The sequence below is a fragment of the Gossypium raimondii genome, chromosome 1 (assembly GCF_025698545.1).
Source record: "Gossypium raimondii isolate GPD5lz chromosome 1, ASM2569854v1, whole genome shotgun sequence".
Lineage (NCBI taxonomy): Eukaryota > Viridiplantae > Streptophyta > Magnoliopsida > Malvales > Malvaceae > Gossypium > Gossypium raimondii.
The window spans coordinates 17,235,410-17,303,443 of NC_068565.1; the positions used below are offsets into that span (position 1 = coordinate 17,235,410).

General features: G+C 34.2%; 2 protein-coding genes and 1 long non-coding RNA gene across 3 annotated transcripts; 1 reads left to right on the top strand and 2 right to left on the bottom strand.

Annotated features, from left to right (window-relative positions):
- The first annotated feature begins 13,963 nt into the window (after positions 1-13,963).
- Positions 13,964-14,995, top strand: LOC105784886 (thioredoxin H1). The gene is made up of 3 exons (XM_012610808.2): positions 13,964-14,144; positions 14,447-14,569; positions 14,666-14,995. The coding sequence occupies exons 1-3, from the start codon at positions 14,058-14,060 to the stop codon at positions 14,813-14,815; spliced, it is 360 nt and encodes a 119-aa protein (XP_012466262.1). The 5' UTR covers positions 13,964-14,057; the 3' UTR covers positions 14,816-14,995.
- A 382-nt stretch (positions 14,996-15,377) lies between these two features.
- Positions 15,378-52,717, bottom strand: LOC105786823 (beta-galactosidase 12-like). The gene is given in 15 exon segments (XM_052631178.1): positions 15,378-15,506; positions 15,618-15,891; positions 15,939-16,070; positions 16,222-16,274; positions 16,276-16,298; positions 16,387-16,492; positions 33,350-33,438; positions 33,545-33,617; positions 36,920-37,014; positions 37,225-37,345; positions 37,587-37,660; positions 51,333-51,350; positions 51,451-51,530; positions 51,622-51,699; positions 52,324-52,717. Coding segments are annotated over 15 exon segments (1,716 nt in total). The 3' UTR covers positions 15,378-15,400.
- On the bottom strand, positions 16,915-17,654 carry LOC128041879 (uncharacterized). The gene is made up of 2 exons (XR_008196838.1): positions 17,515-17,654; positions 16,915-17,236 (listed from the first exon to the last, which is right to left on the bottom strand). It is a non-coding gene; the product is annotated as an uncharacterized LOC128041879 (long non-coding RNA).
- Positions 52,718-68,034: the final 15,317 nt, after the last annotated feature.

Here is a 68,034-nt window from a genome sequence, read left to right on the forward strand (position 1 = left end):
GTTTGTTTTGGGGTGACAATTGGGTGAGACTACAAATGGATGGTGCGGTGAAGATTGATTCTGGATATGCTCTCGCAAGGGAAGACTTAAGAGATGGACGAGGGGAATGGCTTTTTGGATTCATTAAACGTTTGGGGAAATGCTCTATCACTACACCAAAACAGGCTTTTAGCGGCGCTTTTTTAGGCCTTTAGCGGCGCTTTTTAACGCCGCAAATACTTTTAGCGGCGCTTTGAAAAGCGCCGCAACAAAAGCCGCTAATGACTGCGCCGCTAAATTTAGTGGCGTTTTTAGAAAAAAACACCGCTAAAGGTGTTGCTCTATAGCGGCGCTTCTAGCACAAACGCCGCTGAAGACTAAGACCTTTAGCGGCGCTTTAGTGGAAGCGCCGCTAAAGATAATGGTCTTTAGCGGCGCTTTAGTGGAAACGTCGCTAAAGATCAGGGTCTTTAGTGGCTTTTTTGCGACAAGCGCCGCTAAAGATCAGGGTCTTTAGTGGCGCTTTTCCCTAAAACGCCGCAAAAGACCCTGATCTATAGCGGCGCTGTCCCCACAAACGCCGCGAAAGACCATGATCTTTAGTGGCGCTTTTTTCGAAAACGCCACTAAAGGCCAACACCTTTAGTGGCGTTTTTTTTTTGAAAAACGCCACTAAATTTGGCAGATTTGTAAAATAAATTTTTTTTATATTTTCAGCCCTCCTGTAAAAACAAATCAGAAGAAATCATATCTAAACCAGCCAAAAGTAATAAATCTATATTTTAAACAAATAATATAATAAATATCAATAAATAAAATAAAATTCAGATTATTCTTACAAAATGTTAAAAGTTAAAATGATAATTAAAAGTCAAAATCAAGTATATTTACACGATAGTCTAAGATTTGCATTGTTATGCATCTTGAAACATCTTCATCATACTCTGAAGTCTGCTTGGAGTTCATCGAACTTTGACGCTCTGCTTCCCTCACTGCACCTCTGCTTCCTCGCTTTAGCCTCTGCTTCTCTCGCTGCACATTTCTCTCGTCTTGCCTCTTTCTCTTCTTGCCGATCTACTTTAAGTCTTTGCTAGAGTTCTTCATACTTTCGTTGAACCTTAGCTTCTCTCTCTGCTGCATCTGCTTTAAGTTGTAGCTGGAGTTCTTCATATCTTTTTTGAACATCAGCTTCTCTCGATGATGCCTCCGCTTTAAGTTGTGTAATTTGCTCAGTTGTTGTCGCTTGCATCTGAGCCATCTGGTCTCTTAACCTCTGAACTTCAGCTTCGTCTCGACTCCCCGAAGGCATATATTGTTGCGAGCTAGATCCAAAATATTGGGATGGGTTAACAAAAGATCCTTGAAATTGAACCCGACCATTCCTTTCAGTACCCAAAACTTTAGTGATAATCCGGTTATCAATGTCGTCAATATGAACAGAACTATCACTGGAAGCAATCGCTTCGTACTCCACCTTTTTATCCTTTAATTTTTCCTAAAAAATAAATCACATAGTTAGGAACGCAATATATATTAAAAAACTCAATGCAACATAACTTAAAAATATTTGCATTACAATAAATGAAATAAATCATTAGAAAATAAACACTATAAATAATTAAAACAAGTGAAATTGTATTAAGCAAACGTACCATAATTTCTGCAGCTTCAGGAGTCATAAGGTTTCCATCTTTCTTCCTATGTGTAATGTCAAAAAGTTGAAGGCGTCCAACTTTTTGACTGGACGACAGTTTCTACAATACAATAGTAAAAATATTAATTGATAGAAAGTAATAAATATCTGCCAATATTAAAAAATTCAAAATACCTCTGCATGAGCTACACACGCAAAACTTTTCGACCCAAATTGTGTGAGTGAATTTTTGTTGTCGCCTACTATTTTTCCAACTCGTTCACGATCCTACATTATGAAATTATTAGTACGTTAATTAGGAAATACTATACACTAAAATAATTACAAAATTTTATAAGTTAAACATACCTCTCCTTTCTTCGAAGTCCAAAATCTAACGACCTCTTCCCACTGGTACCTCAAAGATTCCCAAGGACATTTTGTAATCTCTCGTCGAGTGTTGTTTTGTCTTAAAATAGTCTTTCTTTAAAGTGCTATTATGGTCCCTCCATCTTTTTCCCAATGCCTTCTTTACATAAGCATCGGAGACATCTAGAGCAAATCTCGCCTACAAAAAACACAACTTAAGAAAGTAAATGTAAACGAAACTTAAACCCAAGTATTATAAATGACATACACGTTTTGTTACCTTAATGTTATCGAGAGCTTGGTTCTTGTTACTCTCGGGCACTTTATGCCATAACTCAAAGTTAATTGGCAACATATTTGCATTCCGTGCTAGAATGCCCATGTATCCTGCTAAAAGGCGAGTTTCTGATCCAACAGGCTGACCAAAGCTATTACTGGATACTTGGACACGCTCGACTAGATCTAGCTCGTATAAATCACTCAGTACCGTACATCCGCGAACTCTCCGCGTCCCTCCAGTTTCATCTGAAAAATAAAAGTATTGTAATATACGAAATTTAAAAAAAAATAAACAAGAAGTCAACACACATGTAAATTAAATGTTAAATTACTTTGAACTTCTATAGGTTCCTCAGGTGTAACCGGAACATTCAAAGATCCAATAGCAGTCTGTTGTTCAGTGCTGTTTGTTTCCGCCGAGTTTGGAGTACCTTGAACAATGCGGTGCTATCGCACTTTTTTTCTAGGCATTTTATCTGCAATACAAATAAACTAGTTGAAAACATAGTATACAATTACAACAATAATATCACATATAAAATAGTTGAAATATCATCATTCGTAAATATAATTAGATAATCGTAAAAGCTTACTACATTATAATTCGTAAATATCTTCATCCGTATCCTGGCGGACCCATTGAAATTGTGTACTAGTACTAGGGATGTTTTCGTTTAAGTTCGGTTCTGGAAATGGCAAAGTTTGTGTTCTGTCGTCAATGTCATCTCTACTTCCACTTGCCCATGTCAAACAAGTCTCGGGATGTTACGAGTACAACGTACCAACCCTCATCGCTTGGATCTTTTGAGTAAAAACTTGTTTGACTTGAGAAGAAAATACATACTGCTCATCAATCAATTGTTGTCCTGTGAATCAATCGAGCGCATTTACCATTGTGAAACCAAATTGATCTTGCTTGATTCCACGTGCAGATAACATCGCCCAATCACCTTGAAATAAGACAACTTTCCATTTGCCATAGTAATCCAACTCAATTATGTCAGTAAGAAGTCCAAAATATTCCACATTTCCCTCCACAGGATTATTGTCCCTAGCACTAGCATAACTTGTAATTGAGGAATTAACAACTATTCTACAATTTTGCGTTCTCCTCAATCTCTCGCGATATTTTGTGTGAAATCTGAATCCGTTTATGAGGAACGCACTACATCTTTTAACCACCCGATTTGGACCTTGGGAAAGCCATTTAACTTCGTCGGTGACATTCTTCCCACTCCAAACCTATTGAATGGAAAGGAAACTGAGTAATTAAAAATGTTTTGAGTAAATATTATTATTTGTCGGTGAAAGCTCCAATTACATATCGTTTGGCTTAACCATTCATGAAAAGATTCTGTAAACAACTTGTTGATATCTCGATGTTGTGTTCTTCAGGAGCGCGAACGAGATCTCAATATTTGTTTGTACTCACTATGTTAAAAATATGTTCAGTTTGTTAGACTATAACCAATTTTTAAATGATGAATATTTATCAAATTTCTAGAACTTACTTGCGTAAAGGTTCCACTGATTCGTGGTGAAACAGAACATATCGATGTGCTTGTACCCACGATAAATCATCTAATTCTGCAATTTCAACTTTACTGATTGGTTCTCCAAAACTTTGGAACAAATAATTATCGGCAAAGTTATGATCCGTGAGTCTAGCATTTCTATTTGGTCTGTTCAACCTTGTTTCAACATCTTCCAAATATCTTGAACAGAAGGTCATACATTCCTCTGCCAAGTAGCCTTCAACAATCGATCCTTCTGGATAACGCTTGTTGCGGCAATAAGACTTTAATTTGGATAGGAACCTAAACACGATATACAACATTATCAAAAGTTGTAACTAAAGGCATATAGGTGAATGAAGGAAAATTTTAAAAATTGTAATTAACACCTTTCTATGGGATACATCCATCGATAGAAAACGGGTCCGCCAAGAATTACTTCATGCGGGAGATGGATTATCAAGTGAACCATAATAGTGAAGAAGGAAGGTGGGAAGATTTTCTCCATGTTGCATAAGGTTAAAGCGACTCGATCCTGTACCTTCTGAAGTTCTTGAACATCCAAAACTTTGCCACAAATGGCTTTCATTATATTGGATAGTTCAATTATACAAGACGTCACCTTCTTCGAAATACAACATCGTAGAGCAACTGGCAGTAAATCTTGCATCAAGATGTGATAGTCATGTGATTTTAGCGAATATAGTCTTCGATCTTTAACACTAACACATCGAGATATATTTGATGCATACGCATCTGGAACCTTTATATCCTTCAACACCATGCAGAACACTTCTTTCTCTGTCTTCGACATTGAGAAAATAGAAGGCGACAACCGATATTTACCATTCGGAAGTGGATTCGGATGAAGATCAGGTCGAATTCCCATCTGAACTAAATCAAGTCGACTCTGAAGATTGTCTTTTGATTTTCCGTCTACATTCAAAATTGTACAGACAATGTTCTCGCAGACATTTTTCTCAATATGCATAACATCAAGATTGTGTCGTAAAAGGTGGTGCTCCCAATAAGGCAACTCAAAAAAAAAAACTTCTTTTTTTCCACAAGTCCGCCTCATTAGGATCATCCTCTTCATCGGAGTTATCATCAGCTTCATCATTTGATCTTCTATTTCTTTGCGTGTTTGGCGGTTGATTCATCTTCCCATAACTGAAATTCATATCTTCCAACATTAATAAGATTTCAGATCCACTTGTCTGCGAAGGAGCTTCTCTGAACTCTTCAGTACCGTCAAATGCCGAACTCTGAAATCTAAATCTATGATTTTTCGGTAACCACCGGTGATGCCCCATGTAAGAGAACTTCTTCCCATTGTATAACCATTGCGAACATGTTTGTGCAGCACAACAAGGGCACGCATAACGACCCTTGGTACTCCAACTGGATAAATTGGCATAATCGGGGAAGTCATTAATGATCCACATCAAAGCTGCACGTAAATTAAAGTTCTCCTTTCTCAGCACATCGTATGTCTCGACACCAGCCCATAATTGTTTTAACTCTTCAATAAGTGGCTGTAAATAAATGTCGATATCATTCCCGTGCCCTTTCTCTCCAGGGATAATCATAGATAAGATAAGGGAAGATTGCTTCATGCAAATCCACGGAGGCAGATTGTAAGGAATAAGTACTACTGGCCAAGTATTGTATGCAGTACTCATGATCTTGTAAGGATTAAATCCATCAGATGCTAGGCCAAGCCTCACACTCCTGGGATCGCTTGCAAAGCTTGGAAATTTATTGTCAAATGATTTCCAAGCTAAAGAATCTGCCGGATGCCTTAATAATCTATCATCGGTTCGTCCTTCATGGTGCCACGCCATTGACTCCGCTGTCTTCGACGACATAAAAAGCCTTTGAAGTCTTGGTATCAGCGGAAAATACTGCAAAATCTTGACCGACTTCTTTCTTGGCTGTGCATCATTTTCATCGTCGTTCCCATCTTCTGTGTTTCTATTTATCCAACGGGATTCGCCGCATACATGACAGCACTGTTGGTTTCTCCGATCGCCCCAATACAACATGCAATCATTCGGGCAACTATGGATTTTGTTGTACCCAAGACCTAAGTCTTTTATCATTTTCTTCATATCTTTGCATGACTGAGTGATTTTTGCAAACGGAAACATTTCTCTCAAAAACTCTAACAGCATTGTCAATGAGTTCCCGGTCCACCCTCCCGAACATTTTAACTGGAAAAGACGAATGCAGAAAGACATTTTTGAAAATTTTGATCCTTCATATAGTTCTTCGTTCATCTCATTAAGTAGCGTGTAGAACTTTGCCGCTTCTCCATTCGGCTCTTCATGATGTACACTTCTTCCGGGTTCGGTAAAAGCATTTCCACCGAGATTACAATCATCGATGGTACAAAGTCGGTGGGAACGATCAGTAAACCATGATGTGAATATTAAATGCTTCCCGCAACATCCCGTCCATGTCATCCCCTCTAACAGACTGATGGTAAGCAGTACTATCATAAGATACATCCATCCTTGAAGAGGAAGTACTAGGCGGGCATTCTCCATGAAAAAACCATTGTTTATAACCACGAACAAACCCATCAACAATTAGATGCTCGTATACAACTTCACGATAATGCCAGTTTATGTTGACACACTTCTTACACGGGCAAAGAATCATGTTCTCTTGGCTTGCATATTGAAATACAAAATTTAGAAAAGTTTGTACTCCATTTCGATAACCGTCGCTTACCCTTGACAAATTCATCCAAGACCGATCCATTTTCTTGAAGCCTAATCTTGACAATAAATTGCACGGGTTTAGGATTTAAAAATAAGTATAATTAAGCTATGTAAGTTATGTATTATGTAAGTTATTTATTATGAAAATTATGTCAGTTGTGTATTATGAAAATTATGCTATGTAAGTTATGTAAGTCATATAAGTTATGTATTATGTAAGTTATGTAAGTTATGTAAGTTATTTATTATGAAAATTAAGTAAGTTATGTAATTTATGAATAATTAAAAACATGTAAGTTATGTAAGTTGTAAGTTATGTAAGTTATGTATAATATGAATTAACTAAGTTATGTAATTTATGTATAACATTAATGTAAGTTATGTAATTTATGTATATTAATTAAGTTATGTAATTTATGTATAATATTAATGTAAGTTATGTAAGTTATGTAAGTTATGTATAATATTAATTAAATAAGTTATGTAATTTATGTATTGCATTAATGTAAGTTATGTAATTTATGAATAATTAAAAAAGTAAGTTATGTAAGTTGTAAGTTATGTATAATATTAATTAATTAAGTTATGTAATTTATGTATTGCATTAATGTAAGTTATGTAATTTATGAATAATTAAAAAAGTAAGTTATGTAAGTTGTAAGTTATGTAAGTTATGTATAATATTAATTAGTTAAGTTATGTAATTTATGTATTGCATTAATGTAAGTTATGTAACTTATGTATAATATTAATGCAAGTTATGTAATTTATGTATAATATTAATTAATTAAGTTATGTAATTTATGTATAATATTAATGTAAGTTATGTAATTTATGTATAATATTAATTAATTAAGTTATGTAATTTATGTATAATATTAATTAATTAAGTTATGTAATTTATGTATAATATTAATGTAAGTTATGTAATTTATGTATAATATTAATTAAGTTATGTAATTTATGTATAATATTAATGTAAGTTATGTAATTTATGTTTAATATTAATGTAAGTTATGTAAGTTGTAAGTTATGTAAGTTATATATAATATTAATTAATTAAGTTATGTAAGTTAACTATTTTAATACAAAAGTGGTAAACGAGTTTAATTAAGTTCAAACTCAAGTAACTCAATTATACCTTCAAACTTATTTATCTTCAAACTTATTTCTACAAGTTTACCACTAAGGTATTTTCATCATTTTCAAACTTTTTATCTTCAAACTTATTTCTACATGATTAACTGACGATACATTACAACGAAGAATGAAAATTTACCTTCCACGCCAAAGAATAGACGACTTATGCAATGAAAGAGGCAAAGAAGCTTATGGAAGAAATTGACCGATATGACCAATGAATTTTGTCATATAAACAAATAAGATGTTTCATCCATGAAATGCACTGGATTAAGCATTTCTATTTTATTTGACTGTATATGACCAATGAATTTTGTCATCTAACTATATATTCAACGTTGTTTTAGTGAGGGAGAGCTGAAGGAGGAGTAGGACCAGATCTTTTTTATTTTATTTCATTTAAGCTATATACATATTTTAATTATGCTATATTTTTGGTGATCACAACACAAAACCAAATTTCCAATAATTTCGGTCAAGACTTGACTGAAAACGTGGCTTCTACGTCTCTCAAGTCAAATTTAACAACATCATAAATGATAGGCACTAACATTAATTTCAATTAATTAACTACTTCATACTATAGGAATCAATTTATAGTTAAAAAATTTCGGAGAAGAATCTATCAAATACAGGGGAGGTTAGGTCATTTGGCATGAAAATTTTAAATCTAAAGTTTGATATATTTAATTCAATTTATAAATGCTAAACCGATTAAATGATTCGCCCATAATTTATTCAATTACTCAAATATATAAAGTTATTTAAGAATTATATTCAATTTTAATAGTTTAAAACAATTGCGCTTATGAATAGCAATTCTTAAATTTAAACATCAAATAATGTAATAAGCTGCAAAGTCAAGTGCAAATTTAGCTAAAATGGTAAATAAAACTCCCTTCTAAACATGAAAAATAATAATTAAACTATACAACTAAAATATAACCAAAAAAATTAAACTATACAAAAAAAATATAACCAACTTAAAGTTCCAGCTAGCAATCTGTTTTGTTCTTTTTTATTTTTGCTTTTCAATCAATTAGCCTTTCTGGGTTGGCTGACCCATCATCACGTTTGTATATTGTACATACAGATGTTGGAACCGATATTTCCCAATGGAGGACTTCTGCATCTTGGTTACTAGGAATATTCCAAATTTACCTCACCTATATTAACCCAAATTTAAAGCCGAGCCAATCTGACTTGATAAGTTAACAACTCAAATACATTTAAGCATAACTTCAATTCATTTCAACTGAAATGGATTAAACCTAATACTTATCGGGAGTAAAAAAAAAAGTAATTCCCATGCGCAAAAAATATTCAACAAATTTGTAATGATAAATGACAGGAAGTTGAAATTATTCAAACAAACCGGATAAATGACTGGAAGTTGAAATTATTCAAACAAACCGGATAAATGACAGGATTATCTAAGTACAAAAGCTTCAGCTTTAAACTCAAATAGATGAAATCCGTAATGATTTCAACTCAAAAAATATTCAACAAATTTGTAATTAACATGCGCAAAAAATTTCAAATGAATAAATATTAGAACCCATCAATAATTTATTCCTTCTGCTGAAAATAATTTCATTCAAATTGCCCATTCCCAATCGATTCATTCCAAATAAACAAAACCCTGAATCCCAAATAAACAAAACCCTAAAATTTTATTTTTATGACAGAATCGGTTTAATCGAAACCCTGAATCCCAAATAAACAAAACCCTAAAATTTTAATCGGTCATCGACAGAAATGGCTTACCTGGGATACAAATCTCGCAGCTTTGCCCAACAATGGTGTAAAGATCGATTCCAAATTTCTGTTGATTCCTGAGATGTCGGCTCTTTTTTTTTCTTGCTATTTTTTTTATTTTCTTCCCTGTCGAATCGCTGCTGTTACTCTGCTTAGGTTTCTTCAAATTTTGGTAAAGGAGACGGAGGGGAGGGATTAAGTAAATATGTCCTCTTAGGAAATGGCACCGTTTAAGGTAATTTTAAGTCTCGTTTGCGGCGTTTTTAAAACAAACGCCTCTATTGTATTCACATTTGCGGCGTTTTAGACAAAAACGCCACTAATATTTTAAAGCACGTAAAGAAACGGCGTCGTTTTAATAAATTATAGTGCCTGTTCTGGCGTTTTCTGAAAAAACGCCACAAAAATTAATTACCTGAATTAAACCGACGCCGTTTTTACAAACACTTATATATCCTTGCGGCGTTTTCAATAAAACGCCAGTAACAGATTCTATTCTTCCACTGAAACGGCGCCGTTTTTCCAAATTTTAAATTTTATCCATAAACTGAAACGACGTCGTACCAAAAAAGCTTGGAAAATTTTTTTGGCGTTTTTTATAAAAACGCCGGTAATGTCTACCTTTAGCGGCGTTTTTGGCAAAAACGCCACTAAGGAATTTAAATTCTTTTGCCAAAACGGTGCCGTTTTGGAAATTTTGTATATATAGTAGCGGCGTTTTTTCTAAAAACACCGCTAAATTTCACATTATTTATTTATTTAGTTATTTATTGTATTTTCATTAAAATTTTTAGTAAATAATTATTAAAGTTTTAAGTAATATTTAAAAGTTTTGATAAAATTATAAATTTTAGTTTTTTATTTCCTTTTATATTTTTTATATTTTTCTTATATTTTGGTCCTGTCCAAATTAAATAATTAATTACCTATATATATATTCATATAAAAATATCAAATTGTTAAGGTTAAATATTTTTCAGACAATTTAGTATTAATTAATTGTATCATTTAACAAGTCTCAAATAAACCTTACTACCCTAATTTAACCATTAATCAATATATATACATGCATAAAGTGATCTATCTATCTATCTATCTATCTATATATATATATATATATTATATCTCTTAAATAATATAAACTATACATCCTTGAAATATCTTAAATGATCACTGAACCTCCACCAATTGTAGGATTCTTGACATGTGCTATCGGTGCCCTAGGAACATTGCCAAAAAACCGAAAGGGGCTTGTAGCTTCCAACAATCCAAATCCCGTCGTTCATCAATAAATATTTTTAGAACGATCCTTTCTACTGTAAAGAAAGCTGAACCGGATTTTGTATGGTACTGACGAAAAATTGGGGAAACAAAACTAATTAATATATACTCATAATTTAAATATATTTATTTTATTATTAAGAACATATTTAATATATAAATTAATAAAACTAATTAATCTGAGCTTAAACCTTAATCTCTAAACCTTAAATCACTAACTCTTAACCTTTAACCCTAAATCCCAAACCCCAAACCCCTACCCCTAAACCCTAAACATTATTTAATATATAAATTAAAAAACACTAATTAATCTAAATCCTAAACCCTAACTCAATTCCAATCACTAACCCCTAACCCCTAAACATTATTTAATATATAAATTAAAAAACACTAATTAATCTAAATCCTAAACCCTAACCCTAAATCCCTAACCCCTAAACATTATTTAATATTATATAATTTAAAATATATTAATTACTCTAAACCCTAAACTCTAACCTAACACCGAATCCATAAACCCTAAACTTCTAACCTTTAACCTCTAACTCTAACCCCTAACCCCTAACCAATAAACCTTAAATCACAACCCTTAAATCAAAATCCCTAATTCCATAATCTATAAACCTTAAAATTGTAACTCTTAAACCGCCCTAAATCCTAAATTAACCATATATATATACCCTAAACTATAATGATAATTAAATTAAATATTTTAAAATTAATACTATCGTATCTTTTACAATTATATTTGAAATTATTTAATATATAAATTAAAATCAATCAATTATGTACCCAAAAAATTTAAAATTATTTTAAATAATAGTATTTTAATTTCTCCATTTTTAACAAATATTTTTCTATGTTTTTTTATTTCAGATTATTTCTACGTGTCATTATTTCAAATTTATCCATTTTTAACAAATACTCAATTAAAATAAATTGGATTTTAATTAATATAAATAAACAAATTACATAGCAAATAGATAGATAAAATGTTTTTGCGGCGCTTCCTCAAAAACACCGCTAAAGGTACGAGCATTAGCGGCGCTTATTAAAAAACGCCGCTAAAGACCTGAGCATTCGCGGTGCTTATTAATAAATGCCGCTAAAGACCTGAGAATTAGTGGCGCTTATTAGAAAACGCCGCTGAAGACCTGAGCATTAGCGGTGCTTATTCAAAAACGCCGCTAAAGACCTGAGCATTAGCGGCGCTTATTAAAAAACGCCGCTAAAGACCTGCGAATTAGCGGCGATTATTAAAAAACGCCGCTAAAGACCTGAGCATTAGCGGCGCTTATTAAAAAACACCGCTAAAGACCTGAGCTTTAGCGGCGCTTTTCAGAAAATGCCGCTAAAGACCCCAAAAACTCAGAAAACGGTGCCATTGGGCTTAGGCTTTTTGCGGTGCTTTCCAAAAAACGCCGCTAATGCTTATTTTTAGCAGCGTTTTTTAAAAATCGCCGCTAATGATCGATCTTTAGCGGCGTTTTTCCAAAAGCGCCGCTACTGTTTGATTTTTAGTGGCGTTTTTTGTCCAAACGCCGCTAAAGGCGCCGCTAAAAGCCTGTTTTGGTGTAGTGTATTTTCGATACTGAATTATAGGGAATTTTAGACAGCTTATCTTTGTTGCAAGTTAAACAATGTGAAAGAGTGTTGATACAAACGGATAGTTTGGAGGTCGTTGAAGCTATTCAGGATTCTGATTCGAAGTCTTCTTGTTCGGCCTTAGTCAGACGCATTTGTCAGCTTTTGGACAGTATAAGGAATTGGAGATTAGACCATATTCCTAGAGAATAAAACAAAGAAACAGATCAAATGGCCAAAATGACGTTCGACACAGAGGACGGATTATAATTGTTTGCAGAAAATCCTCTTGTTAGCTTTGTTTAATTGGTTGTAATCTTATTTTCACCACAAAAAAAATCCACAAATAGCTTTTTTTTTTTTGAGAGAGCGATCCAATCCAAGAAAAATAACCCATTAATCTATGGCTAACCGAATGCATGAACATGGAGATTTCAGGTTTATGGAGATGGGTTAGGGTATCTCAGCGACATGTGCAATATCTTTTATGGGTTTGTTGGAGTGCGATGACTAAAAAAATAATTGTGTTGTCTAATGTTAGGGTTTTAAAAAAGGGGTTCGGGTTTGTTCGTGTCATGGACAAAATTTTCTATGTTTGTGTTTTTCGCGTGAAGAACAACAAAACTACCTAGTTTAAGGTAAGCCAAAATATTGGTGGATGAAACAAATAAAAGCATGAAAGTTCGCATGGAGGATGCATGTGAAAGTAGACACTTTTGCAATAGACTCCTTCGAATTTGTGCAAGAGTTATGTTATTTTATAATTGGTTGTTTTTAAAATGTATTGTTTTGTAAATTATACTGTTTTCTACCAACTTTTTGAATTTTGTTGTCAATATTAATGTAAATTAAATGGGTGAAGGTATTTGGCATTAGTTATTTGATCAAATAAGGCTAAAATTTATCAAAGATAATATTTACTGTTAAAAAAATAACATGAAAATAATTTGACTCATCCGTGGTTCAACTCTAAATAAAATTTTTCAAAGTTAACATCGAAAGCTCTCATTTCTCTCTCTCTCCCTCTTTTTTTTATAGTTTAGTTTTTTTTTATAAAATAACTTTGGATTCACGAATTTATGAACCAAAATCTAAACAATTTTCTTTTTCGACCTCCGACACTGATCATCAGATTAACTTAGATCTAATATGTGTTCTTCTACTCTTCGATGAGTACTGATCCACACCATAACGATCGTCAAATCGCCGCTCAAGCCTCACTACCCAATTTAAAAAAAAAAAACTTAACATTCCAATGATTTAAATGAAAATTTTTTCATAGTTTAATGACTTAAATTAAAACTTTTAATTAATTCAATAACTATTTTATAACTTTTTAAAATTAAATGACCGAAGCTTAAACGTAGTAATAATTTAATGAGCTGGGTGCAATTTATCCATTTTGGATTTCTTACTTTCCTTCTTTGTTCAACATTAAATTTTTGTAGTTGAATTTCGTTATCACATTGAATCCGATTCTTTGTCCGCATGTGATGCACGTGCCGTGTCCTTCCAAATTCAAAAGCGCCGTTCATACTTTGGGTTCCATTTACATGGACACGAAAAAGCGGAACTATTCTCACCGCTGACCACTAATATTATTCCGTCACTGACATATGAGGATGCGTCACGTGATTCCCGAACTTTACCTATGACATTCTCGTAATTAGCCCCTAAATTCCTCTATATAAAGGATTGTGCACCACCGAAATTGTCAAACAAACCCAAGGGAAACAAGATAAAAAGGATTTTGCTTTGCCTAATTTGTAAGCTTTGAGGTTGACTGAAAAAACTATGGCGGAAGAGGGACAAGTAATCGCCTGCCACACTGTTGATTCATGGAACCAGCAGCTCGAGATGGGAAACCAGTCCAAGAAACTGGTAAATATCTTTTCCTTGTTGTAACTTAAGAAAACTGGTACAGAAATTGCTGTTTCTTTGTATTAGCTACCAAATTTTGCTTGTTAGGTTGTTTGGAAAAATTGGTTTTGTCTACTTAAACTTGGGCTGATTTCAGCGCAGGACTTGGTAACTCCTGCTTAATTTGTCCTGTATAGTTCTTAGCAAGGTCCTCAGTTATGTCCTAGTGGTGTATCACAAGTATTAGGTGTTGTTTATTGTGTTTGTTATGATAAATTATAGATCTGTATGTATGATACTTAAGAAAAGATTTATTTGGATAGGTGGTGGTGGATTTCACAGCATCATGGTGCGGGCCATGCCGTTTTATATCGCCAATCCTGGTGGATCTTGCTAAGAAGCTGCCCAACGTCATATTCTTGAAGGTGGACGTGGATGAACTGAATGTAGGGTCTCTTAAGCCATTGCTTAATTAAAAAGCCTGTAATTTTAGCTTTTGACTTGTCAAATTTTCTTATACCATGCTCTTTGTAATTGTGCAGACTGTGGCTCAGGAGTGGGCTATTGAGGCGATGCCAACTTTTGTGTTTCTGAAAGAAGGCACCATAATTGACAAGGTTGTGGGTGCAAGGAAAGAAGAATTGCAGCAGAAAATTGCCTTTCATTCATCTAACCCGGTGCAGACAGCATGAATCAACATTTAAATGTACTTGATGTCTGGAGTTGTTTATGAAACTAGGATCTTATGAATGTCTGACAGACAGACACTAAATAATGTGTGGTTGTATTTATATTTGGCTACTCTCTGCCTTTTGTCCTTGTTTCTATTTCAGATCTTATCTTATATTTAAATTAGCGAATGCTTTCTATAAGTTATCTATGTTTTTATACTTGTTTATCCCATATTATTCTTTTGAATTTCACCCTAGTTAGCGTGATTTTCTTGGAACAACTCTTAACCTTAAACACCTACATAAATTTGTATCAGTAATCCAGAAACTTCTATATTTACTGTTTTGAGTTTTAAAGTTTTGGTTGAGACAAGTTCAGTTCAGTTGCTATGTTTGCCGCCGATCCGAACGGACCCATAGATGAAGGAATAGTCCGAACTAACTGTACATATGTAGCTAATATTTGCATTCAGATAAGCATGGTCAAGAGCAACAAACCGGCAATACGACAGCTATGCTGAGAAGTGTAATGTGATTTGTTCCAGCAAGTATGAATCCCCTTTTTTCCCTAGTCCCGTAGAGTGCTCTCAATATGTTTCATTCATATTACTGTCCGTTGATGAAGACATGAAGAGCATGGCCAACTGAATTGACATCGAGAGTTGATTTTCGTCCTCCTCGTAGAAATGATTCCAACAGACTGATGTCAACACTGGATTAAAATTTAACCCAGAAGAAACTATTAGCTGAACTCAAGGTTGAGTCTGCATGACATACTCATGGATAATCTCTTATTTTGCTCATGCTCGAGATCTCGATAAACCTCGGTGCTTCAAAATGAAGTGCCGTTGTGTACCACAGGTAGCTGGTAACATTCAGATGCTCCAAGAGTCCAGGAACTGTGATTCTTGAGCTTTCCCCTAGAGAAGAAATGTCTTCATTGTAAGTCTCCCATGAAAAGTTGCAAAGTTTCCTTGCTTTGGAGAGAATAGATGGGCCTGGAAAACAATCATTACTAACTCTTAGATATTGTATTGAGATCCGAACATATCTAATTACATTTACTACTACATTAACATCGTTGGCAGAACGACTGACTCATTTGTGGATTATCCTACCAACAGATAATTAGAGTAATCAGGACATAAAAAGCCTACTTGCTGATAGGTTCCCAAGGAAGTAATAGTAGGATCTGAAGGAACTAAAGCATGTTCACATAGCTTAATAGCTCTACAGAGCTCCTTCAGAAGACCGTGTTTAGGTCCCCGGATTAAACCTAAACGAGGAGCACTTGTCAGTCACAATTTAGAGTTCAAAGACAAAATCTATGGTAATATGTTGCTGTATATACAGAAGTTTGGATCCATGAGAACGCAGAAAGAAAAGGAAATGAGAAAGATTAGTGGCAATGACCTCAGTTTTCTCACCATATTCATCAATTGGAGCATCATAGTCATAACTGGTTGTAATAAATGGTCCGTCCATAGTTGGTTCCTCCATGGTACTATCATAAGTATATTGATCATTAGCCATAACCTTAAACTCATTGCTGGTACCCTGAATCTTTTTCAATTAAAAACGTGGTAACTAACCAAATAATAGTTGATACATGAGCCACCCTTTTGTACGAAATGAGTAACGGCAAAAGCCAAGTGTTAAACAGGGCAGCGGTGAATTGTGCCACCAAATTCAGTAAACCTTCTCATTATTGGGTGAAGGTATATCAGATAGATAAAAAAAAAAGGCTTAATGATAAATTGGCCACTAACGTTTGCATGTTTTGTCACAATGATCCTAATTGTATTTTTAAGTCTTTTTTGGCTATCAACTTTTGATTTTTTTTTCAAACTGCATTTTTTAATAGATTTAATGAATAAATTCAAGGTTTTAATCTTTTCTTTCTCTCAAAATGTTTCAATCTTTCGTATGTTTGTTTATTGAAAAGTTTTTCTATTGAGTTAATTTTTTAGATAATTACGTTTATTTTCTTTAAATTAAGAATTATTTTTAATTTAATGTATTATTTATTCTATTATTTCCATATGCAATTGTCTTATTTGATTATCTAAGTAATAAATTATATCTCATTAAAAATATTCTACATATAAAATTTCACATCATTCCCGTTAACTTTTTTAACGGTATTTTCATTAAATCTGTTAGAAAAAACACATTGAGAAAAAAAACAAAAGTTGATGGCCAAAAAAGCTCAAAAATATAATTAGTACTGTGATACCCAATTGTTGCCCAGGGCCCAAATTAACCAATTCTGACCCAATAAGGCCCAAATCATTACAAATCCCAAACCGAAGTCTAACCCTGGCCTAACCCTAAACAGCTAGCAGCAAAATTAGCAGCCGCGGCAACCTCACCCACGCCTCAACATCGCCCCATGTTCAGCACTTTGCGCACGTCCTCCACGACCTTCATACCTGCGAAAAACTGATCCAAACAGCAATAGATGTAAAAATAACAAAATAGATTTTTATTTATTGATTTTGATTATTATTTGGGGGGTTGGATATAAAAGGGCGATTTCAATCTGTAAAGGGGTTAGCAATATTGTATGAAAAAAATCTTAAAGAAAATACGAAAATAAGGAATCAAAAAGGCAAATTTTTGAAGGTAATTGTTCTGTTCCTTTTTTTTATTTGTTTTTCCTTTTTCATTGTCTATCTTGTTTCTTAAAACAAAAGCGGAAGAGGGAAGTAGAGGAGGACTTTTCGTCGCATGCGGCGTTGAGGGATCTTCATTCCATCGTCGGAATGAAAGGAATGCAGAGCGGCAGTGGGAAAGGGAGGCTGCGGCAAAACACAAAAATGACAGAGAAAGGGAATGAATTTAGGGTTTTAAAATGAGATTTTATAAGAGTTCAAAAGGGGCCATTTGCGCGATTGGTCCTTTGCTTTTTGTGGTTGTTTAAATTAAATTTATTATTTCTTTTAAATTTTACTGCATATTTAAATATTGTTTCCATTCGGTCCTCGTTGCTGTGAAGTGTTTGGGAGGTTTGGGTAAATTTCTCTTTGGTCCTCCACTGCTAATTGTGTGTTCTAATTGGTCCATTCGTATTTTATTCTTTTCAAATTTACCTCGTTTTTTAAATTAAAGTTTAAATTAATCCTTCATTTGTCATTTTAAGGTTTTTTATAAATACTGTTAGATTGTTATTATTACTGTAATATTATTAGTATTAAATATTATATTAAATATTAATATTATTATACCTATATGTATATACGCATATGTATGTTAATAAATATATGTACATATTTTAAATGGTTTTAAAATATATATACATGTCTTATATATTTTATTATTATTACTTTAGTTTTCTTAGTTTTATATGCATACGTACATATACTTATATTTTATGATTTTCATATTGTTTTTCATATTTTTTAAATTCAAATATATATATTCTTAATATATGTATATACATACACTCTTCAAAATTATTAAGTATATTTTCTGCAATTTTCTTGCATATACATATATATACGCATTTTCATAATTTATTTTACTTATTTTTTATATATACCTATACATATTTTACACTTTATTTTCATAACTTTTATATACATGTTTAATATATGCATATGCATTTTAAAAATTACTTATATATCATATTTTATTTTGTAAATACATATACATGTATAATTTAAATTAAAATAATAATTTCATGTTATGCATTAACATAGAAAAATATATTTTGGCTTTGTCAAAGCATTAAAATCATCATATTTAAAGTTTTTTTTTAAAATATTTGGCAATCTTGGTTCTCGAGAAAGATCGTGTCCTAACTTACTGGATCGCGATTATTTTTCGACGGATTTAGAAAGCCGAGTATTTATTTTGCAATAAGTTCACATAAATTTCAAATAAAAGCTTGTTCTCGGGAATCTAAATGTCGGGTCCTAACTTACTGGTCCTGATATTTTGATTTCTTGAAATAAGAATTTCTAAAACAACAAGGAGTTATTCGGTATTTGAAATTTTGAGAAATTGTGCCCTAACTTACTGGTTTTGATTTTCTTCATTTGATCCAAATAATCGAATATCCTTCTTAGATTTAACCGTGTGAGTTTTAAAATCAAAAGACAAACTTAATTTTGAAGATTTAAAAGTATTGTGCACTAACTCACTGGGTGTGATACTTTATTTCTTTGAAACAAGAATGTTTTATCATTTTAATTCGTTCACGAGTTAAAACTTTTCTTTTGGAATCTTTTCAAATTTTCGACACCAAGACATTAAATAATAAATTTGGTACCAATTTTGGGCGGTACGAGGGTGCTAACCCTTCCTCGTGTGTAACTGACTCTCGAACCCATTTTTTCTCAGATTTTGTAGACTAGAATTGTTTTATGGTGAGCCGATCACACCTTAATAAAGGATTGGTGCCGACTCCAGTTTTTTTTTTAAAGTCGACAACTAAATTTTTGTTTTCAAAAAAATGGTTTCGACAGCTTGGCGACTCCACTGGGGACCTAGAGAGTCGAGCCATAAATTGATTATTTTGTGTCTTTTTGTCGAAAATTAATGTTGTTTTAGTAATGATTTCCCCTTTTACATTCATTGGTTTTCATTGTTACGTGTTTGTTTGATTGGCTTAAATTTGTTAGTTTATTTGCATTTTGCATTTCATAAAGTCAGTTTTTTTACCCTTTTAAGTGGGAGTGAAAAGCTAGTCCTTCGTGAGGTTTTCACCTCCGTACAGGGTAGTGGATCGCTTTCGGGATACATCTGTACCTATGTCTTCGTGAGATTTTCATCTCCGTGTAGCCATAGGGAAATGTGTCCCCCTGAACTGAACTCGGTCTGTATGAGCCTATAATGGGTGAGGATCAAGGAATCTGCTGGTTCGGGTACCTTTGCCCTAGAAGCCAAACCTCATATAGTGAACTTTAGGAACTTGCCCTAGGTAGAACTATACTAAACCTTAGTAGTCATCCGATTAGGGATTTTATTGTTTTCAGTTTGTTTTTGTACCTGATACTGACTGTTTGTGTTTTTTTCTGATTGCATGAAATTACATGGCATTTCATTATAAAGGCGTTGGTTCATATTCGGTTGCTAAACAGAAAGCTTATCATGGGAAATGGGTTTCTTGATATAGTGGAGGACAATGCGGCTGTCCGAACTTGGGCTGAAATGACACAGCGTGAAAAAGGTGATAGTTTGGCCGAGGGATATGTATCGAAATTATGGGACTTCACCCGTGTTAGCGTAGCTCAAAATAACTTGCAGGGGTTGAAGGAGATATGGGATCAGTGGAATAATGAGGTTAGGCAGTTATTCTATTCAAATTATGGAGATTTACCTTATTTACTTGATATGAAGGTAGACAAGCGTCTATTTTGAGCTCTTGCCCAGTTTTAGAATCCGGCCTACAATTGCTTCACGTTTGGAAAGGTTGATTTGGTGCCTACAATAGAGGAGTACATGGCTTTACTTCGGTGTTCGAGAGTTCAAGTAGATAGAATTTATTCAAAAGCGGTAAATGTACCGACCTTCTTGAGGAAGCTGATGAATATAATGGGGATGAGCGAGCAATGGGTTACAACTGAGATTAAGCAAAAGGGGGATAGTAGGTGTATTCCTTGGAAAAATTTGAAAGACCTCATCTTAACGCACCCAGACGCGAGGAAGAGGGTAGATGTCTTTGCTTTAAGTATATATGGTTTGATTGTGTTTCCTAAGACTTTGAGATATGTGGACGAGGCGGTCACTGACTTATTTGACCAGCTTGATAAGAGAGTTACACCAGTCCCAGTGATTTTGGCAGAAACCTTCAGGTCATTGAATGCATGCCGGAGAGTGGGAGAGCGTAGGTTTATTGGATGTGCACAGCTTCTACTTGCTTGGTTCCACAGTCACTTTTGGAAGGATGATAGGGTTTCATATCGGGTCTTCTCTGAAAGTTATTCACCATTAAAGGAGATAGTGGCTACGCCTAGGAGAGATGACATCTTGGAGGAGAAATGAATGGCAATTTTTTAGAATTTGCAAGAGGAGGATATCGAGTGGAGAGCTCCATGGTTGCTTCCAGATGAGGTCCTATATCGGTGTGGGGGTTTTGACTGGGTTCCTTTGCTTGGAATTTGGGGAGCTGTTGATTATGCTCCATTGTTAGTGTTGAGGTAATACAGGTCAAGACAGTTTGTGCCTACAACTCATGGACTGGCTGAGTGTGAATTCTCGTATAAAGATAATGGTTACAAAAAGAAAGCTCGTGATATGGCCAATGCGTGGAATTAAACTCGCCGAATGAAGAGATTAGTTGTGGGTCCAATGACAACTCCCGAGTACAGCGAATGGTGGGTTAAGAGGATCAACGATAACATTCCTGGGCCGAGTCTGGAAAATAGTCAGTCGATAGAAGAGCATTTGCGTCTCGTCCCCACTGAGCTAGAGATCATAAAACAGGACTTTGAAAGGAAGAATGCAGAATTAGAGAAGAAAATATAGCAAATGGAGGAAGAGAAAGTGAATTTGAGACTGAATGTGGATGTTCAGAAACTCGAGGCTGATAAACTAAGAAAGGGGAAGAATAAGGCCGAAGAAGAGCTAGATAGCTTGAAGACAGATTACAAGAAGCTGCATCTGTCCATGAGAACTGCCGGGCTTGGAAAGACTTCAGAGCAGTGGCGTAAAAAAATTCGAGAGGAAAGAAATAAGTCAGACAGGTGGGAAAGGAAATTTCGAGAGGTACAAGCACAAAATGAAGCCTTGGAGAAGAGCTTGTCAGAGAGTCAAAAGGAAAAAGGAGAACTAAAAGACAGAGTAATTGAGTTAGAAGGGTCTCTTCATCAACATAGAAGTCAAAATTCTGTATTAGAGCTAAAAGCAAGTCTGAGCAAGATCGAAGAGATGAAGGGTAAAATATAAGAGTTAGAAACAGCATTGCGGAGGTGTGAGGTTCAAATTGAGCATCTAGAGGCAAAAGAAGGTCATCAGAATGAGCAACTTCATTATTTCCAGGATCAAGTCAGGAGTAGAGATCACGTTATGGGAGAAGCTGTGATGTAGATTCAAGAAGTGGCAGATCACTTGAAAACTTTGGCAGTGCAGGCCGACATGTTGAGCGTGAAGTACGAGCTAGAGTAAGATCGAGGACAAGAGTTAGCATCGTTGCTTAAAAAGATCAAGGTCTTAAGTATTAGGGAAAAGCCATATTTGTAGCCTATTCTATGTAAAGAGATTTATTTTCTAATAAAGTTTTTCTGAAAGTAATTGAAATTAGAATTAACGCCTTTTCTGCATTGCATTTTCATACATCGCATTGCATGCATTAAAAATTATTAAAGGGTTCTGATTAATCAAAATCATTCCTCAATTAACCTAGAATCTAACCAGCCAACTCAGCACCATTACGGTACACGAGCGAAATGAAGAAGTATGGATCAAAGATTAGAAAAGCTTGAGCAATTCCAGAAGGAAACGCAGGATCAGCTTCAGCAGCAAATAAAGGAACATCTCGAGAAGATTCAACAAAGTTTGATAGATAAAATGGTAGAATCTCAAGGAAGCATGATGACACAGTTAACGAGGTTGTTGACTGAAGGGAAAGATAAGGGAAAGAGTCCTGTAACCAATATTGAAGAGGAAGGTGAGGATGGACTCCAGTATCCTCCAGGCTTTACTCCTTTACATGCACAGCCTCAAGTTGAAGTATACCCGCGTAAATCTTCTGTTACAATTAGGCCTCAACAATTTCAGACCGATGCTTCGAGGTCAATGAATTTCCAGGTCGGATCAGGCTCTAGTCCTGAGGACAATCCTACCAATCCTATTGTTCCTGATTTCGAGAAAGCAGTTGAAAAAGATAAAATGAAAGAGGTATTACCAAAGTAATTTGAAGAAAGATGGAAGTGGATTGAGGAGAAATTCAAAGCAATGGAAACTACTAAGAGATGTTAGGGGATTGATGCTAAGGATTTAAGTTTGGTACCGGATTTGGTGCTTCCTTACAAGTTTAAAATGCCAGATTTTGAGAAGTATAATGGGACTACTTGCCCTGAGGCCCACATTACTATGTTTTGTAGGTGAATGACTGGGTATGTCAATAATGACCAGTTATTGATACACTGTTTTCAAGATAGCCTCACGGGGGCAGTGTCTAAATGGTATAATCAATTAAGTCGTGCTAGGATTAGCTCTTGGAGGGATTTAGCACAGGCTTTTATGAAACAGTACAGTCATGTAGCGGAAATGGTTCCTGATAGGATTACCTTGCAGAACATGGAGAAAAAGTCGAATGAAGGTTTTAGATAGTACGCTCAGAGGTGGAGGGAGGTGGCAGTGCAGGTCCAACCACCGCTCCTTGAAAGAGAAATGACGATGCTCTTTGTAAATATGCTGAAGGCCCCCTTCATCACACATATGTTAGGCAGTGCCACGAAAAATTTTGCTGACATAGTCATGAGTGGTGAGATGATTGAAAGTTCTATAAAGAGCGAGAATATTGATGTTGGAGAGAACAACATAAGGTAAAACTCAAAGAAAAAAGAAAGCGAGGTGAACAACGTGAATACATATAATAAGTCAATTACGGTGAATCACAAGAAGATAGTGGCAGGTCAACAGGGTTCATCAAAACAGGAATCTGGTGTGAGGCCAAATACTGAGAGGCCTCAGTTCACACCCATCCCTATGTCATACAAAGAGTTGTATCAGAATTTATTTAACGCGCACGTTGTTGCCCCATTTTATTTGACTCCTTTACGGCCTCCATATCCTAAATGGTATGACTCGAATACACAATGCGATTACCATGCAGGAGTTACGGGGCATTCCATAGAGTATTGTACTGCTTTTAAAAAGCTTGTTGAGAAGCTCATTAAGATGGGCATTGTCAAGGTGGATGATTCATCAGGTACGGAAAATCCATTACCCAATTATACTGATGCTAGGGTAAACATGGTGGGTGAAGGTACGGGGAAGAAGGTCAAGGAGAATATTGCTGAGGTAAAGATCCCTTTGAAGAGGGTTTGGAAAGAAATGGTAGGAAGAGGGTTAATTGTTTCGGATTTGGTGGGGGGTGGCAATACCCAAAATTATTGTGAGTTCCATCATGAGGTGGGACACGAAATTTAGGGATGTGGGAAATTCATGGCTCTGGTTCAGAGCATGATGGATAATGGAGAAATAGAGTTTTTTAAAGAGGAAGAAAGAAAAGGAAGTATATGCGCATCAGAGTCGGAGACGAGGATTCCGAAAGTTAATCATCCTGTCATTATCATCTCGCGCCCTAGGGTTACTGAAGTCAGGGCACAGGTGACACCAAAGATTGTCATTCAGAAGCTGACGAAGTTTTCGTATAAGGATAGCAAGAAGATCCCCTAGAATTATGAGTACGAGGTAACAGTTTTGGGAAAGGAAGCTTCAGTCAGTGTTGCGAAAGAAAACCAAAAGACAGGTTTTTGTATGAATACTAAGAAGCATGGTGGTTGGATAAATTCCCAAATAGAATTGGTAGAGGGAATAGTCTTTGCAGTAGAGCAAAAGGAAGAGAAGAGGGTTGACTTAAGGCCATTGATTAATGAGCCAATAAAGGAAGAAGAGGCCACTGAATTCTTAAAATTTCTGAAGCACAGTGAGTATAGCGTAGTAGAGCAGCTGCATAAGCAACCAACTCGTATATCTGTGTTGGCTTTGCTCATGAATTCAAAGGTACATCGAAATGCACTGATAATTTTATCTTCTTCAATGATGACAAAATACCTGCGGGAGGTATGGGGTCCACTAAAGCTTTGCACATTACTATTTGGTGTAAAGGGTACATGCTACCAGGAGTTTTGATTGATAATGGATTCGCATTGAATGTACTTCCCTTATCTACTCTCAACAGGCTACCTGTGGATAGCTCACATATGAAAACGTGCCAAAATGTGGTAAGGGCGTTTGATGGAACGGAAATGAAGGTTTTGGGAAGAATTGAGATACCATTGTTGATTGGCCCAAATACTTATGAAGTAGATTTCATTGGATATCAAGCCTTCATATAACTGTTTATTGGGGAGACCTTGGATACATTCGACAGGGGCTGTGGCTTCATCGCTGCATCAGAAGTTAAAATTAGTGTTAGAAGGACGGTTAGTGACAATAAATGCTGAAGAAGGTATTATTGCGTCAATAACCAACAATACACCATACGTGGAGACGGATGAGGAGGCGGTGGAGTGTTCTTTCTGGACTTTAGAATTCATAAAGTCAACATTTATTGCTGTGGGGAATAGAATTCCAGTACCGAAGATATCCAGGACTACAAGAATGAGACTTCAATTAATGGTGGGAAAAGGAGCTGTACCGGGAAAAGGATTGGGAAGATATTTGGACGGAGGAGTTGAAGCACCAGTGATGAAAGAAAAGTTTAATCATTTTGGTCTGGGCTATAGACCAGATGTAAAACAAAGAAGAAAGGAAATGGAGAAAAGATAGGAGAGAAGAACGGCATGCCTGAGTGGAAATAAAGTTAGGTGGGAGCCTATGGCTTTTCCTCACATATCCAAGACCTTCGTATCAGGAGGGTTTATTCATTCGGAACGAAGAGTGCTTGAAGTGGAAGGTGTTGAAGAAATGCTGGGAGATGTTCACATCAATGCCCTAGACACAGGTGAAAGAGAGACCTTGCTAGAGATTCGCCCTTACGAGCCTGGAAGTGATCTAAACAATTGGACTGTGGAAGAGATTCCTATAGTTTTTAGAGCTTGTTCAGAGTAAATATGCAAAACATCGTTGTTGTTTTTACTTAAGATATATAGGAATGTCTTTATGGATTATGCATATGTTGAACGTTATAATAAATACACTTTTTCATATGCATTTTTTGAGCCAGTATTCTTTCATTCTTTTTCGAGTAATTATTCTTTTATTCTTTTTCTACATCATTCTTTTATTCATTTCATAATCATATTTTGTTCATAAATTCATACATTCTTTGTATATTCTTTGGAACTTATCATAGGTCCCCGGATATCAATGATATGAATGACACTGTTTCGGACTCAGAATCACCTTTTGAACAAGACATGTGTTTAAAGGGATCACAGGATTTTGAAGATGACATAGACTGTGATGTATCTCCGGACTTATTGAGAATGGTAGAATAGAAAGATAAGCAAATATTACCTCATAAAGAATCATTGGAGATTGTGAGTCTAGAGGAGGGAAAAGAGGTAAAGATTGGAACTGACATTTCCGTCAAGACAAGGCAAGACCTCATTGAATTACTCCGTGAATTCAAAGATGTCTTTGCGTGGTCATATCAGGATATGCTTGGGTTAAGCACTGATATTGTGGTACACTGTCTTCCTATAAAAGAGGATTGCAAGTCAGTTCAGCAGAAGCTCAGAAGAATGAGGCCTGACATTGTGCTAAAGATAAAAGAAGAAGTCAAGAAACAGTTTGATGCTGGGCTCCTACAAGAGGTCAAGTATTCAGAATGGGTAGCTAATGTTGTCCCTGTCCCAAAAAAAGATGGGAAGGTGCGAATGTGTGTGGATTACAGGGATTTGAACAGGGCCAGTCCAAAAGATAATTTTCCGTTGCCTCACATTAATACTTTGGTAGATAATACTGCAGGCTATTCATTGTTTTCTTTCATGGACGGTTTTTCTGGATACAATCAAATAAAGATGCATCCAGAAGATATGAGAAAGACCACATTTATCACTTTGTGGGGAACGTTCTGTTATAAAGTGATGCCCTTTGGATTAAAGAATGCGAAGGCAACTTATCAAAGAGCTATGGTAACTTTGTTTCATGACATGATGCATAAGGAGATTGAGGTTTATGTTGACGATATGATTGCAAAATCCAAAAAGAAAGAGGAGCATGTTCAAGTTCTGCGGAAATTATTTTTGAGACTAAGGAATTTCCAGCTCAAGCTTAATCCAACAAAGTGCACCTTCGGGGCTAGATCAAGGAAGTTGTTGGGCTTCATAGTTAGTGGGAAAGGGATTGAAGTTGACCCAGACAAAGTTAGGGCAATACAAGATTTACCTCCACCACACACTTGGAAAAAAGTACGGGGTTTTTTGGGGAGACTGAATTACATTTCTCGGTTTATTTCACAATTAACTGAGAAATACGATCCCATATTCTGTCTTCTAAAGAAGCATAATCCGGCCGTATGGGATGAAGAATGTCAGAAGGCTTTTGACAAAATAAAACAATATTTGTCTGAACCTCCAGTGCTATCACCACCTAGTTTGGATAGGCCATTAATACTATATTTAACAGTGTTTGACAATTCCATGGGGTGCATGTTAGGCCAACATGATGAGACAGGGAGAAAAGAAAGGGCAATATACTATCTCAGTAAGAAATTCACTGATTGTGAAGCGAGATATTCAGCTATTGAGAAGTTGTGTTGTGCTTTGGTTTGGACAACTCGAAGATTACCGCAATATATGCTGTATCATACGACATTGCTAATTTCAAATTTAGACCCTTTAAAGTATATGATGGAGTTGACTGCTTTGAATGGGAGAATGGCTAGATGGCATATCTTGCTTTCTGAATTTGACATAGCATATGTAAGTCAGAAGGCTGTGAAAGGGAGCGCAATAGCTGACTTTTTAGCTAGCAGAGCTTTGGTGGATTATGAGCCTTTGAACTTTGATTTCCCAAATGAGAATTTGATGTGTGTGGCAACCACTGAAGAAAATTCCCAAATGGATCAGGTGTGGAAGTTAAATTTTGATGGAGCCGCAAATGCTGTGGGGAATGGAATTGGGGCAATCTTAGTATCTCCAAGTGGAGATCACTATCCTATTGCTAGCAAATTAGATTTTGATTGTACGAACAATATGACAGAATATGAAGCGTGCATTATGGGTATTCGTGTAGCCATCGAACGTAAAATTAAAGTGTTAGAAGTATATGGGGATTCCCCATTGGTGATATACCAACTCAAAGGAGAAGGGAGACAAGAGACCCTAAACTGATCAATTATTGAAAGATAGTTCTTGAATTAATGGATGAGTTTGATGACATTACTTTTTGTTATCTTCCACGAGATGAGAATCAGATGGCTGATGCGCTGGCTACCTTAGCCTCCATAATCAGAGTGAATAGGTTAGAGGACGTGAAGCCTATTCAGATGAGTATTTCTGAAACCCCGGCTCATTATTATAATATTGAGGAAGAGGAAAAAGATGACCATCCTTGGTATTTGGATATATTGCGATATGTGAAAAATTGTGAGTATCCAGATCAGGCAACGGAGAATGATAGGAAAGCATTGAGAAGATTGGCAATTGGCTATGTCCTAGATGGAGAGAACCTATACAAAAAATGGAAGGATCAAGTACTGCGAAGATGTGTGGACGCAGTGGAAGTTAGAAAAATTCTAGAAAAAGTCCATGATGGTATTTGTGGAACGCATGCAAATGGTTTCACAATGGCCAAGCAGGTCATGAGATTTGGGTATTATTGGTCTACTATGGAAAGAGATTGCATCAACTATGCTAAAAAGTGCCATAAATGCCAAATTTATGGCGATAAAATGCATGCACCTCCTTCACTTCTTCATGTTATGACTTCTTCATGGCCTTTCTCTATGTGGGGTATGAACGTCATTGGGCCAATATCGCCAAAAGCTTCTAATGGGCATCGCTTCATTTTTGTGGTTATTGACTACTTTACCAAGTGGGTAGAAGCTGCTTCATATGCAAATGTCACAAAGTCAGCAGTTAGCAGGTTCTTAAAGAAGGAAATCATATGTCGATATGGAATGCCTGAGAGGATCATATCTGATAATGCGCTGAATTTGAACAATAGTGCAATAGCGGAGGTCTGCAGTCAATTCGGGATCAGGCATCATAACTCGTCGCCATACCGCCCAAAGATGAATGGTGTAGTAGAAGCAGCCAATAAGAATATCAAAAAAATTGTGGGAAAGATGACTGAGACTTACAAGGATTGGCATGAGAAATTACTATTCGCTCTCTTTGCTTATAGAACGTCTGTCAGGACTTCGACTGGGGCAATGCCTTTCTCTTTGGTTTATGGGATGGAAGCAGTCTTACCTATTGAGATAGAAATCCTTCTCTCCGGGTATTATCTGAATTGAAATTGGATGAGGCAGAATGGGTTCAATCTCGTTACGATCAATTGAACTTAATAGAAGGGAAAAAGCTAAAGGCTGTTCAGCATGGTCAAATGTATCAAAAGCGGATGATGCGGGCCTACAACAAAAAGGTTCGTCCTAGAGAATTTAATGAAGGGGAGCTGGTGTTGAAAAAGATCATTCCTATACAAAAGGATTTTAGAGGAAAATGGATGCCAAGGTCCATATGTTGTAAAGAAAGCCTTTTTAGGGGGAGCTTTGATCTTGAATGAGATGGATGACAAAGATTTGCCAAACCCTATAAACTCAGATTCAGTTAAGAAATATTTTTCTTAAAAAAAAACGCATGGAGAGGCCAAGGTGAAAACCCGCAAAGGGCGCCTTGAGACCAAAGGGGATTTGAGTTGAAAACCTGAAAAAGGGCAGCTCAAATGTTGAACAAGTGAGGCATCTAGTGATCTTGCAATGATTGAATTAGTGGGAAATAGGACGCAACATCTTGAGGCATCATCAGAGTACTGTAGATCTTCTAAGCACTGTCGAACTCAGAATGGTCTTCAGATAGTTTGTGCAGAGAAGTTCAAACTGCGATATCTGAGGCGCCTAGTCTTCTCAGTATTTATATCTTGGAATACCTTATTCTTTTTCAAGATTTGTGTTTCTAATCCATTTTTTTATTCTTAGTGTTCTTTATGATTTATTTATCTTGAGTTTTATTATCAATGAATTTCATCTTGTCAATTTCGATAGTTTTATTCAAACATTTTTTCATTGAAATAATGGGATAATAATACTTTTATAAGCGAAATTTTGCATATTATTCTAGAAGTTTCTAAATAATACGGGAACCTGAAATAGGACTATTGTTTAGAACACACCAGGTTTAAAGGTTGAAATATCTGGGAAGGAAAAGTCTAAGTTGAGACCATCCTTTTAGATTTTGTTATCAAAATATTGATTGAACAAAATGGCAAGTTATGCGATAGCCAACATGTAGGTTGGTGATGAGGTTTAAATGAACAGGTAAGTGATTATCACCGAGCAATAGAAAGGGGTTTCCTTGGAGAAGAGGATCCTTCATTTGTGGATAAACATTTGGTATGACACCCTGGGAATGGGGTAAAAGACCAAAGAGCTTCACATTCTGGATTCTTGAATTCTGATAGGAGATGATTGAAAAAGCCCGATTTTTCTACCCTTGGGTCACAATTGGAGAATGATGGTACAAATTTTGCGTCCCAGTGGATTGAACTTTGAAGTTTACAGCGGGGCAACTGGATTAAGTGCTTTTGGAGATGCTAGCTAAGTAAGAAGGCGTTGTAGCACGTCAGCGATAAAGCCTTAATAAACTTTGAGTAATGATTACCTAAGCATTAAGGAGGGATCATTCTTGAAATAATATTCTACATTCATTCAAATGTCATTCATACACGTCTAGTTAGGAGCATTTGAATTCATTCTGATCATGACATCCTAATCACTAGGCGTAATTAGGTTCATAAATTGAATTGTACAGGTCATATTCCTCAGAGAACAGATCGAAGAAAGTAATCCTATCTCCCTGAAGTTGCAGTGGAGCGGATTAAAATTAGATCTCACCTCTCTGAAGTTGCAGAGAGCATGTCGCATCCAGTCTTATCTCCCTGAAGATGCAGCGGAGTAGACAGAAGAAAGTAATCTTATCCCCCTAAAGTTGTAGTGGAGCGGATTAAAATCAGATCTCACCTCTCTGAAGTTGCAGAGAGCATATCGCATCCAGTCTTATCTCCCTGAAGTTGCAGTAGAGCAGACAGGAGAAATCAATCCTATCTCCCTGAAGTTGCAGTGGAGCGGATTAAAATCACAGATCTTGTCTCTTTAAAGTTGTAGTAGAACAGATGACATCAGACTTATCCTTAAAGTTGCAGCAGAATAAGTCGAAGCTACAGGTCTTATCTCTCTGAGGTTGTAGTGGAGCAGACTAAAGATAGCAAATTTTTGTTCTTTTGAGAAGGTACAAGGTACAAGTCCTATCTCCCTGATGTTGTAGTGGAGTGGATTGAAGCACCGATTCTTAAACCTCTGAAAACTCAGTAAGTTGGAATGAGGCTACTTGAAGAACGCTAAAGTCCAACATGCTCGGGCAAAATTGGCTATCTTAAAGTCTTTGCTCTGTTCTCGTTTTACGACAACAAGCAAAGAGGGGCAATTGTGATACCCAATTATTGCCCAGGGCCCAAATTAACCAATTTTAACCCAATTACATTTGGCCCAATAAGGCCCAAATCATTACAAATCCCAAACCCAAGTCTAACCTTGGCCTAACCCTAAACAGCTAGCAAAGAAAGTCAAGAACTGCAGCAACCTCACCCACGCCTCAACATCGCCCCATGTTCAGCACTTTGCGCACGTCCTCCACGACCTTCATACCTGCGAAAAATTGATCCAAACGGCAATAGATGTAAAAATAACAGAATAGATTTTTATTTATTGATTTTGATTATTATTTGGGGGGTCGAATATAAAAGGGCAATTTCAATCTGTAAAGGGGTTAGCAATATTGTATGAAAAAAATATTAAAGAAAATACGAAAATAAGGAATCAAAAAGGCAAAATTTTGAAGGTAATTGTTCTGTTCCTTTTTTTATTTGTTTTTCCTTTTTCATTGTCTTTCTTGTTTCTTAAAACAAAAGCGGAAGAGGGAAGTAGAGGAGGACTTTTCGTCGCATGCGGCGTTGAGGGATCTTCATTCCATCGTCGGAATGAGAGGAATGCAGAGCGGCAGTGGGAAAGGGAGGCTGCGGCAAAACACAAAAATGACAGAGAAAGGGAATGACCTTAGGGTTTTAAAATGGGATTTTATAAGGGTTCAAAAGGGGCCATTTGTGCGATTGGTCCTTTGCTTTTTGGGGTTGTTTAAATTAAATTTATTATTTCTTTTAAATTTTACTGCATATTTAAATATTGTTTCCATTCGGTCCTCGTTGCTGTGCAGTGTTTGGGAGGTTTGGGTAAATTTCTCTTTGGTCCTCCACTGTTAATTGTGTGTTCTAATTGGTCCATTCGCATTTTATTCTTTTCAAATTTACCCCGTTTTTTAAATTAAAGTTCAAAATTAATCCTTCATTTGTCATTTTAAGGTTTTTTTTATAAATACTGTTAGATTGTTAGTATTACTGTAATATTATTAGTATTATTTAATAATATATTAAATATTAGTATTATTATACCTATATGTATATACGCATATGTATGTTAATAAATATATGTACATATTTTAAATGGTTTTAAAATATATATACATGTCTTATATATTTTATTATTATTACTTTAGTTTTCTTAGTTTTATATGCATACGTACATATACTTATATTTTATGATTTTCATATTGTTTTTCATATTTTTTTAAATTCAAATATATATATTCTTAATATATGTATATACATACACTCTTCAAAATTATTAAGTATATTTTCTCAATTTTCTTGCATATACATATATATACGCATTTTCATAATTTATTTTACTTATTTTTATATATACCTATACATATTTTACACTTTATTTTCATAACTTTTATATACATGTTTAATATATGCATATGCATTTTAAAAATTACTTATATATCATATTTTATTTTATAATACATATACATGTATAATTTAAATTAAAATAATAATTTCATGTTATGCATTAACATAGAAAAATATATTTTGGCTTTGTCAAAGCATTAAAATCATCATATTTAAAGTTTTTTTTTAAAATATTTGGCAATCTTGGTTCTCGAGAAAGATCGTGTCTTAACTTACTGGATCGCGATTATTTTTTGACGGATTTAGAAAGCCGAGTATTTATTTTGCAATAAGTTCACATAAATTTCAAATAAAAGCTTGTTCTTGGGAATCTAAATGTCAGGTCCTAACTTACTGGTCCTGATATTTTGACTTCTTGAAATAAGAATTTCTAAAACAACAAGGAGTTATTCGGTATTTGAAATTTTGAGAAATTGTGCCCTAACTTACTGGGTTTCGATTTTCTTCATTTGATCCAAATAATCGAATATGCTTCTTAGATTTAACTGTGTGAGTTTTAAAAACAAAAGACAAACTTAATTTTGAAGATTTAAAAGTATTGTGCTCTAACTCACTAGGTGTGATACTTTATTTCTTTGAAACAAGAATGTTTTATCATTTTAATTCGTTCACGAGTTAAAACTTTTCTTTTGGAATCTTTTCAAATTTTCGACACCAAGACATTAAATAATCAATTTGGTACCGATTTTGGGCGGTACGAGATCACACCTTAATAAAGGACCGGTGGTGACTCTAATTTTTTTTTTTTAAAGTCGACAACTAAATTTTTGTTTTCAAAAAAATGGTTTCGACAAGGACCATTTTGACAAAACATGCAAAAGTTAGTAGATTAATTTGTCATTAAACCTAAAAAAAAGCATGTTAAATTTACGATCATTGGCAAAGGTTGGCAAAGAAAGCACTCACCAAACACTCCAGGCCTCAACCCATATTGAAGGCGGGTAAGGTTTGTTGTAAGAGAATGCATCACAGTAAAAGCCGTTCCATGCATTTATCTGTTTCAACATGTGATGGAAAACCAAGCCAAATGAAACTCAATAAAAACGTAAATCATTCGAAAACAAGGCAAAATGAGGAAATGGGAGAGAGTGAAACGATTACAACAGGATCTGGGGCATCATCTTCCTTGCACATTACCCATGGGACTCCCATATTAAGTCCAACAGCCGTCAAGCTTTGAACAATACAAACATTCGTCATGATTTGAACATTGAATATAAATATTGATTTATTATAATTTAGATAATGTTACTTGTTGATACAATGTACAACAAAGGAGGGGTAGGGAGGAGATTGCAGTTAAGGGTGTTCAATCGGTTAACCGACTCGAACTACCATTAACCGAATTAATCGACCCTTTTAAACTCTTAACCGTTAACCGAACCAAAATTTTTTCAAAAAAAATTAACCGAACCGAACTTTTTCAGTTAATTCGGTTGGTTAACCGAATTAACCAAAATTTATATGTTTTTTTTGTTAAAAGAAGTATAAAACATATAAAAAATTAACCGAATTAATCGACCGATTAATTTATACTTCCAAAAAATTAACCGAACCGACCAACCCCCAACCGAATACTTATATATTATAATATTATTTATTAAGTTCAATTAACCGACCGATTTCGAACCGAATTAACAGTTAACCGAACTTCCAAAAAATTATTAGCCGACCGATTAACCAAATTCGATCGGTTAACCGAATTAATTCGGTTTTACCCAAAATTTGCACACCCCTAATTGCAGTGGAGCAGTGGAGGTTGGTTCACCTAAATAGGCTGAGAGCTGGAACAAGGATGAAAGAACTGACTAATTAAGAAGACAATTGCACAGAATAACTTTAGGGTACTAAAAGATTGATCCCTTCTTCATTGTTTAACGGGGTATTTATAAGAGAGGTCCTTTTGTCCATTGGTATGATGTGGCAAGATAAGCATTCAACCCCGCCCAATACGTAAAGGATATTCATGGACGTATATCATGAGACCTTATTGATACGAGGTTGTTGCGCCAAAATGGATTCCTAGTCACATTAGGAGGAAGTTTAGAGTGTTCATACCTAAACAACGGGTGGATGGTTTCCTATGAGAGGAACAAGTAGTCTTACCCAAAGATGTTAAAGGGCTGGTGACCTGTCGAGGCGTTACTTTAGATGGAGTGAACGAGAAGGTTAACGATTCATCTGGTGCTGACACGTGTCTGAGTGTTGAAGGGGTATAATATTACTAATAATTTTTATAGGTTATTTATTTTATATATTATTAAATTAATTTGTTTTAATATTAAAATTATGAGTAAACTACACAGATAGTCACCCAACTATAAAAAAGTTTCAGTTTAGACACCTAAAATAAAAAGTTTACAATTTAAGCACCCACGTTACATAATTCAGTTATTTTGGTCACTCCGGTTAAAATCACAAACGACAAGCTATGTGACAGTTAAAAAAAATCTGTATAACAAGAAATTTAGCCTTCAATTTTTACATATTATATCAATTTATTCATAAGTTTAAAAATTAATCCTCTAAATTTACAAATGATCTCAATTTGATCCTAATTCTAAAAAAAATAAAGAGATATATAAAAATAAATAAATATTCCAAAAGAATAATTTTTATACAAATGACAATGCTACGTCCACGTTAGCAAAAAAAAAAATCAAAACTTTTAAAAAGTAAAAATTAAAAAGAATATTTATTTATTTTATTGAAATATACATCCAAATTCATTCAAGATGGTTTTTCTAAATTATATAGTTTAAAAATATTAAAATTTAATTTTCTTTAAAAGATTGATGTTTATTGGTGTTTTAATTTTATTGGTACCTTTTATTATGTATAAATTTTTTATAAAATAAATAAAAACAATTTAATTTTAGTAATTGTACATGTAAATTTTTTAATGTATGAATATATCCAATTAAAAAATATATCAGTTATTTTATTACATGTGTAGCCTAAAATGTGTATATATTATTTTATAGCCTAAAAATTTTAAATAATTGAACATATTCATACATTAAAAGAAACTTTACATACTATTAATAAAAATAAAATTATTTATATTTATTATATAAAATATTTTATTTTTATACATCCTAAAAGGTACAAATAGAATTAAAACATTGATACACATCTTTTAAATAAATAAATTTTAATATTTTAAACTATATATAATTTAGAAAATTATCTTGAATGAATATGGACAACTGTATCTCCAGATTCATTTTGAACTTAGCTTTTAAATCGTTTTTTTATTTTTAAATTTATTTATTATTTTTATAAATTTTAATATTTTTTACAAATTTATAACATTTTATAAAATTTAAAAATTTAAAATTTAAATTTTAAAAGAAATTAAATTTTGAAATGAATGGACCTGGACAACCATATGTCCAGGTTCATTTCAGTAAAAAGAATTTAAATATTCCTTTTATATTTTTATTTTTCAAAAAAAATGAATTTTTTTATTTTTGTTGACATGGCAGTTGGCGTTGGACTACCACATCAGCAACTGTCGTTGACATGGAGCATCACATTAGCAATGTTAATAATCACATCAACGTTATAATGGTCAACGTTAATTAAAGGGTCTATTTGGCCAATTTTGTTAGTTCAAATGATCAATTGGGTGCAAAAAGGTCGTAAGGGCTTAATTAATTTTTTAAAAACCATCAAGCCTTTTTTTAATTAATTAATAATTACACATGATAATTTTTTATTCTAGCGAATAGCGTATTCTTAGATATGCCACATAGGAATGTTTCCTTATATTGAACATCAAATTGTTATAGTATATATATATATATAAATGATTAGTTCAACTCATCATTTTTGCTAAGTATACATGTCCAATGCATATTTGAACATGAATATAAAGATATCAATATTCAAAAACTTTAAGATATATAAGAAAACAAAAAGAAAAGTAAAATATACTCATGTTTGATACATATGCATATTTAACACTTCTACTCAAGTTCAAGTTCAAATAACCTGGTAGATAGATATTTAGACCAAAGCATCCATTGGCATCTTCGGCTCTTAACATGCTTCCATGTCTTCTCTTTTTGAAAGCCAAATCCTAGCTAAAACTAGAAATCAACCATAAAAACCAAATATAAGAATCTCACACCTGAAAGAGGATGATGGGGACCTTGTGGTTCCAGGAACCATGGAATTAAATAAAACTACATTTTTTTATCAAAGCATTTACTCTTAAACAAGGTAAAAAGATTTTAAGTTTACCCAAAATTCCACTCTATACAAACATAAGGTCCAATGTGAAGATGACCATATAATCCCACTTTTTTGCACTGTCTTAATAAAACATACCAAGTCACATCACTTTACGAAATTATATTACACCGTTCCAAAAATAAAATTACTCGAAGGACATAAAATGATTAAGAAAAAAACTAAAAAAAAGAAAACTCAAAAATTCAAATATTCCCAATTAAGACCTTAATATGGTACATTGCCAAGAAAAGGTTCACGTCATTCCAAAAGGCGTAAGTGTCTACGGCATCCAAGCCTTCATCTTTAGCCTTATTTATAAGATCCTTCCACATCTAAATCCAAACAAAAAAAAAACCAAAATTCAATCTTTGTTTCATTTTTTTCTAGGTAAAATAAGAAAGAGAAGTGAAAACCAAATCACCCCTGGGGTGCTTCCGTGATAATGAATGAAATCGGAGATGAGGATTCTCCTTTGTCCATTGATGAGAATAGCTTTGTTATCATAGGTAATGTTGCATTATATCAACTTAGAATTCACTAACAATGCTGCAAAGAATAAAACCAACAACTTGAAAACTGAGCTTGTTTCCATTTCCCTTCAATAAAAGAACCTGAATTGGTGAAGTTGGCAAGTGAAAGAATTGCTCCAAGAAACAATACAAACTGATTCAAAACATATTAGCGTGAGTGGAAATGCAACCAGGAAGAGAATAGGGAAGAACTTAAGAAAAATCTCTATCAATTTTATTAGTTTAGCTATAATTACTCCCAACAGGAGCCCAGTTCAATTATACAAAGATAAACTAAGGACCTCTAGTTTAGTTGTTACTAATAAAAATATCCTAAACAACTTCTCCATTAGTTATCAGTTAGCAACAGAAAATACAACTATATAATTGCTTACAACAACTTTAAGGAAAAGTCAACAGTTAATCCTATCTCATTAACATTCACCATTCTCCTCATAGCTTGTTGAATCTGTAAAAAAATTAATAAAGAATACAGAACATAAACCCATACCTGAAACACAATTAAGTTGAAGTACCTTCTTGCTGAGAAGACAGTTAGAAACTTCACCAATGATCAACTGTCGTTTTGCCACCTTTTCTTGAACTAACGACAAATCTAGTTCTATTTCTTTGAACTTTTAGTGCATAACCGGATTTGCGGACACAACAACCGCACTTGTATTGTCAACTAGATTGTTGACTTATCATCCATAGGAATACTGAGCTCGATAAGTAATGACTCAAGCTACATAACATCAACTGTGTAAATGCTAAGTTGTGATATTCAGCTTTCGTTGTTGAATAAGAAACTACTTGTTGCTTCTTCGAACACCATGAAACATGATTTTCTCCAAAGATTACACAATACCCTATACTAGAATAACGATCATCTATGTCTAACCCCCAATTTACATCAACAAAGCTTTCAATAGAGAGCCTAGATGCTAGTTTAAACATAATACCATAATCAATTGTACCCTTCAAGTACCTCAAAATTCTCTTTATTACCTTGAAATGCAAGTCAAATAGATTAGGCATAAATTGGCATATTCTATTTAATGCAAATGAAATATATGGTCTGATTATCACTACGTATTATAAAGCTCCTGTAGTGCTCTTATATTTTCTTACATCAGTAAAACATCTTCTTTAATGAAAAACAAGTTACCATTTCTTACCATTGGTGTTGGTTGACTTTTAGCTTCTTCCATCTATTGTATACACCCGACCCGATTTGAGGATTTGGATGAAAGACGCAAAAGTTGTTGCTGGAGTAACTCAAATAAACAAATCAAATAACAAACGAAGCTAAAACATACTAATCATGGAAATTAAAACATGTTATGCATGTGTAATGAACTTAAACGAACCCTTATACAATAAACTGGGGTTAAGGATAGTAAAAAACGGGGCCAGGTTACAAATCCTAGGTCAATGGAAAAATACAAAGCAATATCTCAAAACAGTCGAGACATGCCTCCCCTATATCCCAATTTTTGCTTCAAAGTTTGACGTCTTGAGGCAATGAAACCATGTCTCGAGACAAAGCTTCATGTATCACGACCCTGGGTTGAAGGATCTCTAATTTAGTTTCAATGTTTTATGCCTTGAGACAAGGACACCATATCTTAAGACCTGACACTCTATGCCTCGAGACATGCCTGGTATGTCTCTAGAGCTCTGCCAAAAAAGCAAAAAAATGTTCTTATACTCTTGGGACAAAAGAGTAGAAGTACAGAAAATAGAATTTCAAGATATGCTAATGGTCCCCTACATGCTCTTAAACATGTTCAGCATATTACCAACTCATTTCACACACAATTGGCATATGAAAACGAGTCTAAAACATAAGATCTCCGACCATATAAATCATTGCACCAAAATATCATCAGGAAAATATTTGCAACATGTAAAATATACTTAAAACATGTCTAAACCTTCACCAAAGTTCAACAAAGATATCCAAGATACCAACAACATAGCCAACACATGCCAAGTAACAAAAACATCCAAAACATCAACACTCAAAGTTTTTAGACATGAGAGTCAACTAGAGACCTAGGTACATGCCCCTTATTACAAAAGAACTCAAAGAAAAATTACAAACTCAAGACAAAAACTAGGATTTGAGTATTTAGACGCTAAGAGGAACACGAGTCAAACCCGAATGGACTCGTAATGCTTGCGCATGGAAACAAACAATCCGCATGCTAAGTATGGAATACTCAATGATGCTAACATAACCAAAAACATAGTATAACAAAATTAAGCAATATAGCCTACTAAAGTAACAGCATAATACAATCAAAAGCGGCATATAACTTCAGTATATCAATATTAACACAATTTAACAATTCCTTTAACAAGCTATCAAGAGATCGATACAAATCAATAGTTATACCACTTGTGTCATTGTTCTTTTCTCATATAGTCTAGTTAACACCAATTGATCATGTTACTCAAACTTTACAACATTATACCATAAGTCTTCATTAAAATTACAACCCAATTAACCAAATATAGATGCAAGCATGGATACATGGATTAACCCCTAACACTTCACAATGATGGTCACAAGTGCCAATTGGGCATAAAAGCTCCCATAGATGTAAAAACATTCTCCTAACACTTCACAATAATGCACACAAGTTCTAACAGGTATATATGTGCATAGGTTCCCAATGAGATGCACACAAGTGCCAAATGCTTCCTCCGATACCAAATGATAACTCTCTAATTCTCTTCCGTACCCATTCTTAGAATGCCTCGGTTTGAGCAATTCAACCCAAAACCAAATTTATCAATGCCAACAAAAAATCTAATTGTTCATAAATTTTCTTCAACACCTTAAGAATGTTTTTTTTTCTAATTAAGAAACAACCCTTTTTTAGTGGCATTTAACTCATTTACAAACTTCTCAATGTCTTCTTCATTGTCACCTATGACAATAATATCATCAAAATACACGAGCAAATACATAGCTCCTTCGGTCATATTTCTTATAAGCAAATATGCATGTGGCTTAGAATATTTCTTGTAAGACCTTTACAATTTCAAAACATCCTTTGTCATAGTTGTTGGATCTGGTGTGTTAAGAGTAGTATATTTTTTTTGTATACTTATATTTTTCGAAGAAATTGGTTTAATAAAAATATCCATAAATTAAATTAATACCCTTATATACTGTACTCAATGGTTTTGCCACACAGAGCAAAATGAAAGTAAATATTAACTTACTGGTTATCTAATGTTTAACTAATACTAAGCAGTATTACTTGGTTAGATCGTAATACGAAAAGATAACATAGATTAGTAAATGAAACTAAACAGGTCCTTAGTCTAATTGGAAATGAGCAAACTGATTGAAAGACTAATATGTCGTCTACCAAGTCTAATTGGGGAGATTTTTTATCTTGAGTATTAGAGCGAATGACTCCTAGAAGATGAAGACATAGATGTGACTAACTGGACTGACAATACATTGACTAGGACCCAAGTAGAATAGATCCTAAATTCGTTTATAGATTTATTCATTTGTTACGTTCATAATGTGACATACCTTAATCCTAAGCAGATGATGAACTATGTATGCGTGACTCGTATACTTTAATATAAGTAAAAGCTTGAGTTCAAATAGATAAGAAACTGAAAGTTGGTGCGTTGGGTATATAACTACTACAATATGTAGCATCATTTAAAATAGTGGAATTCATAACCCAAGAAATAGGTAAATGATATCCTCTTATTGGCATTACATGATAGATGAAAAGTAAACACGGTCGCAAGTCGTTTGTCTTTGTGATAAATGACTTAATTACTATTTGATAGTAATTAACTTTTCATGAAGGAAGAGGTAATGATTACCATGAGATAAAGTAAGATCATATTGGGAAAGCAGATTTATCCTAAAGAGATTAATGATATTCTATGAGAGTAACACATTCATGACAAGATCATTGGACGAGCACTGTTTGAATATCTTTTGTAATGGTAAGCAATTAGGGAGAGTTTAGTCACAATACTATAGTGGAATGACTTCATGACTCAATGAGTTTATAATTAATAGGCGAAAAGCTGGAGCTTAATTATAAATCATTTGAGCCCTAATTATATATGTCTAATCAGTCCCCCTAAGTATAGAAATGACTTAGGGATTAATTTAATTTTTTCAAATTATTATTTAATTAAATAATTGAAGTTCAAAAATAGAATTAAATTAATTAGTCACTGTGAACATATTGCATATGAGAATTAAATATATTTTCTCATAGATTCTTTTACAAAGAAATTTGTCATGACTCTAATAGTATTAAAAATTAGGTTGAGAAAAGTATTTAATTGGAAAATTAATTTATCCAATTAAAGTAATTTATAAATAAGATTTATTTTGGAAAATAGAAATACATGTATTAGGTTGGATTAAATTATAAAGTGTCAAGTTAAAGGTTCAAGAAACACATATAATTGGACTTAATACAAGAGAGACCTAAACTTCCTTATATTACATATGAGGGCAACATTCTTAGTGTACTCGTTTATTGGGAAATGTGCCCATATTGTAGTAAACATGTAACTGTTTTATATTTATTTGAACGATAAATAAATAAATAAAATTAATTTCACATTTCACTATTATATCTTTTGTATTTCTATCTTTTATATTTTGCATGCATAGCGAAATTGTGACAAACAAATATTAGCTTATTGATTGTCTAAGTTCAAACTGAAGATAAATGACATTATAAGAACATTTACTGTACGAGAAAGATAATTTTCTTCAGTTGATAGTCTGAATGAGTCCGTAATCCCGTAAAAGAATCAAAATGAACATTTGATTCAAATACTGAGAAGGATTATTATGTCGTCTACAATTCCAATTAGGGAGATGGCTAGTCTTAGCTATCAAAGCAGTTGATTCCACGAGTAGAGACATAGATGTATTCATTGGTAGAATGATACATTGGACTGGACCCAAGATGAATTAATTTTGAATCCATTTGTGAATTAATTCACTTGTGACGTTCATAGTGTGATTTACCTAAATCCTGAGTTAGTCACTGATATAAGTGGATGCTTATGCTCTAACGATGATCGAGCCCATAGCCGGTATGTTGGGTATATGACTTATGTATGACATGGCTTTACTTGAAACAGTGGAATTCATAGCTCAATTAAAGAGTTAATGACATCCTTTCATTGGCATTGTGTGGATTGATAAATATGGAATGTGGCCATGGGTTGCTCGGTCTCAAACGAACAATTTATCACAGTCATTTGTTAACAGTGATCATATTAATCGTTAAGAAGACACAATGATGACAATGAGATGAAATAAGATTGTATTGAGTGAACAAATTTAACTCAAAGGAATCAATGATATCATCTGAGGATAACACACACATAACGAGGTCATTGGACGAAGCAGATGGATGAATTGCTTTCGTAAAGAGTATACAATAAAGAGTATACAATAAAGAGTTTTCAATCATGGTACTTCTTGTGAACTGACTCCATGATTAAGTAATTGCGAATTACCGGAATGATACTTCTGGACATAATTGCAATTACTAGAGTCTAACCGTATATGTTCGATTGGTCCCATCTACTAGCTCAACAAAAGCTCGATCGGACTACATTTGAATTAGAAGAAAATTCTACGACTTTGGAAATAATTCAATTGAGTTTATTTATTTGATGTGGAATTAAATTAGGTGGTCATGAGAATTATTCAAATAGAGAATTTGATTAAAGAATTTTCTTGAAAAATTAATTTGGAAAATCTAAGTGATTTTTGGGAAAGTTAATTTTGATAAATGATAAGTGTGAAAAGTAATACATTTTAATCTAGTTCTTAATGCATTTTTGGGTGATTAATCAATGCAAAATGGTAAATTTTATGGTCCTAATCCTTTAAATTAATGTTTCTATACTTAGGAGAGAATTTGGGAGCAAAATGAGCAAAAACAAAGCGAAAATTAGACAATTTGAACAGATTTCAGAAGTCACACGGGCTGGACAAACGGCCGTGTGAGCCACACGGGTTGCCACACAACCATGTGCTAGACCATGTAGATTTCATGATTCACACTCCAGACACGATGGAAAACGTAAATTTTAGGTTTTTCGGGAATTTTAAGACTTATAAATACCAAATATAAGAAAAGGAAAGAGAGCCGTCAGAGAATATTAAAGAAAATAACTTGAAAAACGCTGTTGAAGTCGACTCTGAAGTAGATTTCTATCAAGATTGAAGATCTCCTTTTAATTTCTTTGAAGTTTTTATGAGCTTCTTTATTTCTTGTGGTTATGATCACTTTGAGATGTTTTTATTTGCGATTACAAAATAATTTTCTAAATACCTAGGGGAGATGAACCCTATGATAAATTCTGTCTTTTGATTTTTGTTTTACACAATAAATACTTGAATCTTATTCTCAGTTATGTGTGCTTAATTCTTGATTTAATATTTCTAGATTATTAATTCATGTTTGATGTGCTTAATTCAGAGGAGGAATAGACCCTATTTAAGATGTAGATATAGCATAACTGAGTGGAGGTACATGCAATTGTAGAAATAGGACAACATAAATCTACTGGATTAGAGTCAAATCTAATAGGGAATCCATAGATCGAGTTAATGTGATAATTGTGGTTTTAATTAGAAAGAAATTTCAATTAATCAAGCTAAAGTCAGTTGCTTTTAGTCTTGAAGAGAGATATTAGCATAATTTAAGGATTTATATGGATTAAGATATTAAGTGAATAAATTGTTTAATTCAGATTGATAACGATAGATGCAGTCTAGGTAGATTCTTTCCTGTGTATTGTTTCGCTTCTTGGTTATTAGTCAATTATTTTCCTAATTTGCTCTTTGCCAAGTTCTTAGTTAATTGATTTAGTTAATTTTAGTTTAATTCAATCACTTCGATTTGTCGGTTGGATAATAAAATGATGATAATTGCTAGTACTTTTAGTTCTCATGGGAACAATATCTTTGCTCACTATAGCTATACTATTTATCGATAAGTGCACTTGTCTTTGTCGTATTTTTAGTTGGTTTTGTGGACATCAATAAAGTAAAATTAAATTAATCAAAATTAATATGATATTTTTGGAAATTAATTTTCAAGTCAGACGATTAGCCCAATGGGTAATTGAACTTGAAAATTGGACATGAGATCGTAAATTGGGCTCGAGAGCCCAAAAACGAGACTAAAACCAGAAAACTGGTTGAACTGATGGCTAGACCGAACTGGTTGGGTCATCTCTAACCCCGACTGAACCGACATTCTAACTGGTGGCTAGACCGGACTCGTCATGTCATCAGTGACCCAGACCAAACTGAAAGTAACCGAATCGACTCGGGGTGTCGTAAAGGTGTCACACTTGCATCACCGGACATGGCGGTGTTGGCAGCCACGACAGCGATGTTTTGGTGGCTAGTGGTGGTTGGTTTTTGGTGGTTGAGTAGTGGAAGAGTTACACTCCTACTAGGACTTTATTAGAGAATTTGATTTTAAATTAATTATTCTAAAAATAATATTATTTTAATAGTTTAATATTAAATTTAATTTAATACTTATCTCAATAGTATTTTATTAATTTAATATTAAAGTGATTATGTTAATATTAAATTTAATTTAATGTATTCTATTATTTCAATAAGATTTAATATTAAAACGATTAAATTTAATCATAGTTAAACTCTCTAAACTCTCCCTATATAAAGAGAGCCTTGGGTTATTAATTTAGACACTTGAATTCAAGAGAAAGTTGTAAAGAGAAAATTCTCTAAAGAGATTATTTCAAGAAATTTCTAGAAATATTTTTCTGATTTACAATTTGACCCAAAAATTTAGAGAAATTGCAAAATTACCCCACTAGTAATTTTTGTGAAAAATTTTCTTATTCGAAGCGAACCCACACTCGGTAGACGTGAGCTTGAGGATAACAGAGAAGACTACTCGGTCGAATCGCCCATCCTAGACGAATAAAAAAGGTACAATTTTAATTAAGTGTTTATTACTTTAGATATCACAACCAAAACCTTATTTTGGAAAAGTTTTTAAAACTTTGTTTTCTCTAAATTCATTTTCCGCTGCGTTTTCGAAACCCATTTTTTTCCAACAGTGCCACCCCCTCTTCTAGTTAAACTAGAAGACTAGGTTTTCTATTAAATAAATATTATTTGTGTGTTACTAATTCAACTAGAATTTTCATATCTCCCCCAATAAATAAATGGCACTAGTAGAGCTATTTATATATAAGAGTTCATATAAGTTTTCAATATTGTTATTTTGCTAGAAATAGCGATAATTTATTTTCTATGTGTAAATTCTATTTTCTAGGAATAATAATTCTACTAGTTTCAATTGAGAGAGAATTTTTTTCCTACTGAAAGTAATAATTCTACTAGTTTTATCCAGGTGTACATCCAGTAATGAGGCAAAGTAATTGTTTGAGCCCACAATCGAAGCAATTCGTGGTACGAGAATAGCGAAGAATTTTCAAAACTTTAATTTTTCGCTGTACAGAAAATCATTTTTAAACGAAAATTTTCCAACCATAATTGGCCAAAAGTATCCTACCATTTGTAGTAAACGATGCAAAGGTGAAACTTCCTCCCCACGCTACTGTTAATGATCATCTTTCAACCTTTACTTTGCCTCATTACTGGATGTACACCTAGATAAAACTCCAACATTTCTATGATATAAAACACCATGAATCAAAACATAATGCATTAAACTTGGAATGCTACTAAGAGTAGGTTGATGTAGTTGTTCCATGATGGGTACACACTAGTATTTATCACCTTCATATTCTTGAGGTTGAAGTAAGTCCGTATTTGAACAAGTTAGGCCTTTTCTAAGCATTGTCATAATAATGCTTTCATTTTTGTTTAGTATATGTATTTTTAAGGACAAAGTAGCAAGAGCATCCACATACTCATTTGTAGATCTCAGACTGTATTCACATCTCACTTTAGGAACCTCTTCTGTAGGGATTGTACAAGAGTGTTGTAGGGATCTAACATAGGTTCCTTCTAAGAGAACTCCCTACTAGATTCCTTGATAATTAAATAAGAATCCCAGTAAATGAAAAAGTTATTAATCTAATGGTAAGTTCAACAAACATTCCTAAAAAAGGTGTCTCATGATCTACCTAATTGTTGGTGCAAAGAAAATCCAATTAAAAGGCCAAGGAGATTAGTCTTCTACTTGATTTTAAGGAGATTAACTTTAGACCTAAAATCAATGAGTTCCATTCTATGCTAGCTTCAACACCCAAGGAGAAGCTTCTTCTATTTGGTGGAGAGAAGCTTAACTCAAAACTCTCCCCCAAGGAATCAACCTCTACCTCTAGAGGTATTACGAATATTCCAACACCTCTCCCTATCAAAGTATAAGTTCCATTCTCCTTTTTCTATACCCACAACACATGTCGCTTCATGTAATTCAGTAAGAACTGAATTTTCCTAACAAATTAGATAATGCTTGATACTTGATAGCTGTAACAACTTGATTTTCAGTGGTGTCGAAAAAAATCGTAAATGTAACACCCTTAACCCATCTCTGTTACCAGATTAAGGTTACAGAGTGCTACCATTTCACATCACTTCAAAATAGTTATTCAAATAATTTTAAAACATACAATACATAGTTCCATTCATACTACAAATACTCTAATATTTAAAACATCAATCACATGTAAACTAATATATATAATTTAATTTCAGAAATCTAAGAGGATATATTTGTGAACTTCAAACATATAATAGGATTAAGTCTCAAAAACATTAAGCTTTAAAACTAAAATTAAAGTTTCGCTGTTGGTATCGATACTCAATTGATACCTTTCAGAAAAACCGATACCAAAATTCAATTATGCTTTCTTTGCAAAACAATGGTATCAATAATTAGTTGATGGTATCAATATTTTATGAAAAAGTATCGATACTCAATTGAAAATACATACCATTTTGGCATTTCATTTTTTTAAGTACTGCTCATTTGGTCAAGTATCAATACCAAATGCCAAATCATCAATATTTATCCCAATAATGGTAAAAATCTCATCTTAGCAAATTTAATTAATGCCAAAAGTTACCTAACCACAAAAGACAATAATTTTATCCATTCAAACACCTAAATAACTAATCATATGCCATTCAAAGGCACTAGAATCAAGATTATTCATTCAAATAACTAAGCTATTAAAAACATTTAACATTAGCCACCTATTAAAAATTCAATTATTAAACCAAATGACCAAAATAAAAGTATGCATAAAAGCTTACCGTACCAAAGAACTAAAATCATATCTTAACCTTAAAGATTCATCTAACCACAAAGCATCTTAAATAAACATCCGAAGCTAATCATTCAACAAGATATAACCTTGCAACAAAACATTTGACATATTAACAACATAAAGCCTATATAAATGCCACACCTAAAAACAAAAATAGCAAAAGCTACCAAATAACTGGATAGTGTGAGCCTTCAGTCGATCTATCCAATCAGTCCACAATTTGGTAACTACAAAAAAAACCAAAAACAAAGACAGGTAAGCTAATGAAGCTTAGTAAGTTCATAGTTTGAATCATCAACTAAACTTACATTGATTGATATTAAAATATAAAGAGATAACATACAATTCCTAATAGCCGAATACACATCCACAAATTACATTAGTTCATGATCACATATCAACATGTAATACAATATTCCTCATCACAAATAAACCATCAATTCCATATTCAACATGTCATCCAAAATAAGTGAGCTCATATACAAATAAATATTTCATTGAACATTTGACACTTTTAAAAATCTTGATACTCAAACCATAGGCATCATAGATGCATAACAGAGGCACTGAAGTGCAAACAAAGGCACGAATGTGCGATCAGAGGCACCGAAGCGCAAACCAAGACACCAAAGTGTGACAGTGTAACACCCCCTACCCGAGACCGTTGCCGGAGTCACTAAATTAATTATAACTGTTCACTATTCACAATAATTTATTTCACTATTCACAATAAAACTGTCCACCTGCGCAGCAGTCACTAAATTAATTATAACTCGAGCTACAAAACTCAAAATTTAGATCCGTGAATTTTCCCTGAAACTAGACTCATATATCTTTTTACCATAAATTTTTTCAGAATTTTTGGTTCAGCCAATTAGTACAGTTTATTAATTAAAGTCTCCCCTGTTTCACTGATTGACTGTCCTGACCTCTCGTCACTAAAATTTAATTATCTCATACTATCCTTGATGATTTTTCAAAATCACATCACTACTACTGTCTCAAAATTGATTCACTGCCAATTTTTACTTTTCATGATTTCTATGCATAATTTATCACCTAGACTTTTTTAACAACAAACACCTTCATACTTAGCCATTTTAATAACTATTCATCATCAAACATTTACATATCATCTTTTGGTCATAATTTAAGAATATACAATCGAAATGACTAAGTCCCTATACATGCCATAGCTCAAAACATTTATCATCTTAAAATACCAACTTGTGGTGGTTGATAGTGTGAACGGTCTCCGACGTCTTCAAGATCCCGACTATGCTTGATAATATTATATGAAAGAAAAAGAAATAAAAGAAGTAAGCATAAAGCTCATTAAGTTTACAAGTAAATAAATAACAACATTTAACACAAATAATGATATGCAAGTATCATGTTCTTAAGTTTCCTCTTTACTTACTCTCATTTACTTGTTTATTTACTTACCTATTTAGTTAGCTTAAGATTACAACTTACTCTTCTCTTGCTGAAATGTTGGTTCTCACTGATATCATAACATATTCTTACCTCTTATAACTCACCTGAAGTTGCTAATTACACTTTTACTTGAACTTCCATAGAACATAATCTGTTTTCTAGCCTGTTGAGCCACATTGGAATAATAAGGATACTTGGGTCTCTTTTCTGATAATAACATGCCAAAGCCATGTCCCAGACATGGTCTAACTCCGAATCTAGCAACTTTGTCCTCTATCTTTTTCTTTCCCCGGTCTAACTCCGAATTTTGTTCTTCTTGATCTATAATAGCAAATTTAGCTTATTTAATACTCACATTCATCAAAACAATCCTTGACTCGAACTTTGGAAAAATTATGATTTTGCCCCTAAACTTTTGCATAATTACACTTTTACCCCAAAGCTCGGAAATTAAACTTCATCTCTTAATCTTATGTTTTATGGCAAGCTGAACATTTTTCCCTTCTATGACAACATCAAATTCCCACTCTAGCATGTACTTATGAACATTAGGTATTTTTACGAATTATGTCAATATACTCCTTTTCACTTAAAATCGATTAGCAAAAGTTGTTTAACATAATTTCAAGCTTCATATTATACCATAAAACATCAAAATAAACACATTTCACCTATGGGTATTTTTCCAAATATAAACCCTAGGTTAAACTATTGCTAGAATAAGCTAAATCAAGTTACCAAGACTCCACAAACGTTAAGAAGATTAAGAACGGGGCTTGGGATCACTTACTATGGAGCTTGGAATCTTGTAAACCCTAACTATGGCTTCCCCCTTGCTATTTTCGTTCACCATGGAGAAGATGAGCACATTTTGCCATCTTTTTCCCTTTTTAATTCTTTTTATTACTAAATTACCAAATTGTCCCTAACTTAAAAATTTCCTATTTCACTTATCTTATGTCCATTTTTGTTAACCAACTTAACCAATGGTCTAATTTCCATATAAGGACATCAAATTTAAAGTTTCATAATAATTGGACACCTCTAACAAGTAGAACTCAACTTTTGCACTTTTTACAAATTAGTTCTTTTGACTAAATTGATGCCCAAACGTCAAAATTTTTTAACGAAATTTTCACGAAATCTTTCTGTGAAATTGTAGGCCATAAAAATATAGTAAAAATAAATTTTTCCTCATCGAATTTGTGATCCCGAAACCACTGTTCCTACTAGGCCCAAAATCGGGATGTTACATTTCTCCCTCCTTTTAGGGATTTTCGTCCCCGAAAATCTTACCTGTGAAGGGATTTGGGTACTGTTTTCGGATAGCCTCTTCGGGCTCCCATGTAGCCTCATCAACCCCATGCCTATTCCATAACACCTTCACAAGTGCAATACTCTTGTTCCTTAGTTGCTTAATCTCTCTATCTAGAATTTTTACCGGTTCTTCAACATAAGTCATGTCTTCCTGAATCTCAACCTCTGTCGGTGAGATCACATGTAACGGATCGGAACGGTAATGACGTAACATAGACACATGGAATACATTATGAATCTTCTCTAACTCAGTTGGCAAAGCTAATTGATATGCTAAGGGCCCGATTCTTTCAGTTACCTCAAACGGTCTAATGAAATGTGGACTTAGTTTGCCTTTCTCACCAAATCTGAAAATTTTCTTCCACGGGAATACTTTCAAAAACACTTTTTCACCAACTTGATACTCTATCTCTTTTCTTTTTAAATCTACATAAGACTTTTGTCTATCTGAAGCTGCTTTTAAACAATCTTTGATAACTTTTACTTTCTCTTCCGTTTCTTTGACTAAATCAACCCTGTAAATTTGATTTTCCTTAAGTTCTGTCCAATATAAAGGCGTACGAAATTTACGTCCATACAAAGCTTCATAAGGTGCCATCTTCAAACTCGACTGCTAACTATTATTATAGGCAAACTCTACCAAAGGCAAATATTTCTCCCAACTGCCTTGAAATTCTAAAACACAACATCTGAGCATATCTTCAAATAACTAAATAACTCTCTCTGACTGACCATCGGTCTGAGGATGAAAAGCTGTAATGAAATTTGACTTTATACCCAAAGCTTTCTGCAATTTCCTCCAAAATCGCGATGTAAATCTCGGATCTCTGTCTAAGATAATCGATAACGGTACTCTTTGTAGTCTAACTATCTCTGAAACATACAATTCAGCCAACTTGTCAAGTGAATAATCCATACGAACCGAGATAAAATGAGCTGACTTAGTTAGCTTATCAATCACAACCCATACTGCATCTTTCTTTTTCGGTGTCAACGGCTGCTACAAAATCCATGGTAACTCGGTCCCATTTCCACTCAGGAACTAACACAGGCTGCAATAAACCTGAAGGTACCTGATGTTCGGCATTTACCTGTTGACAGATCAAGCATCTAGAAACAAATTCTGAAATATCTCTTTTCATTCCTGCCATCAATACATTTTCTTTAAATCGTTAGACATCTTTGTACTACCTCGATGAATAGACAAAGAACTGTTATGTGCTTCTTGTAAGATCTTCCGAATAAGCTCATCATTCTTTGGTACACATACTCTGTCTTTGAACATTAAACAACCATCAGAACCGATCTGAAAATCAGACTCTATTCCCGACTCCCATTAAGCTCTTTTAGTTTGCAACTCACTGTCATTTTTCTGAGCTTCATAGATTTCTTCAAGAAATATCGGTTTAGCCCTCAAATCAGCTAAAATGAAACCGTCATCTGATAAAGCCAAACTGGTATTCAAAGCTCTCAATGCAAATAAAGATTTTCTACTCAAGGCATCAGCAACAACATTTGCCTTACCCGGGTGGTAGTCGATCACTAACTCATAATCTTTAATCAACTCTAGCCATCTTCTTTGCCTCAAGTTGAAATCTTTCTGAGTCATCAAGTATTTCAAAATTTTATGATGTCTCCAAATCTTCAACGCAAACACTATGGTAGCCAGCTCTAAGTCATGCGTCGAATAGTTTTTCTCGTGTGGCTTTAACTGTCTGGAAGCATATACGATGACTTTATCTTCTTGCATAAGTACACAACCCAATCCGTTCAAGGATGCATCACTATAAATCACAAATTCTTTACCCGGTTCTGGTTGTACTAAAATAGGAGCTTTAGTCAACAATGCCTTTAACTTGTCAAAACTCTGCTGACACTTCTCAGTCCATTCAAACTTGACATCTTTCTACAACAATCTAGTCAATGGGGTAACTATCATGGAAAATCCCTTTACAAACCGTCTGTAATAACCAGCTAATCCAAGAAAACTTCTAACCTCTAATACATTCCTGGGTGGTTTCCACTGAACAATTACTGAAATTTTACTTAGATCAACTTTAATACCATCACCTGAGACAATGTGCCCAAGGAATCTGACTTCTTGAAGCCAGAACTCACTTTTGCTAAACTTGGCATACAACTGATTGCCCCTCAAAATCTGTAAAACTGTTCTCAAATGTTCGGCATGTTCAGTCTTATCATGAGAATAAATCAGAATATCATCAATGAACACAACTACAAATTTATCCAAGTAAGGTCTGAAAATTTGGTTCATTAAGTCCATGAAAATAGCAAGAGCATTAGCCAAGCCAAATGGCATCACAAGAAACTCATAGTGACCATACTTAGTCCGGAAAGTAGTCTTCGGAACATCTGATTCTTTAACCCGCAACTGATAGTAACCGGATCTCAAATCTATCTTGGTGAACACAGTGGCTCCCTTCAATTGGTCAAACATATCATCAATTCTAGGCAGTGTATATTTATTTTTTATTGTTACTTTGTTTAGCTGCCGGTAATCTATACACAACTTCATCGAACTGTCTTTTGTTTTCACAAAAAGCACTAGTGCACCCCACGGAGAACAACTAGGCTTGACAAAACCTTTATCAGTTAATTCCTGCAACTGAGCTTTCAAATCTTTCAATTCCAACGGGGTCATTCTATAAGGAGCAATAGAAATAGGAGTTGTACCTGGAATCAACTCAATACCAAATTCAACTTCTCTAACAGGAGGCAAACCTGTCAATTTTTCCGGGAACACATCTAAATACTCACGTACCACTAACCTCAAATCTTCTGCCTCTACTTCGACTAGAATATCTGGTTGGAAAATTTGATCCACTAGGGAACTCTCTAGGCCTCTTGGAAGTAGACTGAAATGATCTGCTCATCTGCCTTTTCTTCGTCTCTTACGCTTCAATTTCAGCTTTGCCCTTTTCTTTTTCTTTTAACAAATCCTCTGCTTTACAGGCTCTCTCAACTAGAACAACAAACTCTTTTATCTTTAGAACACCAACTGACAGTCAGATATCATCATTGAGCCCATCCTCAAATCTTTTACACATAATAGCTTCTTTAGATACACACTCAAGAGCATACTTGCAGAGTCTGACAAATTCACGTTCATACTCAGTAACAGTCATCTTACCCTGCTTTAACTCAAAGAACTCTTTTCTTTTCTGGTCAATAAACCTCTAATTGATATACTTTTTATGGAACTCCTCCTGAAAGAAATCCCAAGTAACTCTCTCACTTAGTACGACTGACACAAGAGTCTTCCACCAATGATAGGCCAAATCTCTAAGGAGTAAGACAACACACTTCAACATTTCTCAGGTGTACAGGATAACTCATCAAATACTCTGATAGTATTCTCAAGCCAAAATTCTGCTATCTCTGCATCATCATCATTAGTAGCCCAAAACTCTTCAGCCCCTTGTTTTCTAATCTTATCAACTTGTGGCCTTTCTCTTATAACTGTACCTGAACTTGTAACTAGGGGAGCTACATGGGGAATCTGAAAATCATGAGGGGGTGGAGGTGTTGGATCGTGGGCACCCCTAAGGTGCAGCGAAAAATTTAATAATCGGCGACCCTAACCACGGATCCATGTGTGAGGAACGAATCGGGGTGAAAAGGGTTACGAAATTACCTAATCTTTGTTCGAGTAGACAGCAACTTCTCAACAACGTGTAGTCGATCTACAATCGAACTAAGCCGGCAATCTACCGAGACTCCGACCTCTACGTGATCCACCCAGTTGACTACGAACGGAAGAAATCCCCAAAACAGTTTTGAGAGTGAATTTTCTTTGACGGCTTCTAGACCAAAACAAAGAAAAACGGATACTTATATCCTTATTATTTATTTTTAGGGTTTTTATTTATGAATTAAAATAAATATAATAATATTTTAAACCGAAAATTATAATTACATTAATTATAATATAATTTCGTAAACCATATATTTATTTGAATTCATATGCTAACCTCATTATGTGTACAACAACCTTGTACATAATGTGTTGAAATCAATTAAATTAATTCTATAATTAATTTAATTCAAGTGACACCTAAAACAATACCAACTATGGTTTATTCCGTTCATTTTAACTATAGGGTGTGACCACAGAGGTTCTTGTAACGATAGCGATAATACTAGAACGATTCCAATGTTACAAACAATGAGTGGCATCTAGCAATACATCATTGCTACCTAAGTCACAAGAGATCATGATTCGACATAACCTTTTATGATTAACCTTTTATGCAATAATCCTTAAGTCCTTTATCTCTGGATTGGACACAAGTCATGGAATAGTCACACTTGTATAGTCCATTCCATGTTCCTTGATATTTTAAGCAGACTACGATATACAAATAAGTATGACATCTCATATCAACTTATTTGAGCATTGCCATGCATTTCTAGTCTCACTTAATCAAGTGGCCTAAGATATTACTCACATTATGTAGGAGGGACTTATTCTATATCGACAAACCATATCCCTCTACATCGATTGTGGTATATCCAACACCAGCTTTTATAGAACAACCAGTTAGGTGTACGTTTGACTGTATCAAAATATACTACTCACGATGTTGGGATTATGATGATCTCAAGTCTGAGGATCATATACATATTAATCACTATGAGTAATGTCGTGACAATTACATAATAATCCAAGAAACATACTCATAATGGGCCAGTCCAATATGTTGTTCTCTAACACATATTCATGCATCGATTCTGATATTCCATATCAATGATAACTCTTTATCATCAATCAACTACATGTTAGTCTTAATGCATTATTGTTGTCCTATCCAACAATAATACTTGACTAAGGATCTTTTAAGAATAATCATATTATTCTTAGGACATTATTAGAAAACAGTTTATTTATACACACAGAAAAGAAACTGAAATAATAATGGTAACGCCTTATATTAATAAACATGATAAATCAAGTATGTTATTACAACCATCTCATGATTGATCTTTGGGCATACTCTAACAATCTCCCACTAGCACTAAGACCAATCACTTATATATCTAATACCAATTGACTTAGTGTGACGATCATGCTTCACATGTGTCGAGGCTTGGTCAAGGGATCAGCAATGTTATCATCTGTAGGTACTCTGCATATCTCTACATCCCCTCGATCGATAATCTCTCGAATAAGATGATAGCGCCTAAGTATATGTTTGGATCACTGGTGAGATCTAGGTTCTTTAGCTTGTGCAATGGCTCCATTGTTATCACATCGGAGTTCTATAGCATCCGATATGCTAGGCACAACCCCTAGTTTAGTAATAAACTTTTTGATCCAAACTGCTTCTTTTGCTGCCTCACTGGCTGCAATATACTCGGCCTCTGTTGTAGAATCGGCTACTGTACTTTGCTTTGAACTCTTCCAGCTCACAGCACCACCATTAAGGCAAAACACAAAACCTGATTGTGATCGAGAATCGTCCTTATCGGTTTGGAAGCTGGCATCAGTGTAACCTTTTACACTTAACTCTTCCTCACCTCCATATATTAGAAAAGTATCCTTAGTCCTTCTCAAGTACTTAAGGATATTCTTGACTGTGGTCAAGTGACATTCACCGGGATCTACTTGGTATCTGCTCGTCATACTTAAGGCATATGAGACATCTGGACGGGAACATAACATGGCATACATGATAGATCCAATAGCGGAAGCATATGGAATTTTACTCATGCGTTCTCGCTCTTGTGGAGTTGAAGGACACATTTCCTTCGAGAGTGAAATACCATGTCTCATAGGTAGGAATCCTCTCTTAGATTCTTCCATATTGAACCTTTTCAGTACTTTATCTATGTATGTACTTTGGCTGAAACCTAATAGTCGTCTTGATCTATCTCTATAGATCTTTACTCCTAAGATGTAAGTGGCTTCGCCTAAGTCCTTCATGGAAAAACAACTTCCTAACGAAGTCTTAATAGACTGCAGGGTAGGTATGTCATTTCCTATGATAAGTATGTCATCCACATACAGTACCAAGAATGTAATAGTGCTCCCACTAACTTTCTTATAAACACATGGCTCATCTTCATTTTTGATAAAACCAAACTCTTTGATTGCATCATTAAAACGAAGATTCCAACTTCGAGAAGCTTGCTTTAATCCATAAATGGATCTTTGTAGCTTACATACCTTTCCAGCATCCTTTGGATTGTCAAAACCTTCAGGTTGTGTCATGTACACATCCTCTTCAAGTTTCCCATTAAGGAAAGCTGTTTTGACATCCATCTGCCAGATTTCATAGTCATGAAATGCAGCTATAGCAAGCAAGATCCTGATGGATTTAAACATAGCTACAGGAGAAAAAGTTTCATCATAGTCAACACCATGAACTTGGCGAAACCCTTTAGCGACTAATCGCCCATTGTATGTTTGTACATTACCATCCATGTCTGTTTTCTTTTTGAAAACCCACTTGCACCCTATGGGCTTAACCCCTTCGGGTGGGTCAACCAAAGTCCATACTTGGTTTTCATACATGAAATCCATCTCAGATCTCATGGCTTCAAGCCATTTCTTAGAGTCTGGGCTCGTCACCACTTCTTGATAAGTCCTAAGCTCATCTTGATCTATAAGTAGAACGTCACCATGCGTTGTAATGAGAAATCCATATCTCTCGGGTGTTTGGCGTTCTCTTAAAGATCTACGCGGTGGTTGTGTTTCTACAGCAATTACTTGTTCCTCAATCCCTTGTGGAACTTGCTGTTGTTCTATCTCTAGTTCAGTGGTATTTTGCGATTCTCGAACTTCATCAAGTTCAATCTTTTTCCCACTTCCTTTTCTAAAAACAAATTCTCTCTCTAGGAAGACACCAGTCCGAGCAACAAGTATTTTGTTCTCAGTGGGATTAAAGAAATAATATCCTTTGGTTTCTTTTAGATACCCCACAAAAACACATTTTTCAGATTTGGGTTCAAGCTTAGTAGACGTCTGACGTTTAACATAAGCTTCGCAACCCTAAATTTTCATAAAAGAAATACTGGGACGTTTCCCAGTCCACATCTCATATGGTGTCTTTTGAACCGATTTAGATGGAACACGATTTAGTGTGAAAGCAGCTGTCTCAAGTGCATGTCCCCAAAAGGAAGTCGGCAGATCAGCATGACTCATCATGGATCGAATCATGTCTAACAAAGTTCGATTTCTTCTTTCAGAAACTCCATTCCATTGAGGAGTACCAGGAGGAGTAAGTTGTGAGACAATCCCACATTGCTTCAAAAGATCATCAAACTCTAAGCTCATATACTCCCCATCTCGATCAGATCGAAGTGTCTTGATAGTTTTTCCTAGTTGATTTTGTACTTCATTTTTGAATTCCTTGAACTTTTCAAGGGATTCAGACTTATGGCGCATGAGATAGACATACCCATATCTACTGAAATCATCAGTGAAAGTAATGAAGTAGTGAAATCCTCCTCTAGCCTGTGTATTTATTGGCCCACATACATCAGAATGTATTAAGCCCAATAAATCACTAGCTCGTTCACTTTTACCAGTAAAAGGAGATTTAGTCATTTTTCCCAATAAGCAAGATTCACATACATCAATTTGTTCAAAAACAAATGAATCCAAGAGACCATCTTTATGGAGCTTGGATATGCGTTCCTCACTTATGTGGCCCAAACGACAATGCCATAGATAAGTTTGATTTGAGTCATTTATTTTTGGTCTTTTAGTATTTATGTTGTAGATGGGATTTGTTTGATCTAAAATATAGAGGCCATTAATCAATTGTGTCGAACCATAGTAAACATTATTGAGATAAAAGGAACAACAATTATTCTTAATAATTATCTCAAAACCAATTTTGTCTAAACAAGAAATTGAAATAATGTTTTTAGTCAAACTGGGCACATAATAACAATCCTCTAAACATAAACCAAGTTCAATAGGCAAAGATAAATTATATGTTCCTACAGCTAATGCAGCAACTTTTTCTCCATTTCCAACTCGTAGGTCCACATCTCCTCTAGCCAAATTCTTACTCCTTTGCAGTCCCTGTACAGAAGTACAAATGTGAGAACCACAACCAGTATCTAATACCCATGAAGTAGTAGTTGATAAATTAATATCAATAACATAAATACCTGAAGCAGACGTTCCGCTTATTTTGGCCTTCTTGACTTCCTCAAGATAGATAGGGCAGTTCCGCTTCCAATGTCCAGTCACACCACAATGAAAACAGTTTCCTTCCTTAGCCACTCCTCCTTTAGGTTTCAATGCAGCCTTAACTTTTCCAGGCTTGGGCCTACCTTTTCCCTTAGGCTTTGTCTGAACTTTGGCCTTTCCCTTGCCCTTATTATTACGGACCATCAGTATAGGCCTGGGTCCAACCTTTTTCATGTTGCCTTCAGCAGTTCGTAACATACTGAGCAACTATGGCAGAGTCTTACCAATTTCATTCATATTGAAATTGAGGACAAACTGGCTATAGCTATCCGGCAACGATTGCAGAATAACATCAGTGGCCAACTCTTGGCTCAATGGAAACCCAAGCTTAGACAGGCTTTCAATATAGCCAATCATCTTAAGGACATGAGGTCCTACTGGGCTTCCTTCAGCCAGCTTACATTGGAATAGGGCCTTAGAGATATCGAACCTCTCTTGCCATGCTTGCCCCTGATAAAGTTCTTTCAGGTGCTCAATCATTTCATAAGCAACCATGTCCTCATGTTGCTTCTGAAGCTCAAGATTCATAGTGGCAAGCATAAGACATCCAACGTCTACCATGTCATCGAGATGCTTCCTGTAAGCATCTCTATCAGCCCTCGAGGAATTAGCGGGTGGTTCGTTAGGAACTGGTTGTTCAATGACATATAATTTTCGTTCTTGTTTGAGGACAATCCTCAAGTTACGGAACCAGTCAAGAAAATTTAAACCATTCAACTTGTCCTTCTCAAGGACCGATCGTAATGATAGTTATTTGTGTTTGCAGCCATAATATATCTACAACAATGAAATTATGCGTGTAAAAATTTATCAAATTTATAACAATCATTAAAAAGACTTAATTAAATGATGTTCCCGCTATTTTATTACAAAACTAATACCCTCATAGATTAGTTTCGGAAAGACTTTCTTGAAAAGTATTTCAAGTGGGTTAAGGATCCATATTTCACCTCCTCTTAAGTCAGCTTTGGCTTTACTCTCAAGATTACGGTTATCTAGGTAAGCAACACTTTGCTAATTACATCATATGTAATTCCTAAAATTTGGTAAACAACTCTTGTTCTAATCATCTTATGATTTATCCAAATTACTCGCCTCTAGGTTTCTAATCCTATTAGAATAACCTAGTTAAGTCATTAACAAATTTAACCAGCAAATATCACTTGTTTATTCTTCGCGTTTAACCAAGATAAATACTAGTACTTCGCTTTAGCAGAACCTACACAGTATTGATCGAGGCCTTAACGAGGGCAAAATTAGAAGGCTATGTTGACTTAATATTTTAATAGAGAGATTTTATTAAGATCATTCCATCCTTCCAATTATGGTTTACTTTAGTCCATTTAGCCATTTAATTGATCTCATCAATTAATGTGGTTCAATATTATCAAATTTTAACATGCTTAAAATTTGGCATACTTTTGACATCCATAGCATCTCATACATGAATAAAGCAATAAATAAATGCGATAGTTATAGCCCATAAACTAAGGTGGCACAACCCAAGCCAATGGGTGAACCAAAAGGAAACCTAAAGGTGTAAGCCGGTTTTCAAGCTATGAGTCCACACTTGTATGGCCCATCTTCCTTCTCGGCTAGCCCACAGCAACTCTTGCAGATTACAATATGTAGAAACTCGTTTTACATACGAGGGAGTAAGATGAGAAGAGAAATACAAGAGAATAGTAGCAAGGCACGACACGCAGGCCGTATTTATAAAATTACAACCTTTTATCAAATGGCTGTCGGGCTATAACTATGCATTTCAAACACCGTGCATATCAAAAATAGCATACATAAATAAACACTTTTGTTAAGGTGTATTAAAACATATCCTTTCAACTTTTATGACCCATCAAGTTTTATTTATTAAAAAAAACATACTTTAAGAAGATGGGGGCTGAGGCGGTACGAACCGCATACCCCATTCAAACCTCACGATTCGATAACTGTTACCGACAAAATCGTGTTTTCAGGATTTTAATCCCTGAGGTTTCATGCCGGAACAACCCTTGTTCCGCTAACCAGTTAACTCTTACTGGAAACTGCCAACACCACCGTCGCACCATCATAGACCTATTAACACTTAACAGTAATAACATAAAACCAATTAGGCCATAACACCATGATTAACAATTAATCCATTGTCAAAAGGAACGATTACCTGGTTACTGTTAAACGATTTAAACAGTCAGAAATTTAATAAAATTGAAGCATGCATCTCATACAATTGCATCACCCAAGTATTTAAACCCGAGTCCGTGTCACACAAGTGGCTCTGATACCACTGTTGGATCGCCGACACCCCTACGGCGCAGCGGAAAAATTTAATAATCGGCGACCCTAACCACGGATCCATGTGTGAGGAATGAATCGGGGTGAAAAGGGTTACGAAATTACCTAATGCTGTTCTGAGTAGACAGCAACTTCTCAACAACGTGTAGTCTGATCTACAGTCGAACTAAGCCGCAATCTATCGAGACTCCGACCTCTACGTGATCCACCCAGTTGACTACGAACGGAAGAAATCCCCAAAACAGTTTTGAGAGTGAATTTTCTTTGACGGCTGCTAGACCAAAACAAAGAAAAACGGGATACTTATATCCTTATTATTTATTTTTTAGGGTTTTTATTTATGAATTAAAATAAATATAATAATATTTTAAACCGAAAATTATAATTACATTAATTATAATATAATTTCGGTAAACCATATATTTATTTGAATTCATATGCTAACCTCATTATGTGTACAACAACCTTGTACATAATGTGTTGGAAATCGAATTAAATTAATTCTATAATTAATTTAATTCAAGTGACACCTAAAAACAATACCAACTATGGTTTATTCCGTTCATTTTAACTATAGGGTGTGACCCTGTAGGTTCTTGTAACGTTAGCAGTAATACTAGAACGATTCCAATGTTACAAACAATGAGTGGCATCTAGCAATGCATCATTGCTACCTAAGTCACAAGAGATCATTATTCGACATAACCTTTTATGATTAACCTTTTATGCAATAATCCTTAAGTCCTTTATCTCTGGATTGGACACAAGTCATGGAATAGTCACACTTGTATAGTCCATTCCATGTTCCTTGATATTTTAAGCAGACTACGATATACAAATAAGTATGACATCTCATATCAACTTATTTGAGCATGGCCATGCATTTCTAGTCTCACTTAATCAAGTGGCCTAAGATATTACTCACATTATGTAGGAGGGACTTATTCTATATCGACCAACCATATCCCTCTACATCGATTGTGGTATATCCAACACCAGCCTTTATAGAACAACCAGTTAGGTGTACGTTTGACTGTATCAAAATATACTACTCACGATGTTGGGATTATGATGATCTCAAGTCTGAAGATCATATACATATTAATCACTATGAGTAATGTCGTGACAATTACATAATAATCCAAGAAACATACTCATAATGGGCCAGTCCAATATGTTGTTCTCTAACACACATATTCATGCATCGATTCTGATATTCCATATCAATGATAACTCTTTATCATTAGTCTTAATGCATTATTGTTGTCCTATCCAACAATAATACTTGACTAAGGATCTTTTAAGAATAATCATATTATTCTCAGGACATTATTAGAAAACAGTTTATTTATACACATAGAGAAGAAACTGAAATAATAATGGTAACGCCTTATATTAATAAACATGATAAATCAAGTATGTTATTACAACCATCTCATGATTGATCTTTGGGCATACTCTAACAGGAGGTCTAACAGCCGGATTCATAAGAACGAACTCAGTAAACCATTCATTCATAGCTTGGAAGAAGGCTTTTAAAGCCCTTCCTCCCTGACTAACTGTAACGGGCCTTTCACTACCATCTGGTGGCACTGTCCCTTCTGCGGGAGAGAGCGCATTACTTTCTACATCACTTGTACCAGCTCTTTCGGGATCCATAACTATGAAAGAAAAATATTTTAAAATCGTCAGGAGTCGTCACACTACCAAAATACAAGTATGGCATGTATAGCTAGACTCTTATTCACACTGAATATTTTGAGAACCGGCTAAACCTACTCTGATACCAAAAAATGTAAAACCCCCCACCCGAGACTGTTGCCGGAGTCGAGCACGAGGTGTTACCTGACTTAACTTACTAGTTCGAAGCATAAAAAATTGCTTTTAAAAATTAATTCACTCACATTCAATCAATATGTCCCTAAAAGAACTCTCGAGACCCTAAAACATGCAACGGAAATGGTTCGGGTCCCAACCGGGAACATTAAAAATTTTCCGATTACTTAAACAAATAAAAATAATTTCTTTCACTATTCACAATAAAACTGTCCACCTGCACAGCAGTCACTAAATTAATTATAAATCGAGCTAAAAAAATCAAAATTTAGATCTGTGAATTTTCCCTGAAACTAGACTCATATATATTTTTACCATAAATTTTTCAGAATTTTTGATTCAGCCAATTAGTACAGTTTATTAGTTAAAGTCTCCCCTGTTTCACTGATTGACTGTCTTGACATCTTGTCACTAAAATTTAATTATCTCATTGTACAGACTTCATATGGTCTTCTCACTTATTTCTAAAGAAAATAGACTCAATAAGGAATCTAGGTATATAAATTAAAACTCATAAATATTTTTGTACAATTTTTAATGATTTTACAAAGTTAGAATAGGGATTCCAAAAACCACTTTGACCTTGTCTAACTAAAATGCAAATATCTCGAATACATAATTCCTTTGTCTACACTGTTATTTTCTATGAAAATAGACTCAATAAGACTTAATTCTATATATCATTCACCCTCTAATTCATTTTATACTATCCTTGATGATTTTTCAAAATCACGTCACTACTGCTGTCTCAAAACTGATTCACTACCAATTTTTACTTTTTCATGATTTCTATGCATAATTTATCACCTAGACTTTTATAACAACAAACACCTTCATACTTAGCCATTTTAATAACTATTCATCATCAAATATTTACATATCATCTTTTGGTCATAATTTAAGAATATACAATCGAAATGACTAAGTCCCTATACATGCCATAGCTCAAAACATTTATCGTCTTAAAATACCAAGTTGTAGTGGTTGATAGTGTGAACGCTCTCCAACGTCTTCAAGATCTCAACTATGCTTGATAATATTATATGAAAGAAAAAGAAATAAAACAAGTAAGCATAAATCTCAGTAAGTTTACAAGTAAATAAATAACAACATTTAACACAAATAATGATATGCAAGTATCATGTTCTTAAGTTTCCTCTTTACTTACTCTCATTTACTTGTTTATTTACTTACCTATTTAGTTAGCTTAAGATTACAACTTACTCTTCTCTTGCTGAAATGTTGGTTCTCACTGATATCATAACATATTCTTACCTCTTATAACTCACCTGAAGTTGCTAATTATACTTTTACTTGAACTTCCATAGAACATAATCTGTTTTCTAGCCCGTTGAGCCACATTGGAATAATAAGGATACTTGGGTCTCTTTTCTGATAATAACATGCCAAAGCCATGTCCCAGACATGGTCTTACATGAGATGTTTCTTGTACTGCCAATGTCATATCCCAGATATGGTCTTACATGGGTGTTCTCATATCGGTGCCCATGTCATGTCCCAGACATGGTCTTACGGGGGACCTCTCATCCCGGTGCCAACGCCATGTCCCAGACATGGTCTTACATGGGACCTCTCATAACCTCAATGATGCCAATTTCATGTCCCAGACATGGTCTTACATGGGATCTCTTTACCCAAATGTCATGACATTTGTATCCAATACACTCCTAATGTTTCAACAGGGCTTTTATCACTGATTCTCTGTCATCTCATACTTAAGTCAACATTAAATAATTTCATGAAATAAATACATAATTGCTGGAAAATAGCAGCATTAATAATAATTATTGAAATATTGCATTTATTTACCGTAAACTTACCTCGGTACAAAATTTGACCAAATCTAGCAACTTAGTCCTCTATCTTTTTCTTTCCCCAGTCTAACTCCGAATTTTGTTCTTCTTGATCTATAATAAAAAATTTAGCTTATTTAATACCCACATTAATCAAAACAATCCTTGACTCGACTTTGGAAAAATTATGATTTTGCCCCTAAACTTTTTCATAATTACACTTTTACCCCAAAAGCTCGGAAATTAAACTTCATCTCTTATTATTCTTTTTTATGACATGCTAAACATTTTTCCCTTCTATGACAACATCAAATTCCCACTCTATCATGTACTTATGAACATTAGGTATTTTTACCGATTATGTCAATATACTCGTTTTCACTTAAAATCGACTAGCAAAAGTTGTTTAACATAATTTCAAGCTTCATATTATACCATAAAACATCAAAATAAACACATTTCACCTATGGTTATTTTTCCAAATATAAACCCTAGGTTAAATTATTGCTAGAATAAGCTAAATCAAGTTACCAAGACTCCACAAACGTAAAGAACATTAAGAACGAGGCTTGGGATTACTTACTATGGAGCTTAGAAGCTTGTAAACCCTAAATATGGCTTCCCCTTGCTATTTTCGTTCACCATGGAGAAGATGAGCACATTTTTCCATCTTTTTCCCTTTTTAATTCTTTTTATTACTAAATTACCAAATTGTCCCTAACTTAAAAATTTCCTATTTCACTTATCTCATGTTCATTTTTGTCTACCAACTTAACCAATGGTCTAATTACCATATAAGGACCTCCAATTTAAAGTTTCATATCAATTGGACACCTTTAACATGTAGAACTCAACTTTTGCACTTTTTACAATTTAGTCCTTTTGACTAAACTGAGTCCCAAACGTCAAAATTTTTGAACAAAATTTTCACGAAATCTTTTCGTGAAATTGTAGGCCATAAAAATATAGTAAAAATAAAATTTTCCTCATCGGATTTGTTTTCCCGGAACCACTGTTCCTACTAGGCCCATAATCAGGATGTTACAGAGGCATCGAAGTGCAAACAGAGACACCAAAGTGCAATCCCGTACAACCACACTTACTGACCCTATTGGCATGCCAATCGTATCCTAGTGATTACTATGTTCAACTGGACAATTTACTAAATTTTTCACTTTCACTTGACTTGCATTTCCATAGTAACCATACATAATCAATAATTTCAATAAGTTCACATTAAGATTTCATCATTTGTAATTTCATCCATTTTCTCAATCAATATAATACCTATACTTACTCATCAATAGCCACTTCATATTTCATCTTCAAAATAAATTAACTAACTAACATAGAAGCAACATCAATACTAAACATAATATAATATAATTCTTTTATACTATGAACTTACCTATTACCAATTTCGATTAAACACAAGGACCTACACCGCAATTTTCCCCTTTCCTTGGTTATTGTCTTTTTGGCTCGGTTCTTGATCTATATAGAAATTAAATTCAATCTATTAAATTTCACATTCAATTTAATGCAAAAGACCATTAAATTTTCTTTAAATTACACATTTTTCCTAAAATTTTACATTTTTGATAGTTTAGTCCCTAAACCTAAAATCTCTAAATTTAGAAAAATTTGCCAAACATCCAAGCTAGCCGAATTTACTACCAATTTTGTAACACCCCCTACCCGAATCCGTTGTCGGAATAGGGCACGAGGCATTACCGGAGTTTACTGAACATTTTCAATAATTCTGAGTCATTTATTATTCATATTCTAAAAATAATCATAACGTCCCTCTATTGGGCTCTCGAAGCTCAAAACATTCATTAGGAACCTACTAGGATTAAATCAGAATCATAGGGATTTTTTTGCAGAATTCTAAATATATATATATTTTTTATTTATTTATTTTATTATTATTTTTATTTTAGAATTAGGTGCAGGATTCATACGGGCGTATCACATAACAAATCTTTTCATAAGAGATTACATAACTGAAACCTTTCCACTCTTTCATAAGCTCAATTATATTTTCATCTAAGCACTTACCATTCCAATGCACCTTATAATTAAGCATATTATCATTCAACGGTAATTTGACACTTGCCTAAACTTCAAGCAACAACATTGGTTAGCGTACTTTAATATTGACAAACTTATTTTCTCGCCATGTCTCACTTAAATTTATTACTTGTCTTAGTACACATAATTTTCCTTGTATCAACGTATCAAAGATAATCTCATATTTACATGTCATAATACATATCATTTTCTTGTTGTTTCTTCTTAAATATAAATTATTCAATTCATTATGACAATATTTCATGTACCATAATTTTTTATAAGTTCAATGTATATTTATTCCAAAGGGCGTTCATAATCTTGAATTTGCATAATTATCGGGCAAGTTTCACATACATGTATTTTCCATGTCATATTTTAGTATATCACATAATTATCATTTCTATGTATTTCAAGTTTAATTTCATAATTTTAAGTACTTATCATTTTCTATTTTTATCCCGTTGAATTTCTCGAAATTTCGATGGATTTTCAGAGGTACACTTTAGTGTACAAATTTGGGTCCGTCAATTCATATTCATGTGCGCACATTTCCATTTTAGAAAGCACACTCCCGCGAACCTCATCCTTACAATGGGTTACCAGTCAAGCTAAATCACGTAATATAAACTCATAAAGTATTGTCGGGATTACGGTCCAAGCTAAATCCCAGAACGACAATTACTCTAACGAGCTTGGATCTGAATTACCAGTCCAGCTAAATTCAGACCCTAATTCGGATTACCAGTCCGGGCTAAATCCATTTTCCACATATTCTTCGGGAAGGATATATCAGGATAGGATCACCCGTCCGGGCTAGATCCTTTTTACCGTCAATTCTTTTTCAGAGATCCATCGAATCAGGATTTCTTCCCCTTTTTATCAAATATATCAATGTTTCATCAATTTTCATACAATGAACATTCAAATCATATCCACATCAATAACAAACATTTCAAGCATTTAAGAATATAATTCAAGTTACACGAACTTATCGGGCTAAATTGCAGAAATATCAAAATTTAGGGACGTTTTGGTAATTTTCCATTTTTCTCGAATTTCCACCCAAATCTTGATCTAAATTAATATTTCATTCAATTTATTAATTTAAATGATAAAACAATTCATTTCATGCAATTTGGTCATTTTTTCATTTTTACAAAATTACCCTTAAAATTTTACTTTTATTCAATTTAGTCCTGAACCTAAAACATGTAAATTAGCTATTTTAAAATAAACTCATATTAGCTGAATATTCACATATATTAGTTTTCCTCCTCCTCCACTCCATTCCACATCCTTGATATATATATTACCACTATTTACTTGTTTACTCGTAACAAGTTGTTCACTTGAGTCATAGTCACTAAATTAATTATATCTTAAGCTAAAGAACTTCGAATTGAGATTCGTAAATTTTATCTAAAACTAGACTCACATATATTATTACCATACAATTTTAAGAATTTTTTATTTATCCAATAAGTACAGTTTATTCTTTAAAGTCATCCCTGTTCTGCTGTCTGACAGTTT

Bases quoted from the DNA above. Each gene is read 5' to 3' on its own strand.
- LOC105784886 (XM_012610808.2), top strand. From the start codon at position 14,058: ATGGCGGAAGAGGGACAAGTAATCGCCTGCCACACTGTTGATTCATGG. The intron at 14,145-14,446 runs GTAAATATCTTT...TTATTTGGATAG, and splicing joins GAAACCAGTCCAAGAAACTG to GTGGTGGTGGATTTCACAGC. The intron at 14,570-14,665 runs GTAGGGTCTCTT...GTAATTGTGCAG, and splicing joins TGGACGTGGATGAACTGAAT to ACTGTGGCTCAGGAGTGGGC.